The sequence below is a fragment of the Haliotis cracherodii genome, unplaced genomic scaffold (genome assembly GCF_022045235.1).
Source record: "Haliotis cracherodii isolate W230 unplaced genomic scaffold, xgHalCrac1.p SCAF_5, whole genome shotgun sequence".
In the NCBI taxonomy this organism is placed as follows: Eukaryota; Metazoa; Mollusca; class Gastropoda; order Lepetellida; family Haliotidae; genus Haliotis; species Haliotis cracherodii.
In genome coordinates this window covers 29,347,436-29,408,383 of record NW_027266308.1, presented here as the reverse complement: position 1 = coordinate 29,408,383, position 60,948 = coordinate 29,347,436, and the positions used below count along the sequence as shown (strand labels likewise).

The following is a 60,948-nucleotide window of genomic DNA, read 5'->3' as shown; positions in this document are numbered from 1 at the left end:
CATCCGATACAAACCCTCTATCGTTATCTATCGTTCGTGTGATGTATAGTGTATATCCGATATACATACTCCCCCGCGTCTTTCATTTATAATGATGTATATTACATGTATGATAAACAACACCCTGCGTTTCATTCTGAGTAATGTATATTTTATGTCCGATGTACCTGTGTACTTCCCCGTAACTTTGTAAAGAAGAATTATAAAACACTTTCATCTTGTGTAATTTTCGCCTCAATCTTCTGGCAAACCATATACTATTAACCCATCGAACTAATTAAAAGAAGTGGAAAGAGCTTGTCTAAATGCAGAGGCAAGTGAAATAATTGTTTTGAAATTATATAAATATGATTTCTCACTACTCATGTGTGAATTACAAGGATTCCCTTCAGCACAGTTACATTAAATGAATTAATGAGGATACATATTTTGCATTTCTATTCACATCGTGGGATTGGAGGAGACCGCACGTTAAATTGGGCCACAAACAACAGAATACGGAAAATTGTTTACAGTTACAAACAAAACAAAATCTAAATGGAATGCATAATGTGTCGGGGCTCTTTTATTTAACGGCCACAATCCGAAATATTTCAGAAACCCCTCGAGTTACCGCTTTTACTTTTGTAATATGGCCGATTCCATTACATGCTATACACTATTGTGACCACAATGTGATGTAGAAACACATCCTTGATTTCAATTATTGATCTAATTATAACATAATTTGTTAAAAGAAATATCGCACAGACACTGTGACATTTGTGCATAAAAGTGAATTGCCGCACAGAAAGGCGTGTGAATATTTGTCAAGTACAAAATAACAAAATAATAATAATAACTAAAGATGTTTCCAATTTGTAGTGAAGAATTTAATGTGCGTTATTTATTTGGAATGGGACATGGAAATATACAGTACAGTACAGTAAGATCATATTCAGTACGGTCCCCCCAAAAATATAAACTAAATCATATTCCGCATATATATCGCCATGTGTTTTAGAGCTAACCGAAAGCATTACCGTAGTAAATGAGGTTTTGCGAAATTGTGGACTATTTATCCCAGTTCTGGTCGTATCCCAGTGCAGGTGTGTCAGCTCCCGATGACGGTAACGGTATAGCGAGACAGCGGTAGCGCTACAGCGCGGTTCTTCATCAGTTGGTAGAGGGCGAGTTATTGAATACTCAAGAGACGACTGCTGCTGCCGATTTAGTGGCGGATTAAATTGTGAACCTACATTGGACAGGAATTCAGGTGAGAGTTCAGAATGTCTCTGAAGGATGTCTAGCAAAACATTACGTCCTGGTGACGCACTGTGTTAGATATAGAGTGTAGCATGCTTGACACACATTTCAGTTTTATTATGGTGCCTCTGTGGATATCAAAGAGGAGTAGGTCATATAATGCTGTCAGCGGAAACGTGGCACGTTGCGTGAAGCAAAGAATCTTTGTGTGCGGAGATTATGCTGCGATATTTTTAACTGTAAAACCAGCGACAGTCAATAAAAGCAAAACAGACATTGAATATGCTTTGCAAACTTACGACCACATAGATGAAACTGGGTGATTGCTTAAATGTCGGACCAAGAAAAGCGGGTAATACTAAAAATGGATTGCAGAATAATAAAACGAAACGTGCATATCTATGATCTCAAATGTCCACAAACGTATAGTTTTGCTCATTTAATTGAGTTTGAATCAAAATGCATCTTCAACAATGTAATAAACTGGCCTATTTTGTGAAAGGTTCGATATGTGAATTGTACCAGTTATACATATATGCCAGGCTCTACACAAGCACTGCTACAGTTGAGACGATGTCGGACTACAGCAAGATGATGATGAACTATTTCGGCGCCTGTGGTGTCATGACAAACTTATCCCTGGCACGGGATTTGGGATTGGTGAAGGTGTTGTTGGAAGCCAAAGCCCCTCTCACATCACAGCAGATGGCCGACAAGCGGAACCTGAGAGAAAGGTAAGCCATGTAACGATTAGGCATTGTCAAACTAGCAACGTCATCGACATAAAGAGAAACGGGGCACATTTGTAATACAACCTGTCCAACTGCTAAAGTCAGTTTGTTTGTTTGTTTGTTTGTTTGTTTGTTGTTTAACGCCCACACTCAGCAATATTCCAGCTATATGAATAGCTCAGTAAGGGTCAGTAAGTAATCGAGTCTGGACCAGACAATCAAGTGATTGATATCATGAGCATCGATCCACGCAATTGGGATCGATGATATGCATCAACCAAGTCAGCGAGCCTGACCACCCGATCCCGTTAGTCGCCTCTGACGACGAGCCTAGTTTTACGGTAAGCATGGGTTGCTGAAGAGCTATTCCACCCCGGATCTTCAAGGGTCAGCTGGTAAATTGCTGAGGGCGGAGCTGGTATATTGCTGAGGGCGGAGCTGGTATATTGCTGAGTGCGGAGCTGCTATATTGCTGAGTGCGGAGCTGGTATATTGCTGAGTGCGCAGTTTAATACAACAAACAAACAAATACATACTTATACTATTCGGCCGGGTTGCCCAGGGAGCGGAGATTAGATTGTTCGGACTTCGATCCCTGGTCGCGTCACATTAAAAGACTTTAAAAGATTATTGTTCTTGGCGGTCGGCATAAGAGGATAAAACAAGGACTGGTCGGCTCGGAGTCAGTATAAACTACAGTTTGGTACCTTAAGGAGTTTGCATAATAAAACGGGCGTTCGTCACAAGCAGCCACGCACACGCGCACACGCGCCGCTGTATGAGTGCTATAATCTTAAACGCGACTTAATTAAAACCCCATTTCACATCATCCCCATTCGTCCGGGACACAGCTTGTCCTGATACAACATTACTCAATCCCTTCTTACAACGTCTACACACTCACCAGCACAATACTCTACTACCCAGAGTTCCATGCGGCGGACAGCCAGCCAGCATAGAACCTCTGCCACAGGCCATCGCCTAGACTAACATTTAGTCTCTGAAATCTTATATTACACAATATCCTTCTCGACTCTTAAAATAAAAAAATTCCCTATGCTGATGTGGAATAGAGCTATCTTGAGCTGGCTAGACTTGCTTTTGTATGCGTTTCTGGATTTTTATTTTTTTTATAAAATAAATATATTCCACGGTCATGCTGCAGGACTAGCCATCGCCATGTGACCGCCATTTTCATTCGTTTCATGTTTGACAAATCTACACATTTTCATCAACAAATGTCAAAGAACGGTTACGATTCATTAAGAAAGTATCCTAATGCGTGAAAATGTATTGGTTTTTGCATTGCTATCCTTTGTTTACATTGGTTGTACGGCCCCACGCGCTGTCATCAAAGCCTAACGGAGAGCTAGCAATACGGTCACTTTGATGTATATATTGTCATGAAATTCACTGTCGCAGTTGTAGTAGCATATCTATATAATTATGCAAAACAATATGTACAGCACCCCCAAATACTTGCATTCGTCCGTTCTATACTGATTTCTGAAAAAGCGCGTTTGTTAACAAAACAAGAGAAACGTCCGGTCACGTGATATGCAAATTAGCCCGTGGCAGTGGTGTTATGCTGAGTTACCTATAATGCCAGCGTATAATGTTCACACTGCAACAGTAATATGATCATGCGCTTTGATCATGTTTGTATTAAATAAATAGACACATTATAAATATTTTTTGGTCCACAGGTACGTGCGTGAGATCCTGGGTGCACTGGCTGTCGGGAGAATCATCAGCGTAGACGACTCCTCCACCAAGTTCCATGTTCCAGAAGACAACAAGGGCACACTGGAAGCAATATCTGTGTTTGCCAGAGTTATTCCACAGATGGGTACAAGATATGAGAGTGTCAAGAAATGTGCTCAACCACAAAACCATGGCGGTAAGGACACTACATTCATTGAGCTATACACAGCTCTCCAGTTTCCAAAATTAGTCATACTGACCTATCGACACAAAAACTTCCGAACACGCGCTGCAGTAATGGTGGAACAGGTCAAACTGTGCCTTAGATTTGAAGGTTAAAATAGTACAAAACAGTGACTTCTAAATTACAGCGGCGACGGGTCGCCCAGTCGTCTAAGGCGCCATAATTAGCTGCGCAGGTTGCTTCCCTTAGTGATGCCAGAATGCTATGATCGTGGGTTCGAATCCTGGTTCACCTTGACAACGTTTTCAGCTTTGTCAGCACCATACTCGTGCTCGCTGGTTTCACTAAAGTTGTAAACGTCTGAGAACTTCAGCACTTCGGGCGTTCCTCCCGCAGAAGCTGAAAAGCTGTGGTATAACTGGAATACTGTTCACAGCGGCGTTACAGCCTAACCACTAAATAACAGCTCTACATTTACGGTTCGATACTGACTGTTTCACCTGTGATATGAGATAAACTTGTCCATACTGAGACAACGATAAATATAACAAACATTGGAAATTTGATATTCGAATAAAATTAATATTGAGGACGGTGTAAAACCCAACTCACTCACTCGCTGATCAACAGCATAGAATAGGTATATCATAATGACAAGCCGGAAAACTGAAAAAATACTATTTATGTGTATTTGCATAATTTCCTAAAAAAAAAAACCTTTTTTATTTTTTCCTGTTTTTGGTATCCATTTTAACTGGTCTCATGTGGCAAAACTTACTAGGACACTTAATTAACTAATTGATAAGTTTTGTTAGTCTTTACCATCAGACCCGTGAAGATCCGGGGTAGAATAGATCTTCAGCAACCCATGCTTGCCGTAAAAGGCGACTATACGATCATTGTTTTGTTTTTTCAAACACTGAAATACAAAGTATATATTGACAGAGCTTACACATTCACAACTTTCACAACTCTACTACCTAACCCGTGAAGATCCGGGTTAGAATTGGTCTTCACGACTGCAAAACGGTGTTCTCCCATCAGTCAGACCGCTTAAAGCAACAAATTATGTGGATGATTGCACCAGATAACCCTATCTGTTATACCTATATGAAAATCGTTTGGTCCAACAGGTGGTGACAGAAAAAAGCACAAAGACCTTTGCCTTCAAATTTTAATCCATATTCTAAAATAACCTTGTGATTGTGTTGTGCGTCGCGATAGCTCCATACATCTCATTTAGTATTGATTTAACCTACCTCGGCTGTGTATGGAGGCCAGATATGTTGAAGATCTATTGACATAGTTAAGTGAGTCACACATGTGCATAGACAGCTGTACTTTACCTTTCAAAGGTTCTAAATCAACCGCAAATTCTCTTTCACCTGGAACAAGGTACAGTCATGCCCCGCTTATACGGACTTCAGATATACCTCAAAATGTGGTAAAGTTCAAACTTCCATGACAGATTTTTTTAAACGTGTATGTCTTGAATAAAGATTGAGTGGATGTATCTGTTTGCTCTGTCATCTGTCATGAGTTGCATAAGTGAAGGGAAGTAACTCTTCAAGTAAGAAGCTGGTTTCAGTTATACGGAAATTCGTTTATACGGACGAAAATTGTGAAATGACGCAAGTGTCCGTATAAACGAGGCACGACTGTACATACTACAAGCAAATGTTTTGTTTTGCAAGGCTAAGTGGATACATTGCCAACAATTCGCAGATACATCACGTATATTTAATTTAAAAACGCCTGCCAAAAAGATGTTATGTTCTGTGGCCCTTAATAGGAGTTTCATGTGACTATACCCGTCAACTCATGGCAAACCATGGCTATAATGTTTCATTCCATTAGATTATTATCTAAAACTATTATGCAGCAGTGTGAATGGGTTTGATAAATATATACGCCATATATTTATGTATTGTACCTGTAATAATCTATTCTTCTCGGCATGAATATTTGACTGAATATATGATCAACATGTAGTCTGTCTTGAACTTACATGCACATGCAAGTGGTAGTTTGATAAATGCCTCTCAGAGTGGCCAATAAATGTATTTTGACTGTAATTCAATTTAGACTTTCAAACCACCAATCTAATGATATTGGAGACAAATATCTCTATTTATTTGTTTGCAAATATATTGTATATAAAAGAAAGACATTATTGGCATTACACTGTCTAAAGATCCCTTCTACGTTCAATATGATAAATGTATTAAATAGTAAAAATATCATTATAGTAAAGAACCTTTCTAGGTTTTGCTGTGAAATAATCAGTAAGCTTAACTATAATATTATGAAATCTGCCGCCATATATTGACAACCTATATATAAAACCTCATTATTCTATATGCTATGTATCCTGGTGTGAATAATTTTCTGTTCTGTAATGTGTGATGGCGTCCTCTATATATGTGGAGCCAATCACGGCAGCCATTGAAAGAAGACTCACACGCATGTCTCCCCCATTATCACCGTTGGATTTGTCCCGAGAGAGGACACAAATCGTATGACTGGGGTACAGTTATGTCTTTTCTTCGAGTAATGTTCTGCTTTTAATTATAGGAATCGTCTACAATCAGTCTGATGATATGTTTGAGGTGATGAAAGAGATTGTGGTCGTAGTCAAGAAAGATATGGTTGACACAGATATCCTGCCTGCGGTGTCTCTGCTGCTGCCCAAATTAGGTGGGTAAAATGGGCAGGTCAAAACACTTCAAATGTGTGATTATGTCTGAGTACAACTATAAGATATTAAACGAGCTTACCATTTCACATCAAATTTATATCCCGAGAGAAAACATGCCCCGAGCTCAGGCGCATGTGTTGTTGCTTAAATATTTCTAGCATTAATACCACAGGAGTGTCAGAAATATTGTCTCAGATGTTGATGATGGGCTATATATAATTCCGTTGGTATCACAACCTCATCGACAGGTGTAAGTTTACTTTTACAAATATTTAGGATATTCTGGGGCAACAAAACATCGCCATATAGAGTCACTATATTGCTATCAGCGATCCTTCATAGTTAAAATCTCCTCACGTCTGCTCATCTAGTCTACCTATAAGAGGCAACTACTCGGATGGCGTGGCTTGCCGAATTGGTTGATGTTTGTCATCGTCTGTACTCAATTTGATCAGAGAGAGAGAGAGAGAGAGATATGTTTTATTTCCTCCAGAAGTTAATCCGAAGATAATACATAATTAATCAAACGAATTCACACAAATTCATATTATCTGTAAATATATACATTACAAAACAGTAGCACCAGTGTCATGCCATTCACACAGTACAAAAGGTTAGATCAGACGACTGGACATAGGTTTCAACATCAAGCAGATCAATAACTCTAGATCTGAGTTATTTTCTTGCGGCGACCGGTGGTTCACACCCCCATCGGTAATGGATCTTTGACACATCTTCCGGCAGCCCACCAGTGACTCTCCAGGCACCTGCCAGACCACTAGGGAATCGGTTTGCGCGGGTGTGGTATGGTCATCGGAGGATAGCCGAAAGATCATCTGCTGGGAATCGGTCAATACTCGGAATGTTCCCCTCCGGTGACCGGACGATTAAGCCAAGTCGTAAGGAGACCAGCCGGAGTCCGGGCAAGCATCGAGCAGGCGCCCAGCGGGTATCATTCATCGGACACCGGAAATGTTGACGTGCCTGTTCCGGAGTGTATTTAATGGGCTGAATGGGATGAGCAGCATAGAATGTCTTCACACACTGAGACTGGCCTGGCTCCGTATGCAGTACGCTCGAGCCCGAAGCTCCACTCTTCACCTCGGAAGTTTCAGACTCCACAAATTTACAAAATCAGCCGAAATGGGATACAGTTCTTCCAGCAATTTTGATTGCGAACACGAACTATGAGCGGCCGGGCACTGAGCGGGCTCCTTTTACAGCAAGCAGGAAACGAACGGTGTTCATTCGGTCATCGGTCGTCGCCCGCATGGGCACCGCACGATTTAGTTTACATCGGATGGGCACCGTCCGGGTATCGGGCGACTACCGGCCGATTTCCGCCAGATGACAGGCCAGTCACTGGACGGTATAAGCCAGCCATTGGTTTCATGACTACTGCACCGATGTGTCACAGATGTGGGCACAAATCTGTGGCACGCCGGGGCATCGGTGAAACCCATCGATACCCCCACATCGTCCGGCGACCGTTGTATATGTGAGGCATTAGTAATATCACATATTGTATTCATATAAGAAAGCGAATCCTGACGCTTTTGCCACGAGGCTACACCACCATGTTCCATGTCTTATAAGGTGGGGTATTACTTCCTCGGTAAAACAAAGTGCGCTTTTGCCAATATGCTAACCCCCTGGAGACTCCGGGTCAATATTGCAGACCAACCAACCAACCGGATCAGACTAGGTTCCCAGCAACCCATACTGCATGTAAGAGCTGATGACGTGACTTTGGTGATAGCGTGTCACAGTTGGCCGAAGGCGTTGATCGTTGTTCACTAATAGCAATCACGGGATTGTCTGGTCTCGACTCGATTATTTACAGGCCTAGAATATGGCTCGATTATTGCCAAGTACGGCATTAAACAACAATCAAAAATAGATAATTGATTGAGTGAGTGAGTATGGTTTTATGTCGCTTTTAGCAATATTCCAGCAATATCACGCCGGGTCTTCGCCGTGACAGGCGAACACTTTAACCCCTAGGCTACCCGACCGCCCCCAAAGATAATTGTGGTGACCAAATGAATAAGTATCGTTATATTAGTTGCCAAGTTTATGTCCCCTAAAATTACCTGTCATATTCCTTACAAGAATAGTACCAGATTTGTTAGAATCTCCCGATTGATACAAATTTAGTTAGTTACAATTTATAGTCGGCATTATTTCACCCGTCTCGAGCATGCCATCCAAAAAAAATATGCCCCTGGAGTTGATTCATTCGCTATAATTTGTATTTTACAGAATCGGGAATCAAGGTTGCCGAATTTGGATGCGCAACAGGTTACATTTTAAACCAATTGGCATCAAGATTCAAGAACAGCACTTTCCTTGGTTCGGACGTAGCAAGCGAGCCATTGGTTGAAGCCAGAGAAGACGCAACCAGGCAGGGCCTTCAGAATATCACCTATGACACAGATGATATTGACAACATATCTAAAAGATATGAGGAGAGTTTTGATTGGATACTAACCCGCGATGTTATTCATGACTTAACATATCCACAGAAAGCCTTAAACGAGATTTACCGGTGCCTGAAACCAGGGGGTATTTTCAGCATGATTGATGTTGGAATAGAGGGAGGCATAACTGGCAACATTGCTAATCCTTCAGCGATGTTCTACTACTCGGCTAGCACTTTCTTCTGTATTCCGGAAAGCTTCCGCAAGCCTGATTCTGCAGCACTTGGTTGTACATGGGGAGCACCTTTGGCAAGAGAGATGCTTGCCAAAGCAGGTTTCACCATCATAAATGAGTCTGTTAGTCGCACAGACGAAAAAGAGGTACACTTTGTCTGTCAGAAGTAGATTTCAGTTGCATCTGGTGCTACTGGAAATCGTTTGTGTTTGGACCAACATTTATTGCTTTTCGTAGTTGTGGTTTGTTTTAAATTGTTACAGTATTGTCCAAGGGCGTAAGTTTCCGCTTCCGCTGCGTATGGTAGCTCAGGGTGATGACGTATGACAAAACTCTGGTGAAGTTGCCGAATTTGGATGCGCAACAGGTTACATTTTAAACCAATTGGCATCAAGATTCAAGAACAGCACTTTCCTAGGTTCGGACGTAGCAAGCGAGCCATTGGTTGAAGCCAGAGAAGACGCAATAATAAGTCGAAAAGGTACATGTTGATAATAACGCGACAGAACGCACACCGGGACCGAGTGGGCAATGTTCCCAGGTGGAGACTCGCTCTGTCACTTGCCTTCTGTCTGTCTCCCTGACTGACCATGTCGGTCGGGTTTTGTAGAGCGAGGTATTACGTAACGTGTGGCAAGGTCATTGTCCCGCGTGTATGTATATACGCAAGATCCGGCGCCGTAAGGAGGTGTTGATTGAAATTTATAGATAGCGCTGGAGATTAAGGGTCCTGCCCGGAGGGGCTTATTATCAGAGGGAATACGCCGAATGTTTGCTGAATATATTAAACAGACAAGGGGCATATAATTCGGATGCACTGGGAAACGGAACTAGTTAGGTATTTAGATTAATGAAAAGATTAATAAGTATTGAACAGGTTTGCACTCTTTTAAATAAAAGTATTGATATGGTTTGCACTACAACAGTATCTAGTAATGTGGCTGACGACAGTACAAAGCCATTTACAAGTGGATTCGTAGAAACACTTTCTTGACATTAAACCTTATTTCACTCAATTTCATCAAACATTAATCCACTCATTTGAAATCAGTTTTTTTACAAATGATGTTCTTAATTTCTTATTCGTCTTGTTATTAAATACGCTTGTTCCTGTCTGTTTGGATGTATGTCATAAAACAATAAATAAACAGAAAGTAAATTCATTACAACCTTACAATTTCTGTTCGCAAATAGGGACAGACAACACTTGACTAATATTATAATAAAGATAATGGTTTCTTTCTTTTGTCTTTTGAGTTTTTTAAAGTTTTGGATGGCCTAATCCAGTCGCGATTATTGGCAGTGGCTATAAAAAGGCAAGCATAAGCCAATAATTTGTCATTCAATTGTCAACATTTGTCAAGTTCGAAAATGCTGAGACTCAACGCTGTCGATTGGAGACATCGCCATAGGACGTAAACAAAGAAGGGAATCGCTGTCTTCTGTTGCACGCCACATCAACGTCCACCACAGAACCATTTGCCGCCTTTGGGACAGATACACACATTTCAATTCCAATGCAGACCATCCGAGGACCGTATGGTGCATATCCTACAGCCACAAGATCTGACTTGGTTGTGGTTCAGGGAAATTTGACAGCAAATCACTACATAAATCAAATTCTTCAACCTCACCTCTTTCCAACCACTGACTGCCAGAGAAAGCTGTTTCAACTGGACCATGTCCACCGCACACAGCTCGTGTCACGGTAGACCACCCCCCATAATGCCAACATCAACGCCTTGCCCTGGCCGTCAAGATCTCCAGATCTCAACCCAACCAAACACCTCTGGGATGAACTCGATCAACGTGTACATCAACATCAGAACATGCCCCAGACACTCCCACAACTGGCCAATGCAATACAAGCAATGGCGCAATGGCGCAGAATTCCGCAGGACAGAATTCGTACACTTATCCAGTCGGTGCCGAGGAGATGCAGAGCCGTGATTGCTGCCCAGGTCGGTCACACGAGATACTGAGTTCAGCGCAATCTTGTGGCCTTATGTGACATAACAATGAACAGTTTTCAATGCCTTTGTAAAGCGACAACATGTGACTATCGAGCTCCAAAATGTCATATTTGTATCTCTGCTATCAAATGAAATCTATCGACTTTATTAGGTACAATGAATTTACGAAACATCTACCTCTGCGTTTCTATTTTTTTTAAGAGTGTTTTTACAACGTTAACACGCAATCACTCCCATTTTGCTCAGCATTGTGTCAAATGATATCATCTGACGCCCATTTCCGATCCGTGTACTGTATGGAATGAATTAGAATAGCTTGTAATCTAATGCCATGTTATGATTCTTTTTTGAGCACGAGTATCAATCAACCAGAAAAGCACCTTAACCTTTGGATTGCGTGTAGCGACAACAGTCGCACACACCTACCGAGTACAGCAGTGCGTGTAGCGACAATAGTCACAGACCTACCCAGTACAGCAGTGCGTGTAGCGACAATAGTCACAGACCTGCCCAGTACAGCAGTGCGTGTAGCGACAATAGTCACAGACCTGCCCAGTACAGCAGTGCGTGTAGCGACAATAGTCACAGACCTACCCAGTACAGAAGTCCGTGGAGCGACAATAGTCACAGACCTGCCGATTACAGCAGTGAGTGTAGCGACAATAGTCACAGACCTACCCAGTACAGCAGTGCGTGTAGCGACAATAGTCACAGACCTGCCCAGTACAGCAGTGCGTGTAGCGACAATAGTCACAGACCTGCCCAGTACAGCAGTGCGTGTAGCGACAATAGTCACAGACCTACCCAGTACAGCAGTGAGTGTAGCGACAATAGTCGCACAGACCTACCCAGTACAGCTGTGCGTGTAGCGACAATAGTCGCACAGATCTCCCCTGCACAGCAGTGCGCGAAGCGACAATAGTCGCACAGACCTGCACAGCAGTGCGTGTAGCGACAATAGTTGCACAGACTTCCCCAGCACAGCAGCGCCTGTAGCGACAATAGTCGCACAGACCTCCCCAGCACAGCAGCGCGTGTAGCGACAATAGTCGCACAGACCTACCCAGCACAGCAGTGCGTGTCATGCAGGAAACGAGAAACTTGTATGCTCATATTCGGCAGAGGCGTGTCAGTTACCATGGTCGTAGAAGACAGAACTAACGACATATTCCGATTGACAGAATTACATGCTTTACAATGATACTAATTACATTAATCAATGGACTTTTCATCGATATAACGTAGATGAAAAATAACCGTTACTTACAAATGTTTTGCGGCGATTTGGGATCAGTGCAACATGCATAGGTCATGTTCAAATATAATGTTGGTGATGTGGCTGTCTAAAAGAAATCTATCAAAAGTTGGTTCAACAACGACAACATAATGTAGTTTGCATATATCGAGTCAAAACCTGGATTTGGAGAGAATTTGTCATTGATATATGTCACCGTATATTTATCGCTAATAGCTAAGCCCCAATTGGAAAACGACACATATTTCTATCATTCAGTCAAATAGGCACATCTGCAAAGTTGATAGGACAGGAGTATAAAGTACATTGGGTCCTTCAGAATTGATCTATGAATCTGCGAATACATTCTTTAACAATATTTCATCAATTAGTAACCGCGTACTCCTCGAATAACTACGAGGACAACATGTCGGTCAATTAGGCCTGGCAACGAGCATGTTGACGGGGCATTAGCTCTTGGTGGAATCAAGCACAAAATCAGCTTCGCTGTCCCGGAACGTTTTATGCACAACATATAAACAGCAAATACAAAATGAGCGGAATACCTGCTCTGACAACAGACACACAGCGATGAGCGGACCCTCCAGCTCAACCTCCGGGACATTTCATCCTTACACCAGCGCTCGGAATACCAAGCTGACTAACCGAGGAATGATAACACATATACAGTAATGAACAACAATGGACAGACAAAGAGACAATGACGATGCTCTGGACATTGGACACATGGGCGTGATGAACCGACACAGCTCAGGGGAAGATCAATTAAGGCGACCCCTGAAGATCCAGGGTAGAATAGGTCTTCAGCAACCCATGCTTGCCGTAAAAAGCGACTATGCGTGTCGTAAGAGGCGACTAACGGGAACGGGTGGTCAGGCTCGCTGACTTGGTTGATGCATGTCATCGATCCCAATTGCGTGGATCGATGCTCATGATATCAATCACTGGATTGTCTGGTCGAGACTCGATTGCGTACAGACCGCTTTCTTATAGAGAGACTATTGCTGAGTGCAGCATTAAACAATAAGCCAACCGACCAAATCAATAAAGGCAATAAATGTCATACCATAAATAACAGTAATTAACGGGAAGTGATATGGTACTCCAGGTTGGCTGACAGTCAATATCCAATGAAATGTTGGTGAGGTTTAACAACGGGGGATCAGTGTCTGAAAATAATGACAATTAAGTTTATGGAGACATATACATGTCATGGCTACAGGGTAATTAGGCTTTGGTATCAGATGTTCTTCAGACAATGGTTGTCCCAAATCAGTCACTATGACCCCAAGCTCACAGGAGTTGAAATTGATATGTGTGAACTTTAACACCAAAAGAAACAACAGTGCAAATGTGTACATAATCAGTTAGATGAGTTCATGATATCGTTGAAATCCACGTGCAACACTTAAACCAATGCAATGACGGTATGAAAGAAATCACCTAGCCAGTTTGATTTAGTGCCTGTTTGAAAAATAACCACATGGTCTATGTAATGTGCGATTTCACTACAAAGTATTTACCACATTGCACGGATTCAATAAATATTTCACTGAAGGTTCTTTGAATTCAGGAGTCTGGCTTGGCGGTGAGACTCAGTACCAAATAATGATAATGATTAATGGCATAAAAAGTACAAATTAAACAACTCAGCCAATATATCGCATAACGAAATTTGAAAACAGGAGTCTAACTTTATCGCGCGACTCAAACGGTACTTGTGGGTACCTTTGCCCTTTTAAGTTAAATGGGCGCTCTTCCCGTGTCTTTGGCGGAGCTTGCCCAGATATTGTGGGTACTATGTCCAAGAAATAATCCTTAATTCCGACATCAAAACTCTGAAATGCTGAATACTGCTTTGCTGTTAAATTCCTTATACTGACATACAATATACTTATGTGTGGGGGTGGCTTACCCAAGAATATCCCTAATCTGAATTCAAAGTCCTAGACAATACCTTCAATTTGCTACCAAACTGTGCACATTAAAAACTTGTAACAAGTGACAAATTTTGATTTTTGAAATTACGAGTCCAGCTTAGAAGTGTGACTCGATAACCCAGCAGCTTAGGTCTGTCGGGGCCCTAGCTGTATCTTTTGGAAAGACACATTTGGGCATTTATATACTGGCTTTGATCAAACATACCTGGTTGCACTTATCAACAGTCACACAATATATATCCTGGATTGAGTCCATGTAAGTAAACACAAATTAGTAAGTCCCAATGAGATATCTTGTACACAGTGTCCATCTTGTAGATGCCCGTGAGGTAGCTTCTGTATTGTGCAGGGTCTGCATGATGATGGCTGTGGTCGGATCTCAGTGTGGTAGGCAAGTATACTTCTTTTCTTTGGTTCTGTACAGGAACGAAATCCTGAAGGGGAAGTCTTAGCAGTGTTGCTAAGATATTCGACCAGGGAAGGTTTGGGATCGGAGAATATTGTTAAATATATGCTTTGCTGCAAAGACGTACAGGATAGGACTAAGAAGTCTGCCATACTCGATAGCTCCATAGCTAACAACGCGTTGGTCTGACGTTGATTTAAGAATAATTTCCATACTCTGTATGGTTCTCAGTAGGAAGTGCGGTATATACAATTTTTACAGATATATACATACAAAAAACACTACGTGCCAGGTCAGCACATAGTAGTAGTGGTTGTTGTCTTGGTATGGTATGACAGGCCTACAGATCTGATCGTTCAGCAGACTTTGTACATTTCCAAGACATGCAGTATCCAAGCTGCTGTTATCATAGTCTTTAAAAATGTGTGATCTAAATAAAATATATTCAAAGAGATAAGACATGAAATAGTGACTGTAAATGGTGTTACAGTTTGCTGCCACAAAAATATATTATTTACTTTCTTAAATGATATATTTAATGAAACAGTGTGCTTTGTATCGTCTCTAGACATATATTACATTTCATATTTCCACCGGATGTTTTGGTGACTGTTAATACATGGATATGTCTGGAAATAATTATATTAGGTAATACAGCAAATTACACAAAACGATATTTCTATATTCATTACTTTCCTTCATTCCGTTGCATATATCATGTATCACATAATTTGATGAAAACAGGCGAACAGCTCCGTTCACGTGGGTATTGACCTTTGACCAGAAAATCAGTGACATAAAGTTTGCTCTCTCTCTTTTCCCTTTTCAATCAATACAATATTTGAAATAACCTTTCCATTCTTTTTTTCGATAGTTGTTTTCATCAGCACAGTTACTTAGTTAACCATAATGCATATAACGTGTTGCCTGTTTCCGTTGTCATTAGCTGTCAGATCCCAACTTCCTAAATAACAATATGGAGGAAATAGACTTCTCAGATGACGAGGCCGTGGCCATGTTTTTGTCTGAAGACAGTGAAGGTTTAGATAGCAAGGATATCTTTACACCAAGGATACCATAACACAATGACCAATGTCAGATTTTGTGCCCTCTGGTGACGAGAACAATGAGGATATAGCCAACGGTTGGGTGAGCCATGATACACCCCGTTCACAAGTGACAGTTCACAGAATATTGCCATGAACCAATTGATGAAACATGTATGCTTCTTGGAAATAACAACACCGGCACATTCCAGAGTAAAGTAGAATGGCAAAATGGATTCCTGTTGACCCCAATGAGATGATAGCCATTGGTTTAGTCCTGGATGATCACTGGGCATCCTATGACACTGGCCCTGTTCTTTGGAAACAAATGGCTAGGGATAGAATCCTTGGATTTTGAGCAATCTCCACATGTCTGATAAAGGTAAGGAAAATCATTGATGGATTTGATTGTTTGTACAAAATCAGACCATTCATCCCACATCTTATGTCAAACTTCCAGATGTTGATTCTCCTCTAAAAGACCTGTGTGTAGATGAGGCTACCTGCACCTGGGAGGGAAGGCTCTGAGTTTTTACCACAGTCAAACCCACTAGAGCAAGCTGTATGAGATGTGCGAGGCATCTAGTTGGTTTTGTCAGGCTTTTGAAGTTTATACAGGCTCTGATTCATCTTTGTCAGTCAGCTGTGCGAATGAGTTGATGTAGATACTTCATGGGGTGAAGCTTGTTGTTGGATTGTTGGCCAGGTGTGGGATACAATGCCACCCAGCCCAAGGCATTCCTGCTACTTCCAACTCTAAGCCTGCAAGACCATTCCATGGTTGTGTGGTTTGTAAACCAACCATGTGGACATTGCGCAGGATACAAGAGGAAGCAGAATTCATGCTGGTGTTCAGATTGTGAAAAGGTCCTGTGACAAGTTGACTGCTTTCCTATCTATCACACTAAGTAGAACTTCTTGAGATCAATGAAGAGTAGGATGTGCTCCATTTGCCCACTTCAAACCACGAGTCCAGATCTTGCAAGCTGCTAAAAAGAGATAATAATATAAAAAAATAAAAATACATTATCAAAACTAATAAACTTGAAAAAAGAAAAATTAAAATACATTTAAATTGAGTATTTAACACTATTGAAAATCAGTAATCCTCATTAAGACTTTGCAGTAATTCTTTATAAGAGCACCTTGAATTTTACATTGTTGTTTTAGTTACATATTAGATCTTGTCTTGTAAGGGACTGGTCATTTTCTACAAGTTGGGGGGAGAGGGGTCGGTTAGATTGGCCTTATGACTAAACCATATACTTTTCAAAAGAAAACGCAAAGCCAGATTTGTGTGAGGTAGCAAAACACATTTATACGAGGAACCGTACAAGGTATTGAGCAAAGAGAGAGCAAAGTTGTTGAGAGAACACTTGGTGATTGTAGTCATCTCAGTTATCGGTTCATAGGAAAAGTCCAAGGTGAAGGTCAGCTACCATCAATAACGCGTATGTCCCCCACTGGAATCGAAAGCGGCCTGACATCTCCTGCCCACGGAAGAGAGGACTGCTGTAATGTCAGGGATTGTGGTTGACGTGGGCGTAGCCGACTATCCAATTCATCCCACAGGTGCTCAATAGGGTTTAAATCCTGGGATCTGGAGGGCCAGCTGAGAACTCGTCGTTGTTGACGAAGTTGTCGACTCAATATGGACGAACAGTACGTCTTGCTCTTAAACGGTTTCGTACGGTCTGGTTGGACATTCTGCGCAGTCCGGGTATTTGGGATGCGGTTGCGGTGACTGTGGTCATCCTTTCACGTAGGTGGCGCAGTTGGATGCAGCGATCTTGGGCGGCGGTGGTTACTCTTGGTCGTGCTGACCTTGGCCGATCACGTGTTGACCCATGCTGTTGAAGCCGATCCCATAGCCTTTTGATGGTGTTGGGCGCTATATTGAAAACCCTGGCTACAGCTGATCGGGATCCCCCTACCTGCAAGCGGCCTATGAGGTTGTTTCTTTGCACTTCTGATAATCTTGGCATGTTGTTAAACAGTCACTGTTTGATTGACGCAGATGCCAGGCAATCAATACTCCTGCACTTTATTACCATTCATAGTGCAGTACGTGCAGCTCCATTGCCCTTTAGTTAATGCACTGGGTGCGTTTTTCCGAATCGTACGTGTTTCCCGACTACTGGTTTGCATGTCCATGTTGTGGTCATTTTTATCCGAGAAACTTGTCACTGACACAATACCACATTAAACCTCTTCATTTTGCACCTCTTGATCCGCTAATTTTGCTTTTATGGCCAAAAATATCCGTTTTGCGTTTCTTTTTTTATGAAGAGTATATTTTGCCCCCCCCCCCCCCCCCCCCCCCACACACACACACACACACATACACACACACACGAACACATACACACGCAATGCATGCAACATTTTTTAATGATACAACAAACAAACAAAACTTTAACACAACCAGTCCTTACTTATTGTCATTTATAATGACAAATTCGCCTTGCTTTCGACCTGTTCTATCCAGGAAACCTTGTGGGCGATAATATTAACCAAGGCGAAATTAGCATAACCATTTTCTATGGCCACATATATATGCAAATAGGCATATTCAATAGCTCCGATTAACTTTCTAGGTAGAGGAACAAATGTTAAGGTATTCAGCTGATCAATCATATGGTTGTTTGACAGAGTATCGGATGTTTGACAAACATGGCCTTCACCCACTTGTATATGGAGCGTGTGGTGAGTTGCGCAGAAACCCACGTAGTTGCCTGAGCAGTGTACCTGAATTTGCTCGTTAAAGGTAAGGTTGGGAGGAGCGATGACTGCCTGTCCGAGAAGAAGTAACAGGCGTGGGAATAACCAGAGTTTACCAGATTGTGTACTGTATTTGTGAGTGTGAAAAAGCAGCAGATCTAGAAAACACCCGTCAGGAAAATGGCGGCACTTTTTTTGGAAGCAAGGGTGAACTGCTGTGTGCGAGAGGGGCCGAGAGAGAGATTAGGGAGAACGGGTGGATTGACGTTGTTAGCAGGATTAAAACATTGCAAAGCATCAAAGAGATTGAAAGATGAAAACGTGAGAGGGGTCACTTTTCAGGCAATGTGTTAGTGACCGGAAAGGTGTTGATGAGAGATTAATAGTTAAGGCTACAGTTGAAAACAAATTCGGTCGATATGAAATATACGGGTACCTGGGTACGTCCCAAAGTTAGGTTCAATCATGTAGCTTGACCTTGCCTATTTTATTATAGGTTCGATATATGACCCTTCTACAATTTATACTTCACAAGGTTTTAAACAAACACTATCATATTTGCGACGATGTCGGACTACCGGAAGAAGTTGATGAACTACATGGGTGGCGGTGGCGTCATGATATGCTTGTCCCTGGCAAGGGAGCTGGGCGTGGTGCAGATGTTGGTGGAAGCCAAAGCCCCTCTCACATCACAGCAGGTGGCTGACAAGCTGAACCTCAGAGAAAGGTAAACACCATGTAATGATGAAGCAGTGTCGAACTGGTAACATCTTTGATGGTTTTACAGTCTAACGTGGTCTTCTCCACGGCCAGTTACATTCAATGTGTACATATAACTCTCGTAGGCCTGGCACTCTTGGGGATTCTGGCTAAAAATAGCACTTCCCAGATCTGTGCTTGTCGAAAGGGGCCAAACGGATCGGGTGGTAAGGCTCGGTGACGTGGGTGACTGCATGTTATCATATATCAAATTTGTGGATCACTTGAATGGAGGTCCAGACTCGATGTTTTACAGACCGCAAGCATGTAACTGGATTATGTCTCAGTGTGGCGTTAAACAACGAACAAAATATCTATTATTCCTGAATTGCCGAGTTCAGCGTTATGCACCAAATACACAAACTATTACATAACATAGGGGCATTATTCCCTACCCATGATAGCCTAATTCGGAAACTTGTTAATCGTTGTACAAAACTACCGTAGTTAAGGCTGACCTTAACTGCTGAGGTCGGGGATAAGGTAACTTTCATAGCATACGCCTATTGCACGAAACTACCCGAGGCCAACCATGACGGGAAGGGCTTTTCAGCGGTAACCTTAACGAAGGTTGGTTTTCAGCGAGTGAGGCAGTTCTTTGCGCTACGTTACAAATACGTTTCGTCTGTTGCGAACGTCCTATGCAAACATTAACGGTGAAAGCCTTTACGAAACGTAATCATCATTTTTTTCCCATGACGGGTTCATAAGGATGAGGATGAGGATGTAAATTAGGGCAAAGTTCGTTCGCACATTTTATCTGCATCGTTTTCTGTCAACGAAACGGACCGAGTGAAGCAAAACAAGTGTGATGAAATAGCAGCAAAGTAAGTTCAGAGCCCGACGAGTCAGAACCACAGGAACGCGTTACTGCATTTATTATTTAGAATGGAGGGTCATACAAGTGACTAAATGTTTGACTAACGAGTTCCTGTGGTCAGAATGTATCATTTAATCACTTTTACACGAGTGGTTGGTTTCCTCCGTTAACACAATACACGAAATGCCTTGACCATTTTTTCCATAATGTCTTGAAAAAGATATATTTACTGGGCAGTTTGAAATGAAGGGTATCATAACCATGTTGTTTGGCTTTGAAAATATTTACCTCGCTGATCTTAAAAATACATGACATGCAAGTACTACTAGGCAATATTTCATGATAATTCTGTATATATTCTTCCATTTATTAAGAGTTACTAGTATCTGTACCGCAGATGTCTTTATTTAGTTTCTCTCCATACGATTCCTTTGAAGTTTTCCATATAGTTGAACACATTTCTAATAGTGTCACATGTGTATCATGTCTAATGTGTGCCTTTAAATGTTACATTATTTTCATATTACTTATACAGTTAAACAATACTTGAAAGAGATTTCTTAATTTCTAGATGTATCGTTTTATTAGAGTTATAAGTAACAGTAGTTGACTAGTCATCTTTCAGGGTTTATGTCTTTTGGTAAGTCCACCGATCATGGGACCAAATTCGGAATACATGGAATGATTACAAATAAGATAAATATTTATATGATTACAATTGCAGTTATTGTATGTTCATAGGGTTAGTATTCAACGTGAGTTAATAATAATTTGGAAGTGCAGAATGACATTATCACACAGATAGTGGTGTTATTATTGTGCTTTATGCAGATCCCTAGTTAAACAAGGCCTTTGGTGAACGAACAGACCCAAAACATATGGTTTACTAATTTTTAGATATCTTAATTGATGCTGATCGTATCTAACAAATCGGATAGACTCCGGGAACTTATATGGCTGTATATATTGTGTAATGCAACTGTCTGTTAACCATATATTTCTTTGTACTTTTAGCATTAGCTGTAACTTTTAAAAGTATATTCAAAGGTAATAAATAAGGAAAATACTGGGAAAACTAATGTCACATATTATTAGTAATTCTTTTAAAGAATGTAATTAACAAATATTTCGTGTATTTAAGAGATTTACACATTTAAATAATCACATAATCTTAAACTAATAAATTGCCAAAATTCAGTTTAATATTTGCATATGGCCACAAATAGATTAATAACAATCAAACATTTCCCATTTTTCAAACAACTTTGTATAAGTGTTAATTGATGATGATAAACTACATTGTCATTGCTTCTATATACTTTGTTCAAGAGGTGTCATAACTGCTCAACATGTGTTGCCACTGCTAGTCATTTCTGTAAATGATACAAATTGAAGTCTTTTAATGGGGCTAAAGTTCAAATGTAATACCAGATACACGTTTTATGCATTTACTGTTGGATGTATTTGCTTGAATTGTTTCTATATTGTCTCCGTGTAAGGACATTGAGGTTAAATAGATTGATTCTTTCAATACATAATTTTCCAATCAATCAAATTGAAGATGACACATACCCTCTAGGAGGTTGATAAGATGTATGTGTAGCCATCTTGGACTGTACAACAACCGTCATATAGTTGGACTATTGATGAGTGCGGCGTATAAAGACACACAAACAAAACAGGACATATATTGGTCTTTCATCTTCATATTCTGCCTCCAAATCAATAGTAGAAACACTAATTATGTAGAAGGCAGGCTACTGTTATGGCTAACGACACACTTCTGTGGACACAGACAACCTGTTGATTTATGAAGACACCTGTAAGATAATATACAGAAATAATTATAATAACAATATTACAATTTTAAGGCTCTTTAGTTGGTAATGTGGTCTTAATGTTTGTAAAAATGTGAATGAACATGCTATAATAGGAATGAACATCACACACACACCATGCTATCTGGTGGAATAAAAAATCATTCTAATATGGCTGTAACTCAGAATGAAGCCATCGGGCAACCACACTGATGTACGTATAGGGATTCATATATATACAACTCAAAAGAAGTTAGGGAACACTGATATGTTTGCACTTAAAATAAAAAAGGAACAGAAGACGGAGACATGTGTAGTAAATTCAATAATGACGGAGTATACAGTAAGAAAGAATCATGAACAATCCACTACATTTCATAACGTGAAAGTGTTGATGTTAATAATGTCACTGGGGTCAAAATTGGAAATCCAGACCATGAGAGTAAAGTCAGTAACGAGTGTGTCCGACCCTAGCAGCCACACATGCAACACAACGACGCCTCATGGATGTCACTAATGTCTGTAGTGTGTTCTGTGGGATAGCATGCCACTCCAAACTCAGCCATTGAGCAAGCTGGCGCAGATCTTGAGGTGGAAGGTGGTTCTCCCTAACACGTTAACAGGTCCCATACGTGTTCAATGGGTGCCATATCAGGAGAATATGCGACTAACATTGTTTTTGTCCCAGAAAGTCAGTGACTATGCGTGCCCGATGACGTCTAGCATTGTCACCCGCCCGTGGGCCTATTCGATGAAGACAAGGAATCATCATTGGTCTCAGAATCTCATCCCTGTAGCGAACAGCTTTCAAATTCCCGTTGATGATGTACAGATTGGTCCTGGGATGAAATGAGAAGGCGGCCCACACCCTGACACTACCACCACCAAAACGATTGTGCTCAGGGACGTTGACGTCAGCAAAACGTTCCCTACGCCGTCTGTAGACAAGAACACGACCGTCATTATGCTGCAGTGAGAACCGAGATTCGTCAGAAAAAAAATAATTTAAAGAACTGCTGACCACTGTTGGTTTGTCCACTGTTGGTGTTGCCGTGCCCATGCGTCTTTGGCTGCTCTGTGACGCGGAAGAAGAAACGGTCTAACCGCTTTACGTCGGGGCCTGATGTTTCATTCCCTCACACAGTTTCTTATGGTTTGGTCACTGACATTTGTTCCTGTAGCAACCCTCAGTGCCTTCGAAGATGGTTTGCTGTGACTGTTCTCCTCCTCAATGCTTTAACAACGACGTACCAGTCTTCTCTTCCTGTTGTCACACGAGGGCGTCCTGACCTTGGTCTATCACGTTCTGTCTGTGTTTGTTGGAATCGATGACGTGATCTGCAAATGACGGATGGACTAACATTTAACCTTCAAGCAGCTTCCCGCTCTGAAACATTCTCATTTAGCCACCCAATAGCTCTGGCTCGTTCTTCAATCGTGAGATGTCGACGTTGTGGCATGTTGAACATAGTGATGCAGTTTCATGGTGACCTGACTTTATCAACCCAAATTTCGCACAAAAATTCCTTGTGGCTCGTGCTTCAGGAGGAGATTACAACAACAAAAATCCATGAAAATGAGGGCTGGTCAAAATGAAGGTAGACGAGTCCAGTATGATTCAAATTCTTTGTTCTGGTCATGAAGTCACTTGAGTAAGGGCAGTCGTCAATATCAGTACGTTAGCCGCCGATCAGGAGCCCATTTACCAAATTTAAAAGGAATCGAATGAACAGTGCTACAAAATATCAGTGTTCCCTAAATAGTTTTGACGAGCATATATACATGTGTTTCTAATAATTAAGAAACATACTACACTTGATAAATGGATACATTATGATTTTTTTTCACATGTATGTGCGTGAGATCCTTGGAACCTTGGCAGTCGGGGAGGTCATCAGCGTGGACGACTCGGCTACCCAGTTCCATGTTCCAGATGACCACAAGGGCACATTCGACATGATATCTGTTTCTTCGCGAATTTTACAGCAGTTTGGTTCAAGATATGACAGTATCAAGGAATGTGTTCAACTTAAGAACCCCGGTGGTAAGGTCATCGTATTTTGTTAAGACCATGTGTTGTTTTGTTTCTTAACACATTTCAACAAAGTAACAAAAGTCTTTCTAGCATGGCCTGCCTTACCGGCAGTACTAGCCATGAGTCAAGGTCAAAGACACTGTACAGTGTAAGTATAAACTACAACCGTCAACCGTTTTGTGTGTGTTGGGGTGGAAACTAATACCCTTTGTCTAAATAACTGCAATGAAACATTGCAATTTGTCGTATAAATAAATACCATTCGTATGATTAAATATAGACATCATAATTTCTTGGCTGCTGGTTTCGTGCCTCCTTCATCAGGATTTAACAAAATAATACTGTTTCAGCCTTGGCCATTCGGTATGTAGAACAGTAAAAATTTTGTTTGTGTTCGATGCTACCAGATGTTACCCTCATGTCATATTGACACTATACCTGTGCAGCTGTGCTTACTATAGTCAACTTGAATATGGCCCAAAGATGTTTGGCAGTAGAGGTTATGCTACACCCGATTCATTCATAAAATTCTTGAGTGGGAGGCTATTTGAAGGTAAATGGTCAGGGTTACGAGTTTACGGTCACACTTTGTCAAAAATAATGCATTAAGTATTACATTCAGCACCTGTTGCCTTTAGGATAGAGTCCTGCTTTGGAAAAGAAATTGGTCAAAGGTAAAAGCCTGTTGTCTTTTTGGCTTTGGTAAAACATGGTTATTTTTTGGTTAAAAGATTATCTGCACGGGCATGAAACTTTACAATGCCTATCACATAAATGTGATAGCATGTCTTTCAAAGTTCAAGGTTATCTTTGAGGTATTGGGGCTGTCGGGTAGCCTAGTGGTTTAAGCGTTCGTCACGCCGAAGTGACCATAAGTGATGCATAATATTCATTCATGTTATTGTATCTGTACCATAAGTGATGTAGACAGTATTCACATCGTCCTGATATATATACATTCCTGTTAATGTACAGTGAATGTTAAAGGGATTAACATATATGCCTCAGTTTGAAAACTTAGTGGATATTTTACAAAATGGTAACAATGGTTCCCTGATGTTTTGGAAACCCCCATATTTCTGAATGATTGTGTCATAGTGTTTGCAACACAGCTTATATTCCTGGATATTATTCCTGGATAATGATAGTGAGTCAGTCAGTGGGATGTTTAATGCCCCTTTCAACGGCTTTTCAGTCACATCATGAAGTTTTGTCAGGTAAATCAGAGAGAAAAGCCCAAAATGGTGCTTGGAGTATTCCACTGATGAAATCCATGAACAGGGCATATATACTGACAAACCAAGGATCACAATTAGCAGGTATTATAGAGGTTACCAATTTTATGAAGATCATCTGATATAATTGTTTGCAATACATTTCTTCATAATAAACAACTGTAGAAATAGCACTTTACTGATAATCAAGGCATGTAATTTATCCTAAAGTTCAAGACGACTGGAGTGTTGTATACACAATGTGAGTAGTTTGAATAATGATCTGAACTGTTATACGCTTGTCTTAACACCAATCGAAAGGTGAACTGGTTTTAGAAAAAAATTAAAGCTTGTGAAAAAGATATAGCCACGTGTCTTGCTGCATGTACTAGTCCTATGAACAAGTCATCAAACTCTGACAGGCAGGGTGCACTTTTCTTCGAAAAGATTTAGACTTAAATGTTGTGTTGATACCAGTTACAATACCAAGTTAGAATGTTCCTATTCAAGAGAGGGAAAAACGTACATTCTCAAACAACTGTCGTACAATGAGTAAACTACACACGTGCATATAATCCTCTCTTTAATAACAATATCTTATGATTGTCTTTTCAAAAGCAGTTCTTCTGTATCGAGGAGCTAACATTATCGAATAAAGATAATGATTACACGTGTGCTATAATTAAATTTTGTTCACTCGTTTTTCTTGAACCAGGTAAATTAAAAACAACTCCACCATCTTCAAAAAGATTAGTTTGCGTTTTAAGGGGAAGCGGGAATATAAAGCGTCTTGAATAAAACTACTCACATCAAATAGGGTTTACATGTACAGGCAAGAGGATGTATGAGTAAGTGGAAAGAGTCTAAATGACATGAATATTAGTGTCTTTGCAAAGTTTCATTTTCGTATACTGAGCATCGCCCAAAACCAAGGGAGTTAACTAACTATGAAAGTCCAGTTTTTATCCTTGCAGAAAAGGCCTGGAATTTCGTGGCTCGATCGCAGCACCGCCAGTGGCTGTAACGAGTTATGTCCCTTCTATGTCACTCCTATTGACGGATAAGATTCCACCTTTCATTTCACTTGCATTTGCTTCAAACAGGATGGTGGCGCCCAAGTCAAGACTATTTGATCGATAATCAAGATCAGTATTGTAATAAAACGGGTCTTACCTACGAAGTGCATCAAGTCACTTGAGTACCTTGAAGAGACTATGCATAGATTCGTTAGTCCAGCCAAAATAACTTTATACCTAGTTCGGCAAGGGTGGAAGTGGACTTCCATAGTCAGTTAACTCCCTTGCCTCGGGAAGATGTAAACTGAGCAGCAGTGAATAGGTTTAAAAGCGTATGGTAGATGAAGAGTCAGCCATATGAACATGAACAGTTGGTTTAAATATGTGGAGTTTGTCCATGGCCTTGATTTACAGTAAGTCAAGGTATTAATTGCTGTCATGTATGTCCTACTACAATACAGACAAAGGTACCCGGTGAAATAATATAAACATCTACACTAGCTATCGATAGGCGTAAAATAATCAAAACATATTCGTAAGCATACATGTATCCATCAGCTGTACTCGCAAATATACATTGCTTGAAAATATACGTTTGGGTAGCCATTCAGAAAACGTTTCCCACATATGTAATCAGGGGTGCCTCTCTGAAGTCTTTGACAACGTTCAAGATAATATGCTAAATTATGGCCTTAGGGATATGATAAGACGTGTTATGGTCAGTAATCATGTCGAATGATACAAGGAAATATACAATAAAGTTACCAATCAAACTGTGGGTACAATATTATTGCAATAAACTGCCTCTGGTTTTCAACCTATATATTAGGTTCTGTTACTCCCAAATAAATATATTGATGGACTGGAGTTTCTACTTTCATTAGAGAGATGCATTTGTAAACTTGCAAAAGAAATATATGTATGAATTTATCACCATTTCTCATGACTTTTGAACATTGTGCTTTTCTACAAGTTGCCAACTCACATATTAATATTGTTCTCAATACAGCATGGTACATCTATGATGTATCAACAGAATATTTAATCACTGCACATAAAAAACATTGCTTGGGAAGTAATATTTTTAGGAGACATTTTTATTAACTTTATATTCCTCAAAACTTTTTTTACAGTTAGTTAGGCACACATAGTAACAAACATATTGGATATAAACAATGCTAGAATCTGAGAGGTTTTAAAGTAGACCAAGCTTTGTTCAATATCATCATATTATAACGTGAAGGATTTCAACGATAATGACGTCGCTATATAAGTGCAATAATCTTGAATTCGACGTTAAACTCAATTTCACCTCACCTCAGCTTCAACGATAATGATAAAAAGTATGTTGATAAGGGTTCATCCTAACTTCATCCACTTTATTTTTAGGTACACAAGCTGTATATATGGGGTTTCATATTTCCCTTTTCATCTCTTAATTGGCTTCCTTTGATTGCAGGAATGGCCTATAGTCAATGTCCTCGTGTTTTTGATGTACTGAAAGAGATTTTGGGTCGTAGTAAAGAAAGATATGATTGATACAGATATTCTGCCTTCTGTGCCACTGTTGCAGACACAATTAGGTGGGTATATTGGATCGCATAATACAGTATGATTTCATAGAAGTGATGACAATGCTGGATTACAAGTAAGCATATGTTATGAGTTATTCATAAACACTGATCGCGTTTTTTAACCAAATACGGATTGTCTAATAGGTTCTTTTCTCTGAAGTGACTAGACTGTGGCTTTGCCATTATGTACCATGTAACCAAATTGATATGTAGCATTATGGTTTTGCAATGTTGAAATAAGCAAAATACGTTTTAGTTACGAGATTTACTCTCCATGCTCCCTAAAACGAATCAATACATCTATTGCTTAATTTGTTTTGAAATACAGAATCTGGAATCAATGTTGCGGAATTTGGCTGCGCAACAGGGGTCATTTTAGACAAATTTGGATTCACGATTCAAAAAAAGCACCTTCCTTGGTTCTGATGTAGCAAGCGAGCCATTGGTTGAAGCCAGAGAGGAAGCAAAGAACCAGGACCTTCAGAATGTCACTTATGACACACACAATATTGAAACCATATCTGAAAGCTACAAGGAGAGTTTTGATTGGATACTAACCCGTGAAGTTATTCACGACTTAACACATCCACAGGAAGCCTTAAACGAGATTTACCGGTGTCTGAAACCAGGTGGGATTTATAGCATGATTGATGTTGGAATAGAGGGAGGCATAACTGGCAACATTGCTAATGCTTCGGCGATGTTCTACTACTCGGCAACCACTTTCTTCTGTATTCCGGAAAGCTACCGCAAGCCTGATTCTGCAGCACTTGGGGCAACGTGGGGTAGACCTTTGGCAAGAGAGATGGTTGCTAAAGCTGGTTTCACCATCATAAACGAGTCTGTGAGTGGCACAGATTCGTTTGAGGTACATTTTGTGTGCAAGAAATAGAATTCAGATGGTGACTGATTCCCTCCAGGGATAGCACTGGTATTGGGACATACATCTAAATTGATTTGGTGTTATTGTGGTTTTATAAAGTATATAATCTGTATTTAATGTACACATATATCAGTAGTGCATTATTTCTGAATAAAGATCAATAAATGTCAGAAACGTTTAGAATACGGGTTTCTGTGACTTACTCCGCCCCTGTGGGTCTTTGATACATCTTCCTATGATAAAAGATACGCTTTATTGTTGTTGTTATCATTTAAGAAGGGCAATATTTTGCGACTTGATGATGTACATGTAAATGTTCTTTCAATGAATGAATTCATGTTACACACAAAAATTAAAAATGCCAAAGTGTTAGAAGTGAGTTAGTCAAACGTAATGAGTGAATCTCAATCATGACGCGACAACACGTTCACAGAGGAACATGTAAAGTAAAACTGACAGGTAAATATCACACATTTAATGGAAAACAAATTGAATAGACATACCAAGACATATATATTAGCTACAATAAACACGTGATATAAATATGTTCAAAATGTATTTCACTCACCAATTTCTTTGATATCTTGTTACGAGATATGTGAATGAATGTGTTTCAGCTACAGCTGCAAAACTGGATATGTTTTTCATTAAAACTTGTAGTCTAAATATTTCTTTTTTAAAAGCATCATGCAACAACTGATTTTTGTGGCGGACAATTTGTTTCTATTTTTCAATCATTTTCTGGGACAATGTTGTTTTCGATACACCTTTAAATGGGCTGTATTGGGTAGAAAGTGGAGACAATAGCTCGTCAATATCTGCCTTAGCTGAAGCACCGGATTTAGTTACCAACTGAGGCAAATTGGTTGGGAATAACCAGTCAAAAACCATTATGTCATTCGAAAATCTCTGGATCGTATAGAGGACTCGTGGAGATAATTTTTGAAAAGGCATACACGGAACATGAAAATATTATATTTTTTGCATTTATTTTGGTGCTTCATAGAGACAAAAGCTATCAGATTTTTTTCATTTTCATTTTGGAACTCATGTATCAAACAGTATGGGACTTCTGTAAAGCAACTGTTGTAGGGAAAATGTCCGACAGGGACCAAATGTAGACAAATAAAAAAACCTCCAGTATCGGACATACAATGTATGTAATCAACTATTATCAGAGAACACCTGATGCCATGTTATCAACAGTGAAGGGACCAAACTTCATGGTGATGGTTGGTTCTTATGGACATCTAGTGCACTTTCTTTTCTTCTGTATAACCTTAGTAACAAATTACATTTTCTTGTATATTTTTAAATCCTATACACATAGATAACAACCTCTGAATGTCTATACATATATATGAACTTAACGTTTACTTTACGATTATTGATTATATACAGATGCAATGAGAGGCAGTGACAACGCAATTTGATTAAATCAAATTGACTGTAAGGAAACAGTATAGTGTTTGGTAGTCAATGTTCTGTATGCCAATCACAATCATCCTCGGGGGATTAAACTCCTAGTGGTTCATTCGAATGCATGTGCTTGTTTGTCATCATGATGTTCCACTTGCAAAGCCCTATAAATCCACAGGCTGTTTGCCGTCAGTGTACATAACCCAAATGCCAGCCTCAATGTTGCACAAAGGAACCAAGCCATTTGGATGCAAGACACACGAATGATCGGGCAGTCAGCATGATAAGATCACATCACACTCAGCCATCATTATCCTCAGCAATTCCTCTTAAAACAGCTGCTTCGACTGCTGATGCAAGGAATGGTTGAACAGTGCATTCTTGCACGTCAACCCCAGCAAGGTCAGATCTTTAGTCACAGACTCAGGTTTGCAAGACAACGTTGGGCTGCAGTAGGTCATCTTGGGTCTTTGGTATGGCCTTAGTCACGATATGGCTGAAATATTGCCGATGTGACTATAAACCATAACTCACTCACTCACTCATTTGGTATGGCCTGATGAGTAGAGAAGCAGATGAAGTAGGACTTGGTGTTTCAAACGTCCAATGCTCTAAAATCGAAGACAAAAAATGGAACGGTTTCAATAAGAGATGACGCGTATCAATCTCACAACCCCCTGATCAGTATTCGGGCACTCGACGCATTTGACCACAGAACCGGTTGAAGTTACCATCTTTAGCGAATGTGTCCTTACCAGATTTATTTTACGAGCGTTTCTTTAGACTGTCGCAACGCACTTCGATACATAGTGTTAAACAAATGTAAGAAATGTTGTTTCGACGGTTCATAAGTCGGTAAAAACACCTTACCTTGCTATTACATAGTAAAATCAGAGGAAAGCAGTGACCTCGCTAGTAAAACTTCGGGCGTAACATAATAATCGGTCACGATTATCTGCTGAAACAGTTTCCATGGGATGTAAAAGGCAACATAGTGATAAAGATAATATGAACGGATCACTAAAAATCAGTGATGACACCAGAAATAGATAGTGTCTCTTATAGCTAAAATGGATAGAATTCCCATTAAACCGCCCGCAAGTTATCCGAAATGAGAGGGCCACTGTAACTTGATAATGCCCTCCTATTGCTTGACGACGGGCCAGGTGACGTCATATGACGTTCAGTAGTGACGTAATCTGGTTTATTCTGTGACGTTTCCATATTTGTAAAAATGGGTCGTTTTGTTCGTTTTGTGTTGATTGCAGTTTATGTTTCAAAACCAATCTCTTTGTTTATTTTTATTTGATAACAAAGTCTATCCTTTTTAGTTATAATAACGGTAACGCTATTTTTCAGGGCATTATCATTTGTAGAAGCCCTCGGTCTTTTCAACTGCCCTCCTTCGTCGGGCAGTTAATGGAAGACCTCCCTTCTATAATAAATATGCAGCAATCGTTTACCACTAAAATGTTTATAATATGCAACGATTTTATTTTGGATAAGGGCAAGTAAATTGGGTAATCAAACTTAACACAGTTATTTTTAGATTGGGATTTGGTGATACTGGCTCTTTCATTACGTTAGTTGTTAAAAGACAACTTTTGAGAGGTTTGGCATAGTGACTTATCCGAAAGTCCCAAAACTGCTTATGATGTACAGTTTAAAAACATCCATTTCATGTGAGAACTATTTAAGTAGTATAACTGTAAATAAGTTAAGGACCACATTGACTGAATATCTGCTTAGTTCTCATAATTTATCGAAACTGAATATCACTGTTAATTTGTCCAGCTTATAGCTAGCTATCTGTGGCAAAGTTACATAAAACCTAAATTTTACATCTTTCTACATATTTTTAAGTATAATACACAACGGTCATCGCCAGACCCTACTATCAATAGCAATACTGTAAAGTACTTGTAACATGTAATTATGTTGAAATCGGTATTAGTAAAAGAGACAAACATGTTGTATTCGATACTGTTTGCACTTAAACTAAACTTCGTTAAAAACGTTAAACATACAAAATGCCAAAGCAGAACAAGGGAGACAATACCTCACATGTTATGCACACTCAATTCCCCTGATACAATCCCCGTGGGGACTGGGGGTAGAATGCGTCCTCAGCACCCCATTGCTTGTCATAAAAGGCGATAAAATTGGGCAACACGTTTGCCGTGACTTGCGTCCCTGTGTCGGCAGAGGAAGTCTGACGTCTTAGGACGCCGGAGCCGTCAAAAGTGTTCCTTAGTCCAACACACCACACTACTTTGACCCTAACTTTGCCTAGACGGGTTGTAGGATGTAGGATGGGCAGGTCGTATCAGTCAGCTGGTTATACTAAGCCCTATGCGTCATTATTGTCGTGTACAAGGGGTTTTTTTTAATTTTGGAATAATTTGCTTTAGTCTTGGTCAAGTGATGTTTTACTGAAATTCCAAATGCATGTTTTTTTTTCTAATTTGCCTTGAGTCAAATGCCAAGAAGTCGGGGGTTTATGTGCCAATCTGGTTCATTCTTTTGTTCTGCTGGAGTATAAAGTTCCTGTATCCCTATGGTGTTGGTTTGCTGGAATACCGCTCACAGATGGCATGGCCCTTGTTGGCGCTCCGTGGGAATTTGCTGAACAACTAAATACAACCATGGGAAAACAAAACCCCAAAAGACAGCAACGGCAACTCTCAGAATCTGATTCTGAACTCGATTCATCTGATGATGGAATGGTGACCAGGTTATTGTATTCCGAGAGGGATACTTGGCCTCAGTTCCTCGTCATGGAAGCTAAGGTTGGCCATACTCTGAATTCGTATTCACCATTTCTTTTTGGAACGAGACTTAAATGTAAAGCTGGTGAGTTGAAGAATTTTAAAAAATCTACGATCTGGCACCCTTTTGAAAGAATGTACAAGGGATACACAAGCCATTATTTTAATGACGATGTCCCCGTTAGCTGTCACCAATACAATCTGTTAGAATACAATCAATTAATAAACACATATGACACTTACAAATCTATATTTACAGATGGATCCAAGGATGGTGGCGCAATTGCTAGAGCTCCTATCCTTGGACCCAGAACCAATATTACCAGATAATAGTTCAATATTTACAGTAGTGAAAGAATCAATATAATATAAATATTTCAATGTAAAAACGCTCAAGAACCTTTTTAGTAATGTTAATTCTCATTTTATATTGTGCTGTTTAAAAGAATCTAATCAATAAATTTTGATGTACCAAGCTATATCACGACACTCCTCATTGACTTTTCAACTGTTTATCTATATAATTTAAGTGGCTACCCAGAAACTCTTCCCTTAACCATAAATATTTTATTTGATACGAAACGTATAGTCGCTGTAACCAATGAATACAAGGTGAAATATTAACAAACGCACATTAGTATCGTTGTAAGAAACCAGTGTCTTTTCTCGGCCCGTTCTCATATTGCTGATGAAAATATTTCGGTTTGTAAGGAATGAAGATCTCTGTGATTATTTTGCACTCAATTGTTGTGATGAGTATTATTTACAACGAACACCTGATATTCAATCATGGCTTTGCAAATTCGTTGAGTAGCCAACCTTCTGTAATACAATGTTTGATGATTTGTGCCTCGCAGGGCTGTCTTCTTTTTGGCCATAATGGCACGAGGGGCTTGTGTTACGTAGGAAAGAAGAATGACGACATTCCTGATGCTGACTGGTATTCTGTTTTGAAAAGTAAGTTTACGGCAATCATCATCATTGTCATCAGCAGCAGTTGTTGGTTGGTTTGTTGTTTAACGCCGCACTCATCTATATTCCACTTATATGACGGCGGTCTGTAAATAATCGAGTCTGGACCAGACAATCCAGTGATTAATATCATGAGCATCGATCCACGCAAATGGGATCGATGACATGCATCAACAAACTCAGCGAGCCTGACCACCCGATCCCGTTAGTCGCCTTTTACGACAAGCAAATTAATTTAACTTAACGGCAAGCATGGGTTCCTGAAGACCTATTCTACCCCGGAATATTCACGGGTCTCAGCAGCAGGACCTCATATTCTATATTATTGGTTTAAATATGGCACATTAACATTTTGATGTATATTGTTGCAGCTGAAACCTGTCCCTTCCTAATAGGGCAAACAATTACCCATGGGGCTGAAGCTTTTGACTAACAAAATATTATGTACATCAATTCCTAACTTGTTTATTATAACTTAATTTGAATTATGTTCAGCCATAAATTGAACCTTAAGTGTGTTATGTTTAATTTTTATATGTTATTAGCATGTAGACTGTTTGTTTTGGGGGGTTTTTTTGCTGCTTAACGCGCATTCAGCAATTATTCCAACTACATAACAAAGGTCTGTAAACAATCGTGTCTGGACTAGAGATTCCAGTGATTGACATAATGGACATAGATCCAATTACGATGAAACGCAATCAACCCAGTCACCAAGCTTGACCACCGATCTATTTAGGTTGCTTGGGACCTACTCTAACCGAAATCCCCATGGGCGAATATTATCATAGAAAATTAATTTTTCGAACTCGATCAACATATGTATCTCTTAATACTCTCAATGCTAATGTTAATACGTATGGACACCTCCAAATATAACTCGCAGTAACTGTTTAACTCGGACGATTTATTATCATTTAAAGTATTTATGATATGCATAAATGCTCAGCCTTCTAAATATCAAAACGTTAAGTAGTTCAGGTACCTCCAAAAACAATCCCGCAAGTTAAAAGGTAACGGTTCGCTGTTTCGGCAACGTCCGTGACATGGAGGGCGGGACGATCCCATTCGTGACCAAATCGTGTTATTCCGGGACAAGCCGAATAGAGAATTACGAAAAGGGGCGAGTGGTGACGAAAGGGGACGATCCCAAAGAACCTCTTGTACAGCGAGCTCGCGTACAACAAAAGGGCACCTGGACGTCTTTATCAATGATTCAAATATATATACGTGAGGCTTGAGGGGGCTCGACTCGTGCGAGAAACTCGACGCCTTTCACGGGCGATGGAGGCAGGATATCATGTGAGGACTCAAGAGAGGCGAGGCCAAGCTGCAGCAAGTTGCCGAGGATAAATGAACCCGAGTTCAACTCCACGAGATTCTATCTGCAGGTGTAGCCACTTCAATAGGGATTGTCCTTTGCGAGTAAGCTTGTACAGCCGCTCTGCCAATGCCAATTAACTTTCTACCATGATTGATGGATGCCTACACACACAAAACGGAAAAGAATACAAGCCCTGACCACCCTGTACAGAGAAGAATATATCAAAGTGTCCAACGGATACAGTTCGTTATTTTTATTAATTGTAATAGTTGAGCACCTGTTTATGTTGGATAAGACAGTTGAACCCCTTAACTTTAGGAAATAAATGCTGCAACGGGGGCATTTTGGGCAATTGATTTTCGGAGGGGCGGGCTTAGTTGCCCCCTAAGTTGAGTTGACAACATATGTATCCTATTCTCAGAGACCATATACCGATATATGGTCTCTGCTATTCTTAAAACAGTACATAGATGTAAAAACAATTCAATAGCTTTAGTAAAAGGGTATTCATGTTTTCTTATCACTTTTGGTATTTATACTCACACGCAAAAGAAACGCAAGAGGTTTTAGGCAAATAGGTAACAAACACGGAACCATAAATTGATACGAGTTTTAGCATGTAGTAAAGCCTGATGGTGTTATCAATATTTTTGGTTGCATTTTGGAAGCCCCGAGTAAAAATGCAACATGAAAAAACGAATCGCCAAAATGAATCATTTCAATGAATATGTAGGTATCATGCACCCATTTCTCGCGAAATCGAAAATGCACGATCTGTCACGAACTGTAGTGGGTATAAAACTGTGGCCGATTCTTGGACCTACCACTCCTTGGTCATCAATGCCACGCCTCACTCAAATTCAGTGAAACCAGGCTATCGTATGTTTGGAAGCTTGAGAGTCTGTCCAAGATGTTGTCCGTCATTTCAACGTTAACATAACCACAATTTACCGTCTCCTGCATCGATACAATGCTACACAGACCACAGATGACCTTCCTCGGAGCGGTCGTTCTAAGGTCACCACACCTCGACAAGATCGGCAGATTACCCGTCAACACCAGCGACATCCGTTCCTAACTGCAAGTGAAAGTGCTCGACAGACCATAGGAACACATAATCGACACATTAGCCGGGACACTGTGATCCGACGTTTCCGTTCCAACAACCTCACAACCTTGTTCTCCAAGACAAGCACGACTTCAGCGGGCACAAGGTCATCACAATTGGCGTCATCGTGAGTGGAGGCGTGTCATCTTCTCTGATGAAAGTCGCTTTTGTGTCTCCCATGCAGACGGAAGAGTCAGAATTTGGCGGCGTCACGGTGATCGTTTTGTTGATAGACGCGTTGTGGAAAGGGATCTATGGGGTGGACCTAGCGTCATGATATGGGCAGGGATTGGACTTAATACGAGACTTGGACCCATGTGCTTTCTGAATGTTGGTCAAGGTCGGAGACACGGCGTCACTGCGGTATATCGACCAAGTGATCAGACCCCACGTTGTTCCATTTTTTGCACAACATCAACAACACATTTTCAGCAGGACAAAGCTCGTCCCCATGTTGCCAGAGCTACCATGGCCTTTCTTTCCACAACACAACATACGTGTTCTACCGTGGCCAGCCCTCAGCCCTGATCTGAACCCCATCGAACACTTGTGGGATGAGGTTCAAAGGCGTCTGCAGAATGTGCGCCCAGTCCTTACAACTGCCGATGAACTACGCACAGCTGCTCTGGATGTGTGCAGGAGGATCCCGAGGGCCTGCACAAATCGTCTGATCACTCAATGTACAGGAGATGTGTGGCAGTGATCAATGCTAATGGTGGTCACACCAGGTATTGACTGACATTTTGGGTATTGACCCGAAACTGTGAAAGCCCTTAACATTTGAAAAAAAATAATTATGTCATCTGCCTTTTAATCCATTAAACTGTCTTCAGTCAAATTGTTGTCTATCTTGCCAAATTAGTATTTTTTGTCTTTACTGTTGAAAATAAATAGCATGTATACTGCATACACTACTTGCGTTTCTTTTGCGTGTGAGTATATTTCTGTCAATCCGGTTGGTGTAACATTATATATCCTGAGACCGCCTCCGTGGTCTAGTGGTTGAGCGACCGGAGAGCGGAAGGCCCTGGGTTCGACCCAAAGGCGTCATACCAAAAAGATGTTAAAAGATGATACTTGTTGTTACCCTGTCTGGCGCTTGGCATTAAGGGGATAAAACAAGGACTGTTCGGCTCGGAGTCGGTACACTGTGCCTGAGTGGGGTATTCATGTTAAACTGCGGCATGGTATCTCAGTGTGCTAGCACTATACCATGCATCAGTCCGGACTAGTACAAGCAGACACACACATACACACACGCACGCACGCACGCACGCACGCACGCACGCACGCGCGCGCCGTTAAACCCAATTTCACCTCACCTCACCTTATAAATCCTGAATGAAAATACAGTTGTTGATCCTCTACACGCAGGGATATAAAAAGGTGAGGTGTTAAATGCCGCTAGGAACAGTATTTCAATTATATCGAGAGCTTTAAGCTCAAAGTGATACCAAAGTGATGCGGGACATCGCCACTTTTGTGAAACCTATGAACATGAACAAACCAACGATCACAGCCAATTCTATTAATATAGATAAACATATAATATAATCTCATATATAAACTTAGTTTGTCAATTACATTTGCTTACTTTCTTATAATATGTAAGCTTATATCTGTACACGTTTGTTTGTATGTAAAACATGAACCCCTCTTTACTTCCTCGCTTCCTCAACAGGAAAACATTATGGCTTCATTGAAACTGAAGCTCATTTATCACATATAAGGTCGAGCACCACATCAACGAGTATAACTACAACTACAACTACGACTACGACTACTACCTCAACAACTACTGTTGCGCCTAGAATAACTGATCCACGTAAGTTGTAACATGCATTACAGTTCATACTGTTACTCATACTGTTCAAGAACAATGTACTTATGTTTATTTTTCAATTGGAAAATTCACACACACATGCGTGTCGGGAACGTATAATGTTATAGATAAAATGTAGTACATGTTATTTTGATAATCTTCATCATGAAAACCCGCAGGCAGGCCATTTTATGTAAATGACACGTAAAGTGAGTGAGTTTGGTTTTACGCTACTTTTAGCCATTTTCCAGCAACGACTAGTTTACCCCAAGAAATCTGGGGAAGACTATTTAGACAATAACCTACAAGCTTCGAGAATAAAGGATCATCTGTCCAGAGGAAAATGATTTTGTAAGTTCCCCGCTTTGGCAAGGAACGTTTATCATACACTCAAGACCTCGGTAATTCCTAGCTGCGGGTGGGTTATATTTTATGTTCCACTTGGTCTGTGGATACATAAGTTCCGCTAATTGTCGGATCAATTTCAAATAAAATTGTTTGTGGCGTCAAGTCAAAGGACGCCACGTGGCTTTGAACCGCTTTGCAAACAATGAAAAGAATTGAACAATTGAGACAAACTTAGCCACCCAACAAAAACCAAACATCTAACGCTCAGTTAGAAATATCAATGATACTTTTGGCTCTATGGGTAACATTACGGTAGTATAGACTTGAAAAGGATCATTAATTCTTTCATCGCACCAGTGAGTCCACCTCAGTTGGGAGATTATAAAATTCGTTACTTTGGGAAAAAAGGACTGAGAGGGTACATGTATAGCTTTGTCTGAAAGGAAACAAATCGATCGCGAATGGGACCAAATCCTGTTGCGTTAAGCGAACAAGTCTGGGTAAAGTACAATGGCTAGACCAATGCTGTTTAAAGTTGTTCTTGTAGGAACTTTGTTATGTTTTTCTATGACGTTTTCCCAAAAGCCCCAAGTGAGCAAACAGTCCTTAACTGTAACTGGCTAATCGTCACGGATATTTACCTCGAGTATCAGTATTTGAACAAAAATAAGTGTACAAGCATGTCAATTTGCTTGGGTAGATTACTTATACAGCTGGAACATTACCTACTGCGTCTTTTAAACGACATCAACTCACTTCACTAGAGTAATAACATAAGAAATATAATATCCCATCTCGTCTAACCTTTCAGTGGAACGTATTATTCCCATTGGAACCACCCAGTACAAAGCTTCTGTAAAAACTGGATATCAGGACAAGGCTAGCACGGATTCAAGTGTAACCTTCATAATCCGCGGGGCAAAGGGACAAGTCAAGCGGCTCCTTGACGTTCCATTGGCTAATGACTTTCAACAGAACGCTGAGGATACCTTTACTGTAAGTTGAACTTCGCAGTTGCTTCTGTTTAATCCTTTTTATAGCTTAAAGGTATATCTTGGTATCAATGCCACATTATGTAGACAACATGATACCGTAGAGCATCAAAGTCTAACTGAACAATAGGCGTCAGAATGATTATATATATATATATATATATATATATATATATATATATATATATATATATATATACATATATATATACATATGCATATATATATATATATATATATATATATATATATATATATATATATATATATATATATATATATACATATATATATATATTGTAACGAAGGCATATTATGTCTTTGAAGAAGATACCTTTTCGGTTTGAATGTTTTTTTGTACTTTCCTGGGAGTTTGTTATGTTTACCAAGCTGATTACGCGGCTACATTGCCTTTAATTATCTTTGTGACATGTTTAGTTAGTTGTAGGACTCAATACAGGTTGTATGTTTACCTATTTGGGTGAATTTTAAGGTTTGAGCTTGTTTTGTCCATGTTCTTTTTCATGTAATTTAATTAAATGCATCATTTGTATGTTGACATAATCTCATCTACTATGGCCAGACTGAGGAAGGGGGTATTTGGCATGAATGGTTTTGGCATGAGGAGTAAGGCACAAATTTCTTTTCATCATTAAATGAATAATGATGAAAATGAATAATTGCTTTACTCCTCGGTATTTACACAGAAAATATTTTTAATATCAATGCTGACAGCAAGTTTTCTTGAGTATTTCTTTTCACATTTTGAACTATCACTTGTATATTCGGTTGAGTGAGTGAGTAGGGTTTTTTAACGCCGCCTTTAACAGCATCCTAGAAATATCACGGCTGGGGACACCAGAAACCGGCTTCACACATAGTACCCATGAGGGGAATCGAACCCAGGTCATCGGCATGGTGAGCGAACGCTTTAAAAACTAGGCAACCCCACCGCCGCTTCAGGTGAGCCACAGTGCCGTGTCACTAATGTTTACATCTGAACATGTTATACAAAAGGTTGTTTGTTTTTAAACAATATTTTCCAGAAAGTTATCTCTTTGATTCTGTATCATCTAGAAGTTATTGATTTGTCCACCATGTTGTTGGATTGGCAGGTGGTGATAGGTTAACTGGATCGGATGGTCAGGCTCGGGGATATGGTTGATGGCTTGTCATCGTTAGGCGTTGTTCATGATATTAATGATTTATCTGACTTGGATTATGTTGAGGCCCCTAATATTATTATTGCTTACTGCGACCATAGGCAACAAAGAAATAAACTGAAAATACTTTAGTAAAACTAAACTTCCTCTGTCTGTGATGAAAAATCGGTAACTGAAATCATTTTATTAACAATTCATTTCAAAGTAACGTCAGTGATCTGTTTGAACAATATTGTTAGCTATGAATTATTGTTCGTTATCAATTAATATATGTGTATTAACCCAATCATCTGCAACCAAGGATAATGATAATGATTATGTTCATCAACCAACTCAGTTTCTATATATTTTTCAGTTTAACGAAAAGGACGTTGGACACATAGTAGATTTGAGACTGCATGTTGTCAGATTTGGCTTTGACCCTTCCTGGTATTGCGAAAAGGTAATTCTTCTTGGAAAAGAATAATATTTACTAAATGTTTTCTTGGTTTTTTTAAGAACTTTAGCTTTTTATCCAACACACCATTAGGGAGAAGTTCATAAGTTCGATGCTGGATGCAAACAATGTTGAAATACAACAATGATCGTGACAAATTAAAAATCTCACTTCTGGTGTGATCATATAAATGTTACATAATAAAAAAATAATGCAATTGTTATTTGATTATTTTTCCTTCTTTTATTTATCTATTTTGTGTTTTTTTTCTTTTCTTTTTTTTCGTGTGGGGTAGGAAAGGGAGGGGGCGCGGAGCGCGGAGGGGAGTTGATTAAACATGGCGGTGGGCCGTCCTGGTGAGTCAGTGGTTGAAGAGTCAGCTCGGAAGTGCTTATAACATTCTTATTATTATGCGCACATCACCTTTTCTTTCAAAGTTATACCGCACTGGACAAATGTTTTCCCAACCAGAAGTGATGTTATTAAACTGGACGTGTTTATTATTTTGTTTATTAAGGCAGCTAGAGGCACAGTATTGAGGTACTCGGCATACGTTGTGGATGTGATGCCAATATCTACGTGTCAATAAGGATAACAATTTATGGATGAACCACTTCTTTATTACAATTAAGAGCAGGTTCTAACACCGTTAAAAAGCAAGTGATACGTGTCAGGTTAACGTGAGGAGGAAGTCCCTAAGTGACGCAGGTCATAGAAGTTTACAACTTTGGTGAAATCAACGTAGGTTGGTGACAAAGGATTATAATTTGGACGAATATAAGATCTGGGGAGACAAGGGTGTCAATCGTGTAACCGAAAAAGATCAGCGGATCATGACACGACTAGGAGACGATTCTGAACGGCGAATTGAGATGCCTTCTGTGCTCAAGATGACCATGCTTGGCAACTTGATGATCATTAATTAATGCATTGGGAAAATAATTCGAGCCTGATACCTTGAATGAAATATAGCAGAAATAATACGCTTGTTATTACGCCTTTGAAGCAGTGTTATATCATCATTTATCGTTTCATTCCATACAGGTGAAGTTAACAACTCATACACACAAGAAGTATGGCATCATGACAAGTATGTATATATCGACGGTGAAAAAATGGTTTGCGCCTGATGTTGGATTGGACTTTTTCAGAACAGACGCAGACGAAAAGGCGATACATTTTACAAAAATACAGTGACAAGATATAAAAACGAAAATATCTTCTTTTAAAATGTACGTAATGTTTACAACACGTTTCTCAATACATTTATTTAAAACAAATGCCCCTCAAATACACAGGCTTTCCTGATTTGCAAAATCACAAAAACACAAAGTGTACATTTTGAACGAACAAAAAAACGGAAACCGGAAACGATTAAACCATGCAAATAACAACTGAGGAAGAGCCGATATTAAGATCGGTAAGGGTGGTGCACATTTGGCGTATAATGTAAAATTTGAAGTCCTTGGTATCAGATCAACAACTATCCAGATGTAAGTCCTGATTATATAATAACCATTGTGGCATACATTACATACTGGACCACATTTACTGTCCCAGATTGACGGCGATACCTAACATTTTATTTAATTTATGTTTAGTTCCTGTTTCGTTATCTCCTGCTGTATTCTCACTAATTCGGACCCCTGTTAAACCGGCCACACAGTAACCCGGTTTAGACAGATTCCCTTTCATAAAACTTGTAAATAAAATCCACTCTTCCCTTCAAGAGCAACATATTTCCTAAGAAAGCTTATGACTATGTAGTTAGAAATGCATTATTGGATAGAATATCATACGTTGGTGTTGGAGGTAAACTGTTGAATGTCTTAATATCGTTATGTAAGGATGTGTGCTTTTGCATTTAACGGGAACCCTGGTTTCAAACAGACATAAAGATGACTGTCACAAATACTCTTTTCTGTTGTAAATCACAGTCTTTGCTCGTACCATCTTTTCTTGCAGAAAATGAGGCCGAATTATGTCTGTTGTTAAATGCAGTTCAAAAATAGTATTGGAGAAGGAAGCGTGATATCAACAGGTTAAAGGTCAGAGGTTGTACATTTCAGAAACCAGTCCATGGTGCAGACGAAGTATGACTTAATGTTAGAAACATGGGATAGGGTCAATGAAAAGCTATACTTATCGTGCTGTACTGTTTACAGAGCATTCCGATTATACAGCCATGCAGGCGCAGCTACACAATCGAACAATAGGACCCAAGGTTTACTTTTGATGGTATGGTCTCTCAGGCTTAAAGGTCAGACTGAATGTCGACTGAATGTCTGAACTGTTAATGCTGTTCAGAATAGGGCAATTAAATTTCTTTATCTAGGGTTGGTGAAATGTTTCCAAAATGTGATTTGAGATGGATATACAATGTTGTATGACAGTACTCAAGCATTTCTAGATATTGGTGATGTTTTACGTGTCAAATGGACTGAATATATAATGGATAAGAAACATGCGAATAAAATTAACGATTTCAAAAAATGAAAGTTGAAGAAAGGGTGTTTTATTGACTTTGAACATGTGTTGAATACACTTTAATGAATTGACAAATTAATTTTATCTTCTGAAACGAAGCGTGTATGTATTAATACGTACTTATGCTCTGAACAAGGAACAAAGTCACTAAGGTTGAAATGAAAGAATAAAAAAAAATCAAAATGTAACCATGGAACAGAGAAACTATTCTAACTGTTTAGAGTGGGCACGGGGGGGGGGGGGGTGCACGGGGAGGTGCACGGAGGGGGGGGGGGGGGGGGGTTGCAGTCCTCTAAGGCGCCGCAATTTTCTGTGCAGAGTTGCGTTCTTTGGCCACGCCAGAAACCTATGATCGTGAGGTGAGTCTAAATCCCGGTTCGCGCCGGTTATGTCTGGATTTGTCATCATAATACCCGTGCTAGTGGGTTTCATCAAAGTGGTAATCGACTGAAACTTCAACACTTCGGGCTTTCCTCCCAAGCTGACACGCCGTGATATAAATGGAATACTATTCAAAACAGCGTTAAACACAAAACACTCACTCACTCTCTCACCAACTGTTCAGATGAGAACAAGAGCGAGGCATCTGTATTGTTTCACCACGGGTGTTTTAAGATAGCATAAGGGAAGATCCTGGAGAAAATGGTATTTGAAGCCAAACGGAGTTACGCTGTACTTCTACGGCAGAATATTCACAATCTTTAATTCAATGTAATATGCGTAATAATAATTTGCCACAATTTCAGAATATATACAGAAGTGTATTTATTTTATTCATTTTGATATAAAACTAAAGCACATAAATATTAGTTTGTATTTCCTCCAAACAAGGGGAATTATGACGTAGTATGCTGAGTTTGTAACCAAACTAATTATTCAGAAACATAAACATACAATGTACATGTATCTGACACGTAGAAACCTTTATGTCTTCAGGAGGAAAGTAAAACAAATAGAATTTGATTATTGGGTGATATCATGTTTGATTAAGGTTAAGCTATTTATGTGCGTAGAGAATAAATATTTGTGCTAAACGTCATAGTCACCAAGAGCTATAGTTAATCGTTTTCAATTCATGTTTTTGGAAAACAAAATCGTGATTTTAGATGTTAAGATCACATGAAAAGATTTTCGTAGTTTTATTTTATCTTCCTAGAAGAGTTTATTTTGGATCCACGATTTTGCCGACTGATTTTGGCTGGGTAGATTAATACTTGTATGTATATTTATAAGAGCATAAATACTTAAACACACAATGAAATATTTCCAGGGACAACTAGAAAGTGGAGATACAGACTGTTTACATACCTACGTGATGTCGTTCCATTAGGTGTAACTAAATACTCGCTGTTTCTATAACATAGCCTCAAATACAAAATTGCACTTTGAGTACTCAAATCAAAGATATGATTATTCATGATGTCCTGGGTTTGGTCTCGATCACATTGCCGTGGAGATGACTAATCAATCAGGAATGTGCCTTTCAATGAAACAGGAGACGTCAAGTATTCTCACTGAACTGCTCATGCTGTCAGATTTTCAGTGATCTAGTCATATAATTTTCACCCTTATTTCGCCTTACACGGCTAGTAGTATCTGTTTCGGCAGGAAATACGATAGTATTGATTCTCTGATGTTGACGTTTCATATTTTCGAATGAGGTCAAGATCTATAGACGTCCCATGAAGAACCATTGTTCAAATCTTTGTTTAATTCAGGACAATCTCAGCATTTTCCAATCATTAAAGTTGAAGAATAGATAACTACCCGAACACCCGTCATATGTCATTACTTTGTTAAATGTCAAGGTACCTTTCAAGGCTGAAGGAAAATAGTCGGCAATAGGAAATGTTTTCGTATGGAGCTATTGCTTTGTTGTTGCAACATTTGTTGTATTGTAGCAATATTGTAGCAATATTGTAGGCAACTTTTAGCACAGATTTAGTATCATTATGAAACTGTTTTTGTTGCTTTCATTTCGTTAAAGCCTATGAATTTATTTGTTATGTTTTTATATGTGTAGTGTGTCTTTTGCAAAATCATTGTCGCCATGGGTTTCAAAGGTCCATATTTTTCCTTGTAGCCATGGGTTTCAAATGTCCATAGGTTTCCTTATGTGTGTAAAATACCCATTTCTTTGATGTAACTATGGATTCAAATTATCAATTGGTTTCACGCAGCTATGGGTTTTTGGAGACAATTTGCTTCAACTAAACTTTCAATCAAAGTTTCACCATCAAAGGCTTGGTTGCGTCACTTGAGACACTTTCTGGTAGACATTCACGGGAATGTGCTAGATATGACACTGTTTTGTCAACATGATTCGCGATCCTTGCTATGACATTGGCATGGATTTTTCACAACTCCTGACAATCCAGTACTTTGATAACCTGGCGGATCATTCATCGTATTATCAATCATGGTATTGTCAAACAGACATTTTTAATGAACATTGCGTAAAAGGCGGGTCTTACCGGTAGGGCAGGATATGTTTTCCTTTTCCTGATGTCATCCTGATTGTCAGTGATCCAAATGATTTCCATCACTAATTTGCCTGTTACACCCTATGGAATCTGTTTAAGCAGATTTTCGAGACTATTCTCTGGCGTTGACGTTTTGAATTTAAAGTGTCTATAGTATTCATTGTGGCCATTGGTGTTGTGTGTCCATTGCCTTCAATGTAACCATGGATGTAGTATATCAATTACTTTCATTGCTGGTATGGGTTTAGTTTGTCTATTGCTTTCATTGCCGGCATCGGTTTTAGTGTGTAAATTACTTTCATTGTAAGCATGGATTTAGTGTATCAACTACGTTAAATGTTAGTGTGGATTTCGTGTTTCCACGGGTTACACTGTAACCATCGGCTTTAGTGTGTCAGTTACTTCCATTGTAGCTGTGGTTTAGCGTGTCCATGGGTTTTGCTGTAACCATAGATTTGAGTGTGCCAATTACTTTCATTTAGGCCACGGTTTTAATGTGTGCATTGCTTTCATTGCAGCCATGGGTTTAGTGTGTCCATTGCTTTCATTGTAGCCATTGGTTAAGTGCGTCCATGGGTACAGTGTGTCCACTGCTTTCATTGTAGCCATTGGTTAAGTGCGTCCATGGGTTCAGTGTGTCCACTGCTTTCATGGCAGTCATGGGTTTAGTGTGTCCATTGTTTCCATTGTAGCCATTGGTTAAGTGCGTCCATGGGTTTAGTGTGTCCACTGCTTTCATTGTAGCCATTGGTTAAGTGCGTCCATGGGTTCAGTGTGTCCACTGCTTTCATGGCAGTCATGGGTTTAGTGTGTCCATTGTTTCCATTGTAGCCATTGGTTAAGTGCGTCCATGGGTTTAGTGTGTCCATTGCTTTCATTGTAGCCATTGGTTAAGTGCGTCCATGGGTTCAGTGTGTCCACTGCTTTCATGGCAGCCATGGGTTTAGTACATCCAAGGGTTTAGTGTGTCCATTGTTTTATTGTAGTCATGGGTTTAGTACATCCAAGGGTTTAGTGTGTCCATTGTTTTTATTGTAGCCATTGCTTAAGTGCGTCCATGGGTTCAGTGTGTCCATTGCTTTCATTGTAGCCATGGGTTTAGTGTGTCCATTGCTTTCATTGAAGCCATTGGTTTAGAGTGTCCATTTATTTCATTGTAGCCATTGGTTAAGTGCGTCCATGGGTTCAGTGTGTCCACTGCTTTCATGGCAGCCATGGGTTTAGTACATCCAAGGGTTTAGTGTGTCCATTGTTTTATTGTAGTCATGGGTTTAGTACATCCATGGGTTTAGTGTGTCCATTGTTTTTATTGTAGCCATTGCTTAAGTGCGTCCATGGGTTCAGTGTGTCCATTGCTTTCATTGTAGCCATGGGTTTAGTGTGTCCATTGCTTTCATTGAAGCCATTGGTTTAGAGTGTCCATTAATTTCATTGTAGCCATTGGTTAAGTGCGTCCATGGGTTCAGTGTGTCCACTGCTTTCATGGCAGTCATGGATTTAGTGTGTCCATTGTTTTCATTGTAGCCATTGGTAAGTGCGTCCATGGATTTAGTGTGTCCATTGCTTTCATTGTAGCCATGCGGTTAGTGTTCCCATAGGTTTTGTATGTCCATTGCTTTCATTGCAGCCATGGCTTTTATGTGTCCATTGCTTTAACTTTAACCATCTATTGTTATTTGTTTTATGTGCATCTATCTATGCAATTGGGATACGATGATATGCACCAACTAAGTCAGCGAGCCTGACCACCCGATCCCGCTAGTTGCCTCTTTCGACAAGCAAGGGTTGCTGAAGACCTATTCTCCACACGGATCTTCACGGGTTCATTGCTATAGTAAAAGTGCCAGATAATACTTTTTTTCCAATACCTCTGATATAACTGTACACAGTCTGTTCGTCTAACCATAGTTATCGCTGATCTAAGATGATGAGGTATCAGATACGTACATTGTCTTGAATAATGTATAGAAATGAAATCATTGCCAATAACGTAGAGCTAAATGATAATATAAGTGGCCCGTTAATCTATTCCCAATATCCGAACATTCACATAAGCCATAACGATAAGTACCAGCGAGTGCATTAGGGCTTAAATTACTGTCACCCTCGAAACCAAGATGAAGGAGTTTCTCGCCTGCAAGAAGCCCACGACTAGCCTGAGAAGCAAGAAGCGACAGACAAAAACGAGTAACGAGGATGATATAAGGGTAATCCGATTCTAACACATTTTGTTTACATCAGCAGTAATGTGTGCACGTGCGTGCGTGCGTGTGTGCGTGCGTGCGTGCGTGCGTGCGTGCATGCGCGCGTGTATCGTTTGAACAGTTATAATGACGCCCCATCTAGCACATGATATAGTTTGCCGTAGACTTTCATAATTGATTATAATTGTGACATTTTAGCCGTACTAAAGTCATTTCCATACTTTGGAAGTCATTTGTCAAAATTGAAAGGCATTCTTGAAAGTCCAAACTAATATCACGTGATGTTACTAATTGATACAAGATATGAAGTATGTAGAAAGAGCTTCACAATCGTTGGACTTCTCGGAGAAATGGGGAGCATTGTACTCCTAAGATTGTATGTGAGTCTTTTGGGCACCTCGGTAGTGTCATCGCTGGTCCTTTCTTGTATGTTTTCGCAATCAAATATAGAAGACGATGCATGGAATGAGAGGAGGATGGACCAACCAAGATCCCGTCTCCGGTGTACCGAAGTTTGTCTGAGGGACGAGAGATGCAGAGGAATCCAATTCAGGAGATCGGAATGCAACATCACTGACCAGGCCGTTCCAGCGAGTGCCCTCGGGGGGCCAATCAGGTATTATAGATTCAGGTGTTGCGAACTGGGAACGGCTACGGCATCTGCATCGCCACCGTCGAGGACGTCTTTACATCACAGACTAACAACAGCAATGCCACTCACACCGTCACTTAAGCTAGGTACCACGATGCTGATTTTGAAACGGCTTGCATCAAAACCACCGCCGCCTCTCACACCCAAGGCGCATTTTTCAACAGTTTCAAGGCAAAGAAGTATGTCAATTTCAACGGACATCGTAGTAGTATCGCCGCCTGCAATGGTAGAAAAAACAAACCCATTTGTGACTCAACTAACGTCAATCTCCAAAACAGCATCAACAGCACCGACGGAAACTGCGGTGTCAACTACAGGTGATATATGTCCAAGAATATGAATCATAAATATAGCACTTTAGAATATTGCAAACAATATTTCCAACCAAAGGAGAGGAATGCTAGTCAAGGTTCGCGAATACCTGCGTTGCCATTGAGACCAAACACATCATTACAATAACTCACCATGCAGTGGCATGACGTTTCAAACTAAATGAAAAAAATGTTGATTGTAATAATAATGTAATGTGTGTGTGTGTGTGTGTGTGTGTGTGTGTGTGAGAGAGAGAGAGAGAGAGAGAGAGAGAGAGAGAGAGAGAGAGAGAAAGAGAGAGAGAGAGAGAGATGTTCAGTCCTGTTATAGCCAAAGTGTGGTATTTTGAAGTATTCCCTCACGTTTTCCAATTGCAGGGACTCCATGTGCCCTTTATGACATAACCGTCAGAACAGGAACGGATAGAGGGGCTGGTACCAACTCCAATGTTCTGCTCAGTCTCCTGGGGAGCCAAGGGAACTTCACACATGAATTAGATAACGTCGACGGTGATGACTTTGAATCTGGTTGTACAGACATATTCCAGGTATCATTGATACGTATTTTTTTACTTCATATCACATGACCCTCCCAGATATCCCTTACATTTTCAGACACCGTAACTCCGGATGGAGAGGATGAGAACCATGGACAACGTCGTTATATCGGGAGTTCGATATTCAAAATGATATATAGAGTTGTATCATTAAAGGGAACTTCTAGAGGATTTGGATAATTGGGAGACGATCATTATGTGTTTTGATAATTGAGGTTTTCGTTGAGTATTCGATCACCTGAAAATCCTTTTGGAAGCCATTGTTTTATCGACAGTTCGATATCCACATGATATATGGGATGTTTTTGATGCACTATTGTACTGAAAATGAAAAAATTCCTTAAATTGGTGTTTGCCCTTCAGAACTGGTTCTTTTTGTCTGATGTTTAATGCTAAAATTTAATCAGAAATAAGGTCCTCACCTAATGCTTGTCATATCTTTTAGATGACCTTCCCCTTCTCATTGAACACTTTTTACATTACCCTTCCCGAAAAGACAAAATGCAAACGCACTTGTATCATTAAATGTCCATTTTTCAGGACTCTCCCCACACCTGTGTATTGTTTCTGACCCGACAGACAGACCCTAGGCCCAACCCAATAATATATAACCTGTCCCTTATGTGTTCTGAGATTTAAGGATCGTATTGAGTAGTCGATACCCGGAAGATTCATTTGGAACCATCGACGGAATAATGATTATGTCGTCCATAAGAAGCTTTAAGATGTGGTTGTCATAATCAGTCAGGATGATCTAGATCATTACGATATCGTGCGATGCACCATGGCACCTCGACCTTTGTTGTACTTGTTTTGTGGTGAGAACGGTATGTTTTAGCTCGACATGCAGCACTGTCCTTGAAAACAAACTACTGGTTGGAATATGGTTGTATGAATGTTCTTTATTCTTCTGACTATACTAAGAGCTTTTCGAGGTAGTCTATCATCGTTTCTGCGGGACATACTCAATGATGTCAATAATGAGTAAGCGCCCTGATCCAGATAGTCGATGCTGAGCCATGGTTTACGTAGAAATGCATCTTGATATCATGTTTTACATTAACTCTTTCAACACCAGTCAACCAGATGTGTTTACTGCTGGGACACCGAGTTCCCAGAGACTCTTGTGTGATAGATGAAGCCAACATTTATCAAAGAAAATACCTGCTTGTTAAATATATTTGCTACTACATGTTATACACCATTTGAAAGGTCTGATCCTATGGTTTGTAAATATGAAAGTTATGTTTTTCACATTATTTAAAATAATGCATTTACAACTAAATTAAATTCGTTGTAAATAAAAAATGTACGCTAACACGTTAACATCCAGATTAAGGACCAAGGAAGCAAAAAAAACTTGACGATTTTCGGCAAATATATGATTTCATAATATCCACGTACCTGTTTCTGTTTTATTTTCATTGTTTACGTAATTGGAAAATCATTTTAAAAAGAATTATAAAAAGTTTCTGTCATCACCCATTTCCCGATAACAGCGACTGTCCGCTCAGTAAAATGAAGAATTACCCCCGTTTTCGAGGTTTCGTATGAATAACACGTTCGTCGAAGAATGGCATATGACACATCGCTGGAAAGCTTATTCCTTCATCTACACGCTCGTTACATCGACTGTTTTTTTTTCGTAGTTATAACAAGCGATTTCATTGGATTGAAATTGGTTTCTAATGACGCTTTCTTGCTGAAATCTGCTACAAATTTCGTGATTGGTCAATTTTGAGCACGTGACCTAAGGCAGCAAATCAAATTACAGCTGTGATACCAAGCTCGTGTTCGATAAATTACAGAAGTTTGCGAAAGAATTTTGTTAAATCGTGTTATTCTGAACGTTTTGAACAGGAAATCACGATATATATTAAAAATATGGAACTTCGTGAATGTATCGTGCTAGGTTACGAGCTGTGACAAAGATTTTTCATGCATATATTTTTGCATTAAACATCGTGTCCGAGCCGAGAATTCAAGGCGACGAAAGCCCAGATGTCATTTGACTTACATTACACGCGATCGCACGAAAAGATGGAAATAATAACTTAGATGTAAGTTTGATTACTTTTAGATATATTTGATTTTATTTATTACTTTGTATAATATATTTAAAGATTTGTTTAAAACGTCTTTATTTTCCTCTTTGACGTGTTCGATGTGGACCCGTTGTCGAAATGTGTGTCCGAGAATTTTATTTTCAATAACATCGCGGGAAATAGTGAATATTTTTTTTAATTTAACGATAAAAAATGTTAAATTGAAATGGAATATGTATTTCAGACATTGTGAAATGTGATAGATTTAATAAATGAATGATATTACGGGTAGGTCCATAAAAATATATACTATTTTGACGTGACTACGGCTTGGCCGTATAACCGGCCTGCGGTGTCTGGGGACTCGATGCTTCTTGGATGGATAACCGGCCTACGGTGTTGAAAGAGTTAATAATACTTCATATTATTACCTACGAGGGCAAACATATATAGCAGGGTTCATAAAATTCATATGTGCCCTATGGTCTTATCACGTCACGAGACAATAGTGTATTGTTTCCGTCATCCGGAAGGCATTGTTGACGTCATTCGAATCTTATGTTGACGGAATGATATCACACTAGAAACGACGTCATAGCTCAATATTGTTGACGTCATTCGATAAATTCCGGTTCCGCTGCTGTTGCGGCTTGCTGTCCTTTCAGGTAAACACTAAAATTCGTCTCTGTATGTAGACATCTTCTTTGGTAATAAATAGATTGAATATTATATTCGTGTACGTGTCATACTTTGTTTACGACACTCGTGTAGTAAACATAGTATAACATGAACACGAATATATAATTCTCTATGTATTGTGCAACACACTTCAATGTATCTTGACCCCTGCATGCTGGTCTTTCTATTCACACAAATGATAATTTACAGCAATTCTGGAATGCCTCTGTAAACTCTTCTCCAAAATGTGATCTTTATAAGCATTTTAAATCCATGTTAAATGTTGAAAGGTACTTGTCATGTCCACTCCCTACCCATTTAAGAATTGTTTTTACTAAATTCAGATGTTCAAATTTTAAAATAGCTTTAGAAACTGGCAGATATAGTAAAGCAGACCGTTCACTCAGATTCTGTAACTACTGTAGTAATAAGGGAGTTAATGTCATTGAGGATGAATTCCATGTACTCTTTAATTGTAATTTATATTCTGCCCTAAGACAAAAATACTTTGTTAATCTTCCTATGCCTACTCATTACAGTAATTCTCATGTAATAAATATTCTTAGTAATCATAATGAGCAAACATTATTTCTAGTTTGTAAATTCTTATATTATGCTCACAAAATAATTAATGATAAATTCTGTGCCCTGTAAATGTCATGCTCGCATGTCTGTATTTAGGCCATTGGCCTTTTACTGAATAAACATGTCTCTCTGTCTGTCTGTCAAATGCGGGGAGGGGGGGTGTCGAGGAGGGCCCAGTCGTCTAAGGCGCCGCGATTCGCTGTGCATAGTTGCGTCCCACGCCAGAAACCTATGATTGTGGGTTCGAATCCCGGGTCGCCCCGATTATGTTTCTAGTTTTGTCAGCACCATACCCGTGCTTGTGGGTTTCACCGAAGTGGTAAACTTCAGAGACCTGCATCACTTCGGGTTTTCCTCCCACATTAAGCTGACACGCCGTGATATAACTGGAATAATGCTCAAAGCGGCGTTTAACAAAACTCACTCACTCCTATGTTCTCACCAACTTCAAGAATCGAACGGTTTACCTGGGATAATGTTCTTGAAGTTTGAACTGATGAGTTCATGAATTATTTGCTAATGAGTTATAGTTTTCTAATTGATTCTTAACTTCTTATTTTCTAAATGATATACCCCGTTTTCTTATAATCTGGTTATCTGCAAATTTCCTTTACATTCATCATCGCGGATATATCATTTGAGGCTACGTCTTGTTCCTTTATCGTCATCTTCATCATTCAGCTGATGAAGGAGCAAGAACTACTCTTGAAACACTGGGCTGAATCTGCTTGTAGATTCAGAAGCTGAATCTGCTTGTATCCTGTGCCTCTTGATTGACTATCATTCTCTATTGTTATTACAGTTTGGAGATGAATGTATTGGTGAGATGGTGAACATGACTTTGAAGGTCATACCTTCCGGTGTATCACCAACATGGCAACTAGAATGGGTTCGTATTTTGCCAACATTATTATTTAACAGTACATTTGCGTTAAAACATGAATAATATTTGCATTTCTTTTCCATCATTCTCATGTCATTTGAGATGTCAAAACATGTCTTGCACGATGTGTGCGCATAGGAACAGTTCTCGATCTTTCTTTCAAACAAATACAACCAAGAGTCTGGGGAGCAAAAGTCCATCAATTTCCCAATGGCATGCGTGATGTAAGAACCGATTGAAGAGGTTCAGTTATGTGCCTGTTCCAAACTCGAATGTTATCAGCTCGACATGCTATACTTTCTCTACACTGAAAACATGTCATGTTTATCTCCATTTTACCATGGCACAATTGTGAAGTTGCGTGGCATGGTTTAAGTCTCATATGTTTTATGTGGGCTTGATTTTGGTTTTGTGAATTTGACCGTAATCGCCACAAGTTAATTTTCTCACATCTAGATCTGCGAGAGATGAATTTACTGATTATGATGTAAATGTTATTGCAAAACTGAATGTTTTACGTTCAATTTTCAATCGTACACCCATGCATGTGCTTTTCCAATAAGACTTTTAAAAGACATACTAATTAAACTGTAAGTGAACAAAAGATTGTCTGATGCCAGAACGACGTTATAGTATATATTGCATTTGTATGGTCATATATAGCGTTAATCATTCGATAGGAAACATGATTTGCAACATATGACGAAAACCAAATTTGCTCTGCGATTTCAAAACACGATGGGTAGTAGTAGACATGCACACAGAAAAGGCTTAACTGTTTGAAACTGCAACTCTGCTGTACTAAAGTACGCTCCATTGATCACGACAATAAATGTCGTAGTGCTCTCGTCATTCCCTGTGCAGAGTTGCGCCCCTTGGACACGCCAGATACCTCTGATAGTGGGTTCGAATCTCGGATCGCCGTAATTCTGTTTATAGGTTTGTCAGTACCATACTCGTGCTAGTAAATTCAGTGTAGTAATGGTCTTGTCTTCTGAACCTCATGATCAGATGCGGTCTTCACTATTGATCAGATGTTATCTTCACAAAGATAGACGTGTCTGACGTTGACGTCGAAGCAAAGTATGGTTGTCTTGTTGACATAACGTCATAATTATATCATGAGCATGTGTTCATAAATCACTATCAAATAGTAATGGTACCAGGTGTTGGCGAAAAGGTGAGCGTATCCTGCCCACCGGTGGCACCCGCCACAAACGCATGCAAAGGCAAGTCAATTGTTCACCTGGAAAAAAACACGGGAACTCATGGTACAAGTCAAAATAGGGAATTGCACCGGACGTTTTGTCACTGATGCGTCAAATTTGTGAATGACCTCGACATGTCTACCATAAAACTTTTTGAAAGCTTTACTGGGGCCTTGAATTTTGTAACCTTGATCCAACAACTTCTGAGCAAGAGTCGCATGATGCTCTTTGAAATCTTGGTAGAAAGAGCATGCTCGATTGTAACTCAAAGTTGTGAAATGTAGACACCAAACTATTAAGGCTTGAGCTGCTGGAATATTGCTCGACAGGAAGGGAAAGTTGACTATTGGAAAGTTGAAGTCACCCCTCGTGTCATACAGTCTATATAGCATGTTATAGGACACGGTGATATTTTAATTTATATGTAAACAAACATTGTGTTATCAAAAGTTTCCAAAGATGTATCGCATATGAAAAGCCACCAAACAGTAATAGATACCCAGTATGATTAATTGTGTAATTACATATTCAATAGATGGTCAAATTGTACATAAGATTGTAACCGAAACTACACTACAGTATAGACTATATGTTGTTAGTGAATTGACTAGAGCTTCATCTTAAATAAAGTATTAGTATGTAATTTACTAGTTAAATTCATTTATGATTGATGGTATTTTATCACTGATTTTCAGTGATCCATTCATATAATTTTGCTGACACTGCTATTTTGCCTTGAACGCCCATTAGAATCTGTGTCTGCAGAACATCGTGACCGATAATCGAAACTCGTTGTTCTCTGCCGTTGGCATTTTATATAGCTATGTATGTTTGGTAGTTTTAGTTATGTTCATATGTAAACCTACTGCAGAGTGATTCCATTTTGTTGTGTAAAATATATAAGAGGCGTGGCATCTCGCCGCGTTGAGAGATGTGCAGAGTTGAGTCCCTCTGGGAACGCCAGAAACCTATAATCGTGGGTTCGAATCCCGGTTCGCCCCGAATCTGTCTATAGGTTTGTCAGAATTATACCCATTCTAACTGATGCCTTTCCTTCCACATTAAACTGACACGCCGTGATATAACTGAAAGAGTGTTCAAAGGGGCGTAAAATCCAAAACTCACTCACAATACCATTGGGCGTAAAGGCAAAATAGCTGTAAAAATTATGTCAGTGGTCCCTCAAATGGCATTTTGTATTTCAACCAGATACTTTCTTTATCAAAAACTATTTCTATATTGAAAATTTCTAAAAAAAATTATACATTTTCTGTGACACTACATCTATATTATTTTCGATGAAATACAAAACCCCAAGTCACACACCCAAAGGATAGCAAATGGTCTGTCAGGTTTTACCGAAACAAACGTCAGACAGAAAACTTCTTTTTTCAGATCACAGTACAGATCAACATCTTCAGTGAAGGTGGACCCTCTAACACAACCACATACACAGCCGACGTGAACTCCTGGCTGGCTTGCAACTGGAATCCGTTTGTACCTGAGCCAGAAGAACGGACATTACCGTTCAGGAAACTTCCGATATCCACTAAGGACTAGGGAGGATGAAGACAAGTCAGTCAGGCATCACTGTCAAACGTTAGTCCTTCGAACCGAGTTGATCCGCGCATGTAGTCTTTCTCTCTGGAAACAGTGTTCATGATGCGGACATATACCGAAACTATTCTCGTTTGCAGCAGAAAATAAACTACTTCCAAAACCAATTGTCATAATTATGTTAAACATAATTACCCTTCCCAACTCGTCATTCTTTTTATGATTTAATGTGTCTAAATAGACAAACTACGATATACATAGTATGCTTTAACGTGCTTTGGGTGGTTTTCAGTGCATGACGCTGCCTTGGTAGATAAGCGTTCAATCAACGTAACATTTCCATGGAGATTGGCAGAAAACTCACTCACAATACCATTGGGCGTAAAGGCAAAATAGCTGTGAAAATTATGTCAGTGGTCCCTCAAATGGCATTTTGTATTTCAACCAGATACTTTCTTTATTAAAAACTATTTCTATATTGAAAATTTCTATAAAAAATTATACATTTTCTGTGACAATACATCTATATCATTTTCGATAAAATACAAAACCCCAAGTCACACACCCAAAGGATAGCAAATGGTCTGTCAGGTCTGTCTACGCTGCCTTGGTAGATATACGTTCAATCAACGTAACATTTCCATGGAGATTGGCAGACCTGCCCAGGCTGTGGCATGTGCTGCGTCTTCATGGATATCACACACAACACGTCAACTGACACCTCTCGATTATCTGCCGAACAGATTCCAATTGGCGTAAAGGGCAAAATAACGGTGAAAATTTTAGGCATCGATCACTGAAAATCAGTGATGGGAACAGGTGTTCGCAAAAAGGATAATCATCTCCCTCCCCACCGGTAACACCCGTGACTCACAGAATTTGCATAAATATGCCCATCCAAGTGTCTTGCTAATAACGGCGGGAGACACACATCGTAGTCCATGTGGGGAATGGAATCTGGGTCTTTGGAGTGACGAGAGAATACAATAGGAGAAGAAACAAAGAACAAAGATGACAAACTAAAGAATGCATATGCATTTACTTTAAAAAAAAAATTTAATGTACACAGTCTGTTTACAAAGACTCTACTCAGTATCGTCCCCGACATCTGTATTGTGTGTCAAGAAGCAATATGTTTTGTTTTTATTAATCAACATTACAGTCTTTACTTCCGACTTGCAAAGAGGTTATTTCAATGCTATAAAAATTTAGAGTTACTTAAAGTTCCTTTTTCAAGATTGACAAATCCACTTCACAATATTATTTCCGAAAAAAGACAAACGTTATCAAAACGTCTCTAGGCGCCGAAACACAAGTACTGAAAACGTAATCATGATACCCATCCCAAACACAATCATAAAACACGTCCCAAACACAATTATGATACACGTCCCAAACACAATTATGATACACGTCCCAAACACAATCATGATACTCGTATCAAACACAGCACCACCGAATAAGCATTTCTTGCGTTGTTAGCCACCATAAACCATGGGAGTGTACTCTCTTTTTAGAGGCGGTGTATTTCCCTGCTAATCAAGTTTCATCTCAAACGTTCCAGTATATCTACTTCCCTCTTGTCAATATCAGAATGATCATTAATCGTGTTCGAGTCATCGAAATTAAAAAGAACAAAAAAACAGCTTAAATAAAGATTGTTTCGATAATGATTTTCTTTGCCGCAGTCATCAATATTCAATTTCTGTAACGATGTTCGCAAGCAAACGAGTAAGGGCCAGGAAAAGCGGTGGTTGATAGTGCGAGCAACGTTCCATGCCTTTTGGGTACGAGGACAAATTATCATCCCTCAGGGCCCGTTTTACAAAGCGTTGCGGCAGTCTCAGTGTTAAGGTCGATTAAAATTGATTGAAATTCTTTGATAGGCATTTCTTACGAGTTGACTGGTGACAACGTAGACACAATTTATGGAACTCAACTTCTGTAATATGCTATTTTAGTGATGTTTCAGTCTTTGCTTGGCAACGGAAGTGTGTGTTATCCATAAATTGTGTCCTCGTTTGTCAATCATGAATTGCTGAGGCCTTGCTGAGGCCCCTATAACGGACATATTCGCGGGGTCTCAAATACGACATCACCCCCTATGCAATATCACAGAGATGTTCATGGTGGAAGGAGCCATATTGTTCATCCAATCACGTCGCCTTCATATCCCACTGTTGTTTGGGATTGTTATTGTCACAGTCTGAAAGAAATACTGAGGGTGCACTGGTGAGGCACTGATTTAACTCCGGGTGACGGATTAAGCCTGTTTCCTGAAATGATATAAAGGATAATGGTAGCGACATGTGTTGGGTATCCGATGCCCGGAAATTTCATATGGAACCGTCAGCCAGATTTACTAATGGAACATTTCCGCCCATTGAATACTTATTGATTCGCAAATCTGAAAACGATTGTATTTTTAGTGAGGATAAGATATATGGATGAACAACTTTTTGGTTCTAACACCGTTATCAAGCAAGTACCTACACCGAAACGTCGATCCTAATTGTACTAATGAAGCCGTTTATCCATATATCTTATCTTAACAAAGTACTTCAACCCACTCACTCACACTCACTCTTCCCGTGTGTGGTCGCCAGGACGCCATGGTACTGCGGTGGTGTTACAGCTCAATGTTTGTTTGTTTTTTTGTTTAAAGCCGCACTCAAGCTATATGACGGCGGTCTGTAAATAACTGAATCTTGACCCGACTCGCTGACTTGGTTGATGCATGTCATCGATCCCAATTGCGTTGATCGATGCTCATAATATCAATCACTTGAATGTCTGGTCCAGACTCGATTATTTACAGATCGACGTTATATAGATGGTATATTTCTGAGTGCGGCGTTAAACAACAAACAAACAAACAAAGAATACATTGAGAAGCTCACCAGAATGACTTTGATATAAGATATAGAAACACGAGTTGATAAAAGATTAAAACTCTTATGCTTGCCGAGGATTTTTAAACTTTTATCGACGAGTGTTGATATATTTGACATAAAAAAGCACGAGGGTGAGATTCTACTTATCATCCAAAATCAATCTTTTTCAGTTTTCAGTAATAACCAGTGTCTTTAGCGTAACAGGAAACAGCTAACCCACTTCATTGGCAGTGAGATTATAAATAAGGGATGTCATTCATATGTGATGTCATGGCTACAAATGTTGTTACAATGGTGTTTCAAAGCGTTGTGATGAATTTGTATTGATGCCATCTCGCTTGATCACCCAAGGATATCTCCGTTCGAAGCGTGATTTGGATGATAAATTCATTCCTGTTCCAAAACTCTCATTACCTGATTCCAGTCCCAAGGATGACTGCTTCCATCAGGACATTTGGGAAACGTTAACACTTTCGTTTGCTTTGTGAAAACCAGGCAGAATTCCCCCGTAGATATCTGTCCTGCAGTATTGTATCTGAACACCTGAAACATGACACATTTTATTAGAGTCGGCGGATGTTTTGGTTATGTATTTGATAATTGAATTAGGGATAGACACACACAAATATCTACTCAAGGAAACAGTAAATGTAATGATGTGAATGAAGAGTACGGGACATCATGTCTACGAGTGGATAAATTCAATCTTGCGAACCAAGCACCGTTACGTTTTCTAGCCCGTTCAAGAAATATGTACCTTTGGATTCTTGAAGTTGGTGAGAACATAGGAGTGAGTGAGTTGTGTTAAACGCCGCTTTGAGCGTTATTTCAGTTATATCACGGCGTGTCAGCTTAAAGTGGGAGGAAAGCCCGAAGTGATGCAGGTCTCAGACGTTTACAAATTCGGTGATATGGTGCTGACAAACCTAGAAAACATAATCGGGGCGAACCGGGATTCAAAACCCCAATCATAGGTTTCTGGCGTGCCAAGGGGACGCAACTCTGCACAGCGAATCGCAACGCCTTAGACGACTGTGCTACCCGTGCCCCCAGTACATCTGTACTGCGGAATCAAAATAACAACACGTTCTACCATAACTTGTGTAAACAGAAAAAGTTGAATTATATATATTGTAAAAGTTATTATTTATTCAGAGAGCCTACGACCGAAACAAACACTTCACCACCTCGCCCTGCGATTATCAAATTGTGCCTCCTTAATAGGCTTGAATTCTTTCAAGAAAAGGACAGGAGATTTGAGGCATGTGTGTGCTTTCAGAAAATTATTTTATTATATATGATAACAATGTGATATATGTGATATATATGATCACATTTACTTTTGCCATGAGAACGAGTATATGTCTTACCCCGCC

At 39.6% G+C, this 60,948-nt stretch overlaps 2 protein-coding genes and 1 pseudogene across 2 annotated transcripts in view; 2 read left to right on the top strand and 1 right to left on the bottom strand.

The window, feature by feature from the left end:
- Positions 1–1,790: 1,790 nt before the first annotated feature.
- LOC139442675 (S-adenosylmethionine-dependent methyltransferase Rv2258c-like) lies at positions 1,791–10,380 on the top strand. The gene is made up of 4 exons (XM_071223539.1): positions 1,791–1,979; positions 3,683–3,876; positions 6,439–6,561; positions 8,825–10,380. The coding sequence occupies exons 1-4, from the start codon at positions 1,819–1,821 to the stop codon at positions 9,385–9,387; spliced, it is 1,041 nt and encodes a 346-aa protein (XP_071079640.1). The 5' UTR covers positions 1,791–1,818; the 3' UTR covers positions 9,388–10,380.
- An 8,744-nt stretch (positions 10,381–19,124) lies between these two features.
- On the top strand, positions 19,125–28,685 carry LOC139444144 (S-adenosylmethionine-dependent methyltransferase Rv2258c-like; annotated as a pseudogene).
- Positions 28,686–57,747: 29,062 nt separating this feature from the next.
- Positions 57,748–60,948, bottom strand: part of LOC139442777 (N-acetylgalactosaminyltransferase 7-like) — a 22,342-nt gene continuing 19,141 nt past the window's right edge. Inside the window, exons 11-13 of the mRNA XM_071223669.1 lie at positions 60,943–60,948; positions 59,987–60,115; positions 57,748–58,954 (exon numbers count right to left, since the gene is read on the bottom strand). The exon at positions 60,943–60,948 is cut by the window's right edge and continues 66 nt beyond it. Coding sequence (XP_071079770.1) covers positions 58,835–58,954; positions 59,987–60,115; positions 60,943–60,948 — 255 coding nt within the window. The 3' untranslated portion in view covers positions 57,748–58,834. The remainder of the gene's footprint in view (positions 58,955–59,986; positions 60,116–60,942) is intronic.

What these genes read in the sequence shown, in the direction of transcription:
- LOC139442675 (XM_071223539.1), top strand. Translation starts at nt 1,819, where the DNA reads ATGTCGGACTACAGCAAGATGATGATGAACTATTTCGGCGCCTGTGGT. An exon ending in AAGCGGAACCTGAGAGAAAG is followed by an intron (nt 1,980 to 3,682) that starts GTAAGCCATGTA and finishes TTTGGTCCACAG; the next exon opens with GTACGTGCGTGAGATCCTGG. An exon ending in TCTGCTGCTGCCCAAATTAG is followed by an intron (nt 6,562 to 8,824) that starts GTGGGTAAAATG and finishes TGTATTTTACAG; the next exon opens with AATCGGGAATCAAGGTTGCC.